This window comes from Poecile atricapillus, chromosome W, assembly GCF_030490865.1.
Source record: "Poecile atricapillus isolate bPoeAtr1 chromosome W, bPoeAtr1.hap1, whole genome shotgun sequence".
In the NCBI taxonomy this organism is placed as follows: Eukaryota; Metazoa; Chordata; class Aves; order Passeriformes; family Paridae; genus Poecile; species Poecile atricapillus.
This window is the reverse complement of record NC_081288.1, coordinates 96,989,368-97,061,456: the sequence shown is the minus strand read 5'-3', so window position 1 is coordinate 97,061,456 and position 72,089 is coordinate 96,989,368. Positions and strand designations below refer to the sequence as shown.

Here is a 72,089-nt window from a genome sequence, read left to right as displayed (position 1 = left end):
ATGTTAAATAATTTTTGGCTATGTATGTACTTTTCCTCTTGCTAACAAGTTTTAAGCTTAAAGGAATTTCGTAGTACAAGGTGTCGTGGTTTTAAACCAGTAACTAAAAAAAATTACTTATTTCTTGCTGTGAGATATGGATTAGAACAAGAGCAAAACAGGCTTAAAACTTAAAAGGAATAAAGACAGTTTATTAACAAACTACAAGAATAAGAACACCAGAATAAATTTTCAGAAAACCCTTTTATCTCCCACCACTTGACCATTTCTTTGTACACATGACAACATAGAGACAAAAAACTTTAGAACCTTGGTGGTTAAAAACAGTCCCAATTCTTGCTAGAGTTTTTTCTTCAGTCTTTGTAGAGAAACAGAAGTCTCTTTCTGCTAATCTGTGGAGTTTCTCACAAGAAAACTATTTTGTTAGAGTTTTCTATTTCTCTAATGCCAGCTGCCCGGAAATCTGTCATTAGAGTTCACTCCTCCCATTCTACATCACTCTGAGGTGTGTATGGGTCAATGAGTCTAGGGATGCTATTTTAAGGATGAGTTATTCAAAGGCATAAGTCCTCTTTATCTGTCTCTGTGAGCCTTCCTGGAAAAACAGTTTTCTCTTTGCCCTCAAGGCTTCAAAATCTTCACTCTACTCATTTTCCAGCAACTCACGGTATCACAATTACTCTCTCTTTTCTCAGAAGTCCACACTTTGAACACTCTATTCCTCCCATACTCTTATCATGAATTAAAGGAGTCTTTTAAATTACTATTGTCCATCTCCATAGCTTTAACAGAAAGATATTTCAGCTGTAAAGCATCTCCTTATTCTCCCCCATTTAAAACTTAACTCTTTTCTTCACTGTTTTTGGTGGTTCTATGATGTTTTCTTCATGTTGATTGTCTCTCTTTCTCTGTCTTTCTGGGAAAAAGGAGTAATCTGTACGTTTATCCAGGTAGTAAAAGAATTAAAAGCTTTAGAAAAGCTGCAAGAATTCATGGTGTCAGGTTTCAGTCCAGCAGCAGAAACTGAAAACCAAACCAGCCTGCCAGCTCTGCTTTCCTTTCCTTCCCCCCCCCCTTCCCTCTCATCCTCTGCGGCCTTCTTTGGCCGAGAGGGGGGGGGGGGGGAATGGAGGAGGCTACCACAGAGCTTTGTTACCTTCTCAGAAGCCGGAAACCAAAGAGGGCAAGAGACCTCTGACTGTACATCTTAAGGGGGTGTTTACAAGTTGAATTCCCTTTTTAATGGTCAGAACTGCTGTCAGTTCTTAGAAATGACTGATAATTGGTCAGAGGGAAAAACTCCCATCAGCCACCAGCAGCTTCAACTTCCTTAACTCTCAAAGCTGTCTTAAAGGTAAAGCTACCCCATGACACAAGGCAAGATAACTCCAACAGGCAAGACAATGGGAGGACCAAGCTGTTTTCAGCAGAAGGACAGTGGAAACCAGGCTATTATCAGCAGCAGGAAATGGAGACCAAACTGTTATCAGCAGCCAGGACCAGGCCGTTGGCAGCGGGGGAAAGATATGAAGCCCAGCTGCCCTCAAAGGAAGGATGAGAGGCCCGGACTGTTATCAACACTGACCATTTGCAGAAGAAAGGAAACCAAACTCAAAAATAATGATGACCAGCAAAAATAATGATGATCAGCAGAAATAAAAACCATACAGAGCATGTTCTAAGAAGGCAGAACCAGGGAGGGGACATGCTTTGAATATGCATTAAACCCTCACAGCAGGATGGGATAAAAAGGGTGTTCCCAAGATACCAGGTGTGTTCCTGGCAACACTTCAGGGCACCCGGCTGTTTTAACCCTTTGCTTTATTTCTTTTGTCTCCTAAATGTCCTTTTGTTTATATAAAACTTTTTATAATTTATTAAGTGAATCTCATTTTTCACAATTGTTATAAATAGATCACCACAATTGTGTTGGTTAATCAATAAGGCAATTTATTAATTCGTTGATAAGGGACAAGCAAGCAGTGCTGGGGATGCCCGGAGTCTCTGTTCCACCAACATGTCCGACTTGCCTCTGGTCTCTGCCTCTTTTATAGGCAGTTTCTTGTTGGGCTGTGTCATGCCTACTGTGCTGGGGTACAAGTCCAGGCAAGCCCAAACATGTTGACTATCGCCCCAGCAGCAGTGGCTGCAAGCCCCCACCAGGTCTGGACAAAGCTCAAACATGTGGCCAGGTTACACTCTTAGCAAGCAGGTAACAGCAGTAACAAGTTTTTACATGTTCACACAACCCCACTGACTCTATACATAAAGAGTGGGTACAATTGAGAATTAAAGCAATTGCATAGTGGCAAAAATACATAACAGCAAAAGCTAGCATTTCACAGCAAAGAGATTTGAACAAAAATAATGAAATCATTATATTTTCCTTTGTCCCGTATCCATATTTTACTTTAAGATCAGTATTCTTGTTTATACTGATCCCATGGTGTGTTTCCATAATGACAAGAATCACTATGTAACATCTCACAATATTAACTTCTGTGGAAATAGCTTTGCTATGAAGATATAGTTGTGAAATAATAACTAATGCTTTTATTTTTGTGACTAACTGGCAATAATTAAAATAACTCAGACATATTTTTGAAACAGCTGATGTTGATACATAGTACTTGTGGTTTCTCACAGTATTGTCACAGTACAGCTGGTCTGGACTGGACAAAGTAAATCTGACCATAAAACAAATCTAATTCAGTAGCCTAATTCATGTCTGAACATGTCCCTGGATAAGTTATAGGGGACCTTCAGCCAGCCCCATTCAAGATGAGAAGCAAGTACACCACTGACCAGGATGCTGGGCAGGGAGAGAAGTATCAGCCAATATGGATGCTAGCTTTGGAGCAAGCTGTAGGCCCCATGGCCTCTCAGTCCTGCCTGAGAGCTAGCCTGGGAAAAACATGAGAAAGAATTAAAACAATCCTTAGAGACAGAAAACAACTGCTAGGTGCTGTTTTCCTGTCTCTTGTTGTCTTTGCAAGAGAAGGTCAGAAGGTGGTATACACCACTGACCAATGATGGTGATGTAGTGATTTACTAACCAATACGAGTTTCCTTTCTGTACTTTCCACAAACTAGTCTATATAACATGGCTGAAGCAATAAACTAGAGATTTCTCCTGTTCTGACTCCCTTGAGAGTCCGTGTCATTCTTTCTAGCCGTTCCTAATTAAACGACAAGCCAATGGCTGTCTAGCCAGGTATAAGAGATGGTCTGAAGTTTCCCTCATCTGCCTCACGACCATTGCAAGAACAGAGACTAAGACTCTGAAGACCCCAGGGGACTTTGTGCAGGGGTTCTGGCCTGGTGGATGCTTGCTAAGTGATTGTTTGCAAGTGTGCTCGACCTACACCAGAATAGTGATTGTTTGCAGGTGTTTGCTGTACTGCCACAGTACACTGCCTTAATTCCTGCTGGTGAGCAGGGACTTGTGAAGAGCGGCCTGCTCTGTACCTTGCACCTACTTCTCAGAGTAACGGGTCACACCACAATAGTCGATAAATCTCCCCACCTTTTGGCCAACTGCCCCTTGCTTTGAAACAGACTATGAAAGTGACTTTTCTAAGTTACTTTCTGAGAGAGATCTCCCCACAGAAGAAGACACCGGCAACCCCCGTCTCGTCCGTTGGTAGCTATAACCCCCCCTTTTTCTCTCTTTACTTTCTCTCTCTCTTTTTCTCTTTCTCTTTCTGTCTCTCTCCTTCCCTCTCGTCTATCGCATAATCCATGATGCTGGCACTACAGCTAAGATGCATTATTGCTGTTGTGATTTAAACTGAAATCCCTTGTGTCCTTTTTTGCACTCTGACATCAAACGAACCTCTCACGACTCCCGCTTGTGTTAGCAGATCATGACATAAATTGGTGTCGCGTGTGATAGACAGAAACTCTTTTGTTCGCCTAAACATATAGATATGATGCTTTGCAAAACTATGCTTTGTAAAATCGGGAGGAGGTTGAAGGTTGTTGAACTGCTGAGGCTCGCATAATAATTAACGGCCTGGCGAGATTTCTGGAATTCCAGAACAAGATAAGCCTTAAAGGGAAAACAGTGAGAAAAGGTCAGCAGAGTAAAAGTGAGGAAGACTCTGAATCTTCATCTCACGACCACCAGAGAGCAGAATACGACCCCCTAGTAACTAGAGACGCATGCGCAGAGACACTGGAGAAAGGACACGTAACCCGGAAACCGAATCACTTAAAAGGAGAAACACGGAAGCTAGAAGCGCGGCAGTTTCGTGGAGAAGGGACCCCCCTTCTTCCTGTCGCCCAACGCTGATCTTTCGCTTATTGCTTGCTTGCTGTAATTAATAAAACTTTTCTTTGATTGAACCATATCACTCTCTTGAGTGCATTCATAACATCACGGACAGTTTCTGAGAGACAGAAGGGGCTGCAGGTTTGTTGTGCAGTCTGTATAAGGGGAAGGACTTTTCGCTCCAGCCGCACCTAGCCCGACACTGCGAAAAGAGTGAGTGGTGTCTAGAACGCAATGGGGGCAACTCGAATTTCCCGAAAACTGCACATGCCTAGGTGAAAAGCCTGAGGGCTCTGTCTTCAGAATCTTGCAAAAGATCTCTTAGTGCAAAGGGCGCGACTGTTTTTTCTTGTTGCTGTGTATGAATTTTGACTGCTTGGTGCCTCCCAAGCAGATTTGGTCTCTTCACCCACACAGGGAAGCAAAGGGTGATGCGGCAGAGGCTGCGTGTGTGTGTAACTTAAGTTTATACCTCCCTGTAGTGGTTTTCCCTTGGTAAAAATGACTGAAAATTCCACTGAAGAAGTTAAAGCTGCATTTTATGCTCTGTTAGCAAAACACAATGCCAGACCTTCTCCGGGAGGGGAAGAATGGGAGCTTAATAACTGGTTTAATTTGAAAAATGTAATTGATATATTCTTTACAACATGAAACAAAATTTAAACTGAGCAAAAATAAAACTATACTTTGCTCAATTTTGGGAGCTTGCCTCACAGCAGCTATAGAAACTCGCTTTAAGCAAAGAAGTGAGAAAAAAGCTATAATAGGCTACCTTCAAGACCTAGTAAAAATTTTGTTTAAACAATTAAATAAAGAAATGAGATCAGTCTGTTGTGAGCAGCCCTCCATGATAAAAAATTAAAAAATGCTGACTCGCTGAAAGAAACAGAGGAGAGGGAAACCCCTCTCATTAATCAAATTTACCCTCAAAATGAACACTCGGATGAAAAATTGTGGGGAACACTCCTGTCCTAGTTTGAAACCTCTAATTAAAACAGAATATAATTATATTAATGATGAAGATCTTGATCCGCATATAACCACTAAAGAAATCCTGTACACGGCTACTGAATTGGCTAAGTTAAAAAAGGAGTACGGGTGTCTCCCTCATGAGTCAGAGACAGAATACTTATTCTGAGTGTCTCTCATCAGAGGAGATCAAATTTGATTGACAGAACAAGAAGCCAGTGGATACTGGGGACATGGGGTCTTCTTAACAACAGGAGACAGACGTAACCCATGGTCCCTAACTCAGCATGCAGCTTATTGGGCAGGGAGCTTAGCCCCTTGGAAAGGGGAGACCCCATAGCTATAATTGGTACCCCTGACCAACTACTGGAAAACATTCACAAAGCTGCCTGCTTTCAAATAATATATGACAAAATTAACTACTTGCTATGAATCACCAATGCAGTTACTTGTAAAGCCTGAAACTATGACCCCTTTAATGTTGTAGTCCACAACCACAGGATCATGTCCAGGGAAGCCACAGGTTCTGGGGACCATCATGGAACACCAATGAGATGGGTTCATTAAACCATTTATTCATCATGGGAACAACTCAGATCCAGAGACAGAGAGCCCCAAACAAAGGCAGAGCAGGGGTTTTTGAGGGACAGAACTCTTGAGGGTCTCCACCTTTGAGGGTGGAGTTCAGGGTCAGGAACCACTAGAAACACAACAAGGGAGAAACCCCCAGGGACTCAAACCCAATCAGAACTCCTGGGCCGCCCTTCACAAGGGGTTTGGGGTGGGGTAACTTCATCCAGGGCTCATACTGCCCATCCCCCAACACAGGGGGTCAAAATTCACACACATGGCTTACAGCCATGCCTCTCCTTTCACAATGCTTATCTGAAACTCTTTGCCTCCCTGAAGCACTTCACAACACTTTAATTCAAGGCCTTCCAGAATCACTGAAACCTACAGCAATTCTCCTTCAAAAAACCATAGCAGCTATAACCCCTGTGGATAGACTAGATAGATTTCTTAGGAACCCGAGCGACCAACCTGGCTCCACTGATCCTGGGCTTGCTCCCTTCAACACCCCTTCTCAGCTGCCAGGTTCACAATTGTATTCTCTCACCAGTAATCATAAAGTTTGGACATGGAGTGAACTTGCAGAAGAGCTAATTAATTACAGTAGAAAATATGGACCTGTAAAAATCCCAGAAGAAAAAACAGAGAAAGCAAAGGGTGTTAGATACATTGTGTCTCTTAATGAAAACCTAGTAAAGAGGAAACAGAGTTCTAACCGCCAGTATTGGTGGGCACTAGGAATAAAGAAGGGGGCTCCTAAAGATATAATGGATGGCTTACCGCTTGAAAAGTTGAGTAAAATAGTTTCTAATTGGTGCTATCCCAAGACCACTGTATCAAATTCCCCGCAGTAAAACCTAGCACACCTCCCCCACCACACACTCTGGGCACTGGGCCAAAGCAATCTCCTCCACAGGTTTTGGACAGTGAGCCAAAGCACCCTCCTTCTCAGATTCTGAGATTGGAGCCCAAACAGCCTCAGAATCAGGGAAACTGGTAACTCCACCTCTCAAGGGGGAGCAGAGAGGTGGAGGTTGGATGTATTTAAGAATGCTCACTAGAAATAACAAAACTGGAGAGATACTAATTACAGCAATAGTTGGTCCTAAACGTGTACTTATTACTTTTATAGTTGACACTGGAGCCCAAATTTCTGCATTGACTAATGTAGATGCCCACAAATGTGGAATTGTTCCATCAAGAAAACAATGTTTTGTCCTAAATGCCTTAGGAACTACGGAATCTATGAATATGGCCTTAGTAAAAGTCACGTTCCCTGGGGAAGAGGACCAATTGCTTATCAGAATGGTAATTGGAAATATTCCAAACAATTTATTAGGGATGGACGTCCTTGCTGGGAGGCAGTGGAAAGATTCCGAGGGTTGTTTGTGGTCCTTTGGCACACCACATATTAATATTAACCTTCTCCAAGCTGCACCCTTTCTACCATTCAGCAAAATTACTAATGTAAAACAATACCCTCTTCCCACTGGCACCAAGGAAGGCATCAAGCCAGTTATACAAGACCTGTGAGACCAAGGAGTAATAATTAATACCCATTCTCCTTTCAATTATCCAGTGTGGCTGGTTTGAAAACACAATGGGAAGTGGAGGTTGATGGTAGGTTTTTGCAGGTTAAATACCAACACAAATCCTCTTACAGCAGTGGTCCTAAATTTAGCTGAATTAATAACATCAATTCAAGAAAAGGCTCACTCAATTATGGCAACTATAAATGTCAAAGACATGTTCTTTATGATACCTATACAGCTAGAAGATATGGACCGTTTTGCCTTTACGTGGGAAGGACAGCAATACACCTCCACCTAGCTTCCCCAAGGGTACAAACATTCCCCCACTCTGGCTCACCATGCTTTAGCCCAAGAACTAGAAACGATACCCAAACCTGACAGTGTAGCTGTTTACCAATATGTTGATGATATCCTCGTGGAAGGAGATGGAAAAGAAGTAGTGGGAGATACCCAACAAAAAATAATCTCCCATTTAGAAAGTCTCAATTTACAAATTCCCTCAGAGAAAATCCAAAAACCTTCTCAGGAAGTGAAGTTTTTGGGAATTAGGTGGAAAGGAGGTATGACATGTATTCCACCTGATACCCTAACCTCCTTAGATCAGATTAAAATGCCTGAATCCAGGAAAGATCTACAACAAGTTCTAGGATTATTAGTGTTTTGGAGAAAACACATCCCAGATTTTTCAATAATTTCAAGGCCCCTTCATAACTTGCTGAGGAAAGGGGTGAAATGGGATTGGACTCCTTCTCAGGAGGAAGCACTGCACTTGTTGATTTTTGAAGCAACAGCTCATCAAGCCCTGGGCCCTATTCATCCCACAGATCCTTTCCAAGTAGAATGGGGATTTGCCTCCTCAGGGTTGTCAGTACACATATGGCAACGGGGCCCAGGCGGCCCTACAAGGCCTGTTGGTTTTTATTCCCATGTCTTTAAAGATGCTGAAAAGAGGTACACTACCTGGGAAAAAGGATTGTTTGTAGTCAGTCTAGCTCTCACTGAAGTAGAAAAAATTGCACAACAACCAATCGTATTGAGAGGCCCTTTCAAAATTATTGAGACAGTCACTACTGGGATTCCCCGCCCTGACGGGTAGGCCAAGAGGGCCTCAGTGAGAAAGTGGTATGCCCAGATTGAATATTACTGTAACATTTTCTCAATAACAGAAGGAGCTGTAAAAAATCTGGTGATACAAGAAACTGAGAGCCTAGATAACAGCCATGACAAACCTGCCTCGGTAATTAAAGTAGCCCCTCCTTTCTCCCCTGAACAATCAAAAAATTCTTGGTTCACTGATGCCTCTGCTAAATGAGAGGGAAAGGTGTGGAGATATAGGGCAGTAGCCCTCCACATTTCCTCTGGTGAACGAATTATTACTGGGGGAGAAGGCAGCACTCAAGTTGGGGAACTGATAGCTGTTTGGAGTGTTTTCCAATGTGAGGCACAGAATACCTCTTTTGTCTGTATCTACACTGATTCCTATGCTGTGTTCAAAGGATGTACTGAGTGGCTCCCTTTTGGCAACAAAATGATTGGGAAGTTAATAGAATTCCAGTATGGCAAAAGGAAAAGTGGCAAGAAATTTTAAATATTGCAAGTCAAGGGAATTTCGCCATGGGGTGTGTAGCCTCTCACCAGACAGATGGAAACCCAGCAGGAGAGTGGAACAATGCAGTTGATGTGTTAGCAAAACTAAGTCCCCTAAAAGAAGAACAAATTACAGAGGACTGGGAGCACCTATTAGAATGGCTGCATGTAAAAAGACAGCACACAGGTGCAAAAGATTTGTACAGAGAAGCTCTCGCCCGTGGCTGGCCTGTCACCAGGGAAATGTGCAAAACTTGCATATCAACCTGAAAACAATGTTGCAGATGGCTAGAAAGACATCCTTTAGAAGATGACCCTCTGCATTTAAGAAAGGGTAAAGTCTTATGTGTCGCTAAAGGACACAAAATGATTCACACGGATACGTCTCAATGGTATGGCAGGAAAGAAAGTAACTTTATTTTCTGACTCCAGTATTTATAGTTTCTTGACAATGATCAGGGATTGGATAACTAAATCACCACCTTCCCAAACACACTGGTCATGCAAAACGTCCATCAAAAAACATTTCTCAGATGGAATGTGATCAACTTATGTTTACCGGACTCTCATGGGAAAGTAACTAAAACTATGAAAACATTATCAGAAGGTTTAATTTTCAGGGTGACACTTATGGGATGCATGGCAAGTAGATTATATTGGTCCCTTTAAGAAGTCAGGTGGTAAACACTTTGTGCTGGTAGGAGTGGAGATTATATCTGGATTGGCCCAAGCCGAAGCTTTTAAAAGAGCTGCAGGAGAGAATACTGTCAAAGCATTGCAAGGGTGGTTTGGAATTTTCCCAAAACCATAAGAAATTCAATCTGATAACGGGTCCCACTTCACTGCCAAAACTGTACAGGAATGGGCAAAAGGTGAAGGAATAAAATGGACTTTTCACACCCTTTACTACCCTCAAGCTAACGGGATTGTAGAAAGGACCAATGGTCTCCTGAAGCGACTCCTTAAACCACAGGAGGAAGGCTGGGGCCTTCGGCTAAGGGAAGCCGTAAAAAATATAAATGATAGATGGAGAGTAAACGGGTGTCCCCAAATCACTGCCTTTTGTCCAAAAGCCCCAAGCATAATTCACACTCTATGGGGACCAAGTGACCCTAAGAATTCAGCACACTACCCTGGACAACCTGTTCTGGTGGACCTTCCTACTGTAGGACAGGTACCACTAGTACTAAAAACCTCTCTAAATAAATATGTGTGGGTGGCCTCCAATGCTCTGGGAAAAGAGCATTGGATAAACACACGCTGGATAATTCCATCATTTTGATTTTCTGCCTTTTGGGGGCAGACTTTGTTGTGTTCACTTTCCACAGAAGATCACCGAGGGACATGAAGACCAGATAAACTGTGATAATACTAGTGATACTTCTCTGTATCTTACCACAGCACCATGGCCAAAACTCATCTGGATGGCCATGGTCTGAAGCTACCATGAGGTACACCAGTGTTCTAGGATCCTACCTCAGAAACTGTTGCCCAAACCTAGCAACTATAGTACTACATGACTCTGAGGTATACCATCAAAATGACTGGGGTTGGGACTGAAAAGATTGGCCCAGAGTGTTAACTGGAACAATTGGTGAAGAAATTAAGGTAGGATGCAGAAAAGTGGAAAAGTCTCTTCACGAGAAAGCTTCCACCATTGCAATTGCCGGAAATTTTCTAGAACCAAATGGGACAAGCATTTTGCACCCCAACATCATGGCAAAACTCTGCCCTACAGCAGTGTGTTCATGTAACAAAGAAACCCCCCTCATACTGTCCTGTTGTCAAAAAAGTGTTGGTAACTATATCGTGGACCCCAGTACCAATAACATGGAAATTACTAAGCTTTGTAAGAATGAATCTACTGACTATTGGCATAATTTCACCTTAACCAGATCAACCTATGTAACATGTAATTGGAAAAATTACTCAACAGACCAGTAAGGTCTGAAAGGCTTAATATATAGATTCAAAATCAATGCTGTGGCAATAACCTGTAAATTAATTGCTGAATCCCTCATCGAACCTGTATGCAGTTATGGCACGGGATGTCACAGCCGTGTTTTATCTTATGAAACTAAAAATCACACTTATAGTAAAACATTTTAACAGAGTAAAAGCATGATATTTTAGTAAAAGCCTGTCTGCACAAGCCAGCCTTTGGTATAAGCGATAATATTAAAGGTAGTGTCCTAGAAACTCTCCTGAAGCAGCGAGAATGAAAGAAAAACAATAGCCCTGTGTATTGGGGAAAGAATGTAAACAATATGTATCAACCAGTAGTAACTTGCTTAGCCCACAGACCCTGTCAGACCCTATAAAAGTGTGCTAAAGATAGAAATAAACAACGTTCGCTATACTTCTGTGAAGACTCAGTGAATAGTCTGAGCGGTTTCTCAATACGAACTCGTTGGCTAAACCTAACTAATGTACAATTCTCCCATAAAATCGTGTGGTAATAACAATACAAAATACTGGGGAGAACTTGATGTTAATGTTGTAACACCTATACTTACCACCACCCAACCACCGGTTATACTGAGCTCAAGGATTTTTGAAATTAGGCCATATATAATCAGAAAAACTAGACAACAACAAATATTGTTTAATCCAGCGTGGTTTCTCAAACAAGTCAAATTGCTAATGCAAAACAATGTCACAGAAGTTCATCCAGCTTGTTCACCTTTCTTGCAAACTTCTTTTGAGGGGTGGACAACCTGGTTATGAAAGCGTAACCCTTCTAAGAGACGACTGACAAGAGACATAACCGGTGTTGTGGGAATGAGGTTAGGAGTTTTGAATAGCATTGATTCAGAAGTGCTGATGAATAAATTTGCTACCACAATGGGGGATTTAACAAAATTAGAGCAACCACTGCAGTCATCCTTATTGGCTTTGGGAACCCAAACAGTGGTTGCTATCAAATATATTACCAAATTGGGAAAAGGTAAATGTAAATGATCACAAATTAATAATTGATGCACTCAGTGCTACACAAAATAACATATCTCTGTCTTTTAGCTGCATTCAGGCCCAATTGTGGATGCAGTCACTTACTGCCTCAATTACAAGAGAAGGTGAAGAAAGCACTTTTCCTACTGAAATTCGAAAAATAATTTGGGATGATGCCACTGATTATAGAGAACATTCTAACAGAGCAAGGACACGATATTTTAGTCAAAGCCTGCCTGCACAACCCGGTTTACAATCCCAGGGACAGTGTCCTTGGAATTTCCTGGAGCAGCGAGAATGAAGAAAAACAGTGATGTTGTGTACAAGAAAAGGAATGATAAACAAAATGTAGTAGCCAATAGTAGCTTTGTGTAAGCCACATGAACCCTGTAAGACCCTATAAGAATGTACTAAATATAGCAATAAACCAAGTTCACTTTTACCTTTATGAGGACTCCATGAATATTCCGAGCGGTTTTCCTTTAACTGATTTTGAAAAATAATTCCAATCCTGGTGGAACCTAGTAAATTTTACCTATGACCCCAGCACAATCACAGCCACAGCCATTGTATTAACTATATGTAATGCTTCAGTGCATTCAATATTCCCTATCATTGCATTAGGGCTGAATCATGATGGAGATATTTTTTGCCCTGAAAATTAAACGTTCTGATCTTGTTTTCATAGTTTCTAGCCACTTACCCAGGAAAGTAACTATAAATATAGATGTTTATACCTTCTTTCAGAGAAATGTCTTTTGATAGACATTTCTCACGACCTGTGTGATTGGGAAGGTGGTAACCTGTCGCTGCCCGCTCGGCCCCTTTTTGCCTCGGCTAGCTGTGGCCGATGTCAGCGGCAGGAGTGGGGAACCAGGCAAGCACTGCGAGGCTCAACCTGGAACCTCCAGAGCTCCTCTGCGCTCTGGCGTCGTGGCTCGCAGGGCGACACAGGTTGTGACGAAGGGAGAAAGAGTACTCAGGCTCTCCTTATTTCCCAGGAACAAGTTTATTCCAACAGGTGCAGGGCTGGGATCACAGGGGAGAGGTCTGAGCCGAGACCCTGGGCACCCCCATGCGCCAGGTTTTAAGGACCGTGGGCGGCTCGTATGGTGACCAATGGGACAACAGCCACGGAGGGGTTATGGGTGGGGATTACAATATGCAGGACCAATGGTAGGGACCCGGGGGGGGAAAAGCAACTGTACAATCAATAGGGCGTCGAGGAAGGGATGATAGGCAAGGAAAGAACTGGAACAAAAGGTGGGGGTTCACATAGATTGACAGGGCTTAGGGGCAGGATTAGGGTGATGGATGGGGAACAATCTGGAAAAATGGGAAGGGTTTACCATGATGGGCACCTGGGGACAAACCATTCTTTATGACCGGGGAGCAACTGGGGTAAACCACCTCTGAACTTAATAAAACCAAGCAATATGGGCGGCAACAGTAACCTAACTATCCAATCCCTGGTCATTGTTGAGAATCTATAAATACTGGAGTCACAAAAATAAAAGGCTCTTTTTCCCTATCATACATTGAGCCGTGTCCGTGTGAATTATTTCGTGTCCTTTAGCGACATCTGGTGACACCGGCGTGTGTTGCAGGTAAATGTAGCAGTGTCGTTTTGGTGAGTTTCTGTGTGATGACCACTCTCGGGTTCTCCCCGACGGATGCCGTAGTTATGGAATTTTGGCATGCTGTACTAGATAGGAAGCGGATCAACGTTTCAGATGCTGATTTTCAGCAATTTTATTCTTATGGGTGAGCTGAGGGTTTTTTTCTTATGGTCGAGGCAGCTTTTTTTGAAGCAGGCTTGGGATGCGTTGGGAGATTCCCTGATTCAGGCGATGCCCGCAGGGTATACTGCCGAAATAGCTCGGCTCCTGGTGATCTGGCGGCAGTGTGACTGCACTCTGGAGAGCTGTGCGTCCTCTTCTGTTAGTTCAGTGGCTGTTTTCTCTGACTTGGATGAATGGGACGGCATGGATTCCAGCTTTGGGAGCAGGGCAGAGTTCTCCCTTTCCCTCCGTGATGCGGAGCTAGGGGAGGGCTGTGTCTAGGATTCCAAGGTCGGCTCCCCTGAGGTTGCTGGGGCACCCAGAGAGTTGGGCCCCAACCACCAGGCTCTCGGGGGCTCCGCGGAGCTGATGGGCGTGGCCCCGCCTCACCCAGTGCCAAGGAGGCGGAAGCGAGGGGGGGGGGGTCGCCTTCCTTGTGTGCATTTCCGGCTTAAGGGGAGGGGAAGCTGCCAGAGCAGGGGCCCGAGCCGCCCCTGGAGACTGAGTCAGGGATGATTCCGTGTCCTCATTGTGGCAGGGCTGTGCCATATCCCACAGGGGCTGACAGGGCAGGCCCAGGCTCCGCATTGATTGCTACATGTGCACAGGTAGGCACCGTCCTGGAGGACAGGGGTTTGGTTGACTTTCTCTCGAACCCTGTCCCAGTGGGCGAGGCGTCCGTGCCGCTCTGCGCAGAGCAGCCCGTGCCGGCTACTGGGTTTTGCGTCACCGGTGGAACCCTATTGGGGGCGATGCCGCACGCCTCTCCTGCGCTAGATTTGTTGGGTGTGGGGGGGAGTGCCGACTGCGGCACAGATGCCGGGCTGGATTCTGCTGGTTCTGTGGTGCGGTGCTCCCCTCCTGCGAGCCTGGGACAGTCCCTGGAAGCAAGGCAGGGTGGTGCCATGGCTTTGCGAGCTGCGCCCCTCCTTGCGCTTCGCTGTTCCCCTGCACTGGGGGAGGGCAGTGCCAAGCTGGCTCCACCCCGTCCCGCCTCATGTTCCCGGGCACCGCCCAGGCCCGCAGCTGGGGTGGGGGTGTCGCTGCCATCTCTCACGGCTGCGTCGGCCGCGGCAGATACGGGCCCTGCGTTGTTTACTCTTGGCACGGACGGTGATACAGCCGTCAAGAAGCCAATGGCCCCCAGGGGCAAAGGGCCCTGGGCTGGTGGGGCTTCTTCAGCTGGCCTATGGACTTTACCCCCTGCCAGACGACCGTACGGCTGCGGGACCAGGCGCGGTTTTGGGAGGCGGTGAAGGCCAAGGTTGACGAGCTGGCTGGTTGCAATTCCGGGCACAGCCCCCTGGAAGGCGGGGACAACTCCTCTGATTCTGCTGGTGCTATGACAGCTGTGCCGTCGAGCGCTGTTGCGATGTCTTCCGGCCAGGTGCCTGGCCCTGTCTCGGGGAATTCCGTGAGACAGGACGTAGCAGGCGAGGCCATCCTTCTGGATGGTTATCAGGCATTCCCTGTGCTTCAGGGTGCGACTCAGAGAAACCATCTGCCATTATCCTGGAAAGCCTTGGCAAATCTCTGGAAGATGGCTGAGAAACATGGCTTAGGGTCAAGTGAAGTTATGCAGGCCCTTCGAGGTCTTGTTGGTGATGTCTTGGTGCCTTATGATATCCAGAGTTTAGCCCGTGTTCTTTTTCAGCCAGTTGAATATGATATTTTTTGAATCGCAATGGGCTCAGTTGGCATATCGAGTGGTACAGCAGAATACTGCCTTGGGTCAGCAGGATCCCAGGCATGTGATTGGATCTGATGCTCTGCTGGGCACGGACGGCTTTGCTGACGTTAATAGGCAGGTTGGCCTTGACCCTCTTGTGCTCGAGCAATGCAAGGAGACGGGCATGGCAGCATTAGTGTGGACCATAGAACTAGCCTCCCCGAAGGAGCCTTTTGCGACTGTTGTCCAGCAGGCTGACGAATCTTTTCTGCGATTTGCGAATCGGCTGACTGCTTCTGTAGAGAGGCAGGTGCAGGATTGCGAGGTGAGACAGCTCGTGCTCAAAAACCTCGTGAGGTCTAACTGTAATGCTGTGTCGGAGAATCATTGGGATGCTTCCTGGTGATCCCTCACTGCCGCAAATGGCTCAAGCTTGTGTACAGGCAGGTGTTGCTGCTGATGAGCTGCCTACTGTGGCTGCCGTTCTGCGGCTGACTTGGGTGAAGCCGCAGCGTGGGCAGCAGCAGCAGGGAAATGCTCAGGCCAGCAAGAAGCAAAATAAGAAAGCGCAGGGGGTATCAACTCCCTTGTTTTTCTGTGCTCTGTGTGGAAAACCCAATCATGCAGCAAATGTGTGCAAGGCGAAATTCCATGCCAATGGTCAGCCTTTGTTGGGCTCGGGAAATGGGAAGCAGAGCGCGATGGAGAGACGTGCTCAGACACAAGCTTCTCTTCACACCCTGGAGCCGATGGATGTTTGCTTGGCCAGCTCATAGCCAGCACCTGTGGCTCAGCAGGCCTTGATGTCTGCACAGCAGACATGGTTGCCTTAGACTCTTGCAGGATATACAGGGTTCCTTTGGATGCTTTTGGTCCAGTGGGTGAGGGCATGAGTGCTCTTCTTGTGGGGAGATCTAGTACCACTACTCAGGGCATCATTGTGCACCTGGGAGTCATCAATTCAGATTTCACGGGGCAGATTTATGCCATGGTTTCCATGCTCACCCCCCCGTCACTATCCCTGCGGGAACCAGACTTGCTCAGTTTGTGCCTTTTAAGTCTTGTGTTTGCAGGGCTGAGAACCGGCTGCAAGGAGATGGCGGCTTCGGGTCCACTGGGGCACCTCAGGTTCATTGAACAGCTGTCCTGACGGCCAGAGATCGTCCTGAGCAGGTCTGCACCCTGTCCATCCCTGGTGAGACACCGTCAAAGGTTAGCCTCCGCGGACTTCTTCACACTGGTGCGGACATCATGATTGTCAGGTTTGACAACTGGCCCCCGGAGTGGCCGTTGGAACTGATGTGGACGTCTGTCGCAGGGTTGACAGGAGCAGTGCAATGCTATGTGAGCCGGAGGCCCGTGTTCATCACAAACCCAGAGGGAGACACGGTCATGGTTTGGCCGTACGTTACAAAGGACTCATGGATAACTCTGGGGCAGGGATGTTCTAGCTGCATGGGGAGTGCATATTGGGATGGATTTTTGATGGGGGCTCCTGTGCTGGAAGGTGCAAACTGTCTGACGCCTCCTATATGGTGGCTGGTGGACAAACCCATTTGGGAGAACCAGTTGCCCCTCCCTCATGATAAACTAGTCGCCCTCCGTGATTTGGTGCAAGAACAGTTGGACCAGGGTCATCTGGAGCCTTCAACCAGTCCCTGGAACACTCCTGTTTTCTGTATCAAGCAGAAGTCTGGGAAATGGAGGTTGCTGCAAGACTTCCAGAAAGTTAATGCTGTGATGGAAAGCATGGGGACATTGCAGGTTGGTATGCCATCACCCACCATGGTTCCCGCTGGTTGGCCAGTCCTCATTGTGGATCTGAAGGATTGTTTCTTTACAACTCCTTTGCATCCTGATGACAGACTGAAATTTGCCTTCTCGGTGCCAGTTGTCAATAATGCTGAGCCTGCACAGAGATATCAATAGAGGGTTTTGCCACAAGGCATGTGGAATTTGCCTGCCATTTGCCAATGATATATGGCTTGAGCCCTGTCTGGAGTTCACCAGCAGTTTTCTGATGCTCATCTCTATAGCTATATGGATGACATCTTGGTGGCTGCACCCACCCAAGATGACTTCCTGCAAATACAGCCTCAGCTGATCGCTGCCTTGTACTATCATGGGCTGCAAGTAGCTCCAGAAAAGGTTCAGCAACAACCTCCTTGGAAGTATTTGGGGGTCAAAATTTTGGAACGAACAGTCCAACATCAAGAGGTGCGATTTGTGCATTCAGTGAAGACACTGAATGATGTCCAAAAGTTGGTGGGTGTTGACACTTGGTTGCGTCCCTGTTTGGGACTGACCACGGCACAGCTGTCTCCCTTGTTTGATCTGTTGAAGGGAGAGTCTGATTTGAAGTCGCCTCGGACGCTGACCCCGGAGGCCCAACAGCAGCTGGAGGGGATTCAGCGAGCAGTTTCTGCTCGTCAGGTCTATCACATTGATCCTTCCATTGATGTCACTCTTTTCATTACCACTCCAGATTTGCATCCCACAGGTATCATTGGCCAATGGAATGATGAATGGTCCAATCACTTGCATGCCCTGGAATGGGTCTTCCTGCCCCATCAGCCGCAGAAGACGGAAACTGCATTGTTTGAGCTGATAGCTCACTTGATAGTCAAATGCTGGCAACGGTGTTTGCAATTGATGGGTGTGGATCCTGCAAAGATTGTGCTCCCGGTACCACGGGAGGACTTTGACTGGAGCTTTGCAAACAGTATTTCTCTGCAAAGTCCTCTGGAAAACTTTTGTGGGAAGATCACTTATCATCTGCCCAGCCACAAGCTATTGCAAGTGGCAAAATTCACTGAAATTTCTTTGCAGCCAAAAAATAGTCAGGACCTGTACAACGACCCACCATCTTTACTGATGGTTTGGGGAGGACTGGGAAGGTCATTGCTACCTGGAAGGACGGATCTGAGTGGCAGGTTCTGGAGAGTCATGAGGAGCGTTCGGCCCAATTGGTGGAATTACGGGCTGCTGTCATGGCATTTCAGAAATTTTCCTAGGAACCTTTCAATCTGGTCACGGGTTCCACCTATGTGGCTGACATAGCCCAGCGGTTGGGTCATTCAGTTTTGAAGGAGGTCAGCAATCCTGCCTTGTTTCATTTGCTGAAGACTTTGTGGTGTGCCATTCAGGCCCGGGTGCATCCATACTACATCCTGCATATGAAGAGTCATACCAATTTGCCAGGGTTCATTGCAAAAGGTAACGCGAGGGATGACAAGTTGGCTAACCCAGCATGGGTTGCACCTCAGCCTGACACGCTCAAGCAGGCTAAAGCATCGCATGGGTTTTTCCACCAGAACGCACATACTTTGCAGAAGCAGTTCCAGCTGACATCAACTGAGGCCCATGACATTGTTGAGTCTTGTGACGACTGTCATGCGCTTGCTGCACCTTTGCCATCAGGGGTAAACCCCAGAGGCCTTAGGGCCTTGGAGCTTTAGCAGACGGATGTCACCCAAGTTGCCGAGTTTGGTTGGCTCTGGTATGTGCATGTCAGTGTGGACACTTTCTCCTCTGCAATATGGGCTTCCGCTCACACAGGAGAAAAGACCCATGATGTCATTGCCCACTGGAGGCAGGCCTTTGCTGTTTTAGGCATACCTTCTGCTGTGAAGACCAATAATGGTCCTGCTTACGCCTCTCAGAAGGTGCGGCAGTTCTTGCAGTTGTGGGGTGTGTCACAAGTTTGGTATCCCTCATTCTCTGACAGGTCAAGCTATTGTAGAATGTGCTCATGGTACACTAAAGCGAGTTCTACAGAAGCAAAAACAGGGAATGCAGGGTGAGACCCCGCACAGTTGGTTGGAAAAAGCTTTATATACCCTCATTCACCTCACAGTGCCATAGAACTCAAATAACCCGGTCATGTTGAACCATCACCTTTCATTGCAGGCTTCGGATGAGTCACATCAGCCTCAGGCGAAGGTTCGAGTGAGGAATTTGGTCACCAAACAGTGGGAAGGTCCCCATGACCTTATCACTTCAGGGCGTGGGTATGCATGTGTATCCACAGATACTGGGGTATGCTGGGTACCTGCAAAGTGCATTCATCCTGACCTGCAACCGCAAAGGCAGCATCCAGCCGACGAGCGGGTTGGAGACTGTGACCAAATTGAAAGTCATCAAATGGATGGGCCATTGGATGATGACTCAGATGCAGATGACATGAGTGATCACCCCAGTGGCCCACCCACAAGCAGACACTGATGCTTGACACGTTTCCATTTTTATCTTTTGTAATGGAGAAAGGGTGAGATATCACCCTGAAACTAAAGCCTTCTGATTGTCTAGAAAATTATTTTCTCAATTATTTTCCCTTTTTGATTGTTTAAAATACTGTTTGTTTCTCTGTTCATTTTTCTTTTCTTTGTTTTCTCTTTCTTTTTTTAAAGAAAAAACGGTGAGATGTCACCCTGAAAATTAAACCTTCTGGTCTTGTTTTCATAGTTTCTAGCCACTCTCCCAGTGAAGTAACTATAAACATAGATGTTTATATATTCTTTCAGAGAAACATCTTTTGATGGACGTTTCTCACCACCAGTGTGATTGGGAAGGTGGTAACCTAACTATCCAATCCCTGGTCATTGTCGAGAATCTATAAATACTGGAGTCACAAAAATAAAAGGCTCTTTTTCCTTATCATACATTAAGCCGTGTCCATGTGAATCATTTCGTGCCCTACAGCGACAGTTATTCTCTATTCTTCTGAGCATAGGGAATGGGCCTGTTAAATTAGTGAGAAGTGGCATTTGGAAAATTGTATTGTCCAGGAACAACAAGGGTTTATCTGTGAAAGTAATGAAATCAGAGCTCAAGATATTTGCTTGGACACAGAACAAAATATCTGCAACTTTGAAATAAATCCTAACGAGTCTTCTGAATCAGTACTTGTGTATATAGGCCATGGATGTGCATGCTTGAGAACTGACTGTGATAGTGTACTTATAGAAAATTCGGTAGTGAATACAAAAAGCATTCAAATTTGTGTGTTTGTAATTTTACTAAGATTGCAGGATGTGATTTTTCTTATGTAGTCCTAGCAACTTCTTATCACCTTTTACAGTCTAATTACACACTAATCTACCATTTATTGCCTACTCCTATTGGGATGAACCTCACTCTGCTAAAACAATTGTTGCTTCACCACGATTTAATTGAAGTTTTGGAAAAGATCAAGAAAAATGGACAGAAAACCTTAGTAACTGTTCATCACCATGTGAAAGAAATACATTGTGTTTTGGAAAGAGTAAAGAAAGATGCCAAGCACTGATGGTGGGATACTCTTTTTGGGTGGTTGCCTACGGCTACAGGTAGCCTGGAAAAATTATGTCATCCCATCATTTTTCTCCTGATTTTAGTTTTGGTTGATTTTGTTTTATCGGCAATACCACATATTATGAATTGGAAAATGATGAAACGGTTAACACAATTGACATCTATAATGAATGTACACAACTTAGTCAATATTGCATTCTCTGTAGGCACCCCTGAGGTTATTCACATGAGACAGACAACAAATTGGCCCTTGTGATAATGAAATTGACTGACATTGCTTATTTTGATTGTATTGGATTAATTGAAATTGCTAATTCTTTGTAATAAGAAATTGAATGTATATTTTAATTGAAAATTGATTATTTGCTTTTGTTTTTCCTTTTTCCTTTCCCTTATCTTTTTCCAGCTTTTCTTTTTCTGTCTGATTTTCTGTCTCTGTTTTCCAGGGTATGCTACCAAACTTTGACGAGACCTGAAGACTTTGCAACAACACTATGAAGGAACCCTCTTGATGATGATCGTGAGTCATGGGGTGGTCTGTAAGAGACGGTCTGAAGTTTCCCTTATCTGCCTCACGACCATTGCAAGAACAGAGACTAAGACTCTGAAGACCCCAGGGGACTTTGTGCAGGGGTTCTGGCCTGGTGGAGGTGGATGCTTGCTAAGTGATTGTTTGCAGGTGTGCTCGACCTACACCAGAATAGTGATTGTTTGCAGGTGTTTGCTGTACTGCCACAGTACACTGCCTTAATTCCTGCTGGTGAGCAGGGACTTGTGAAGAGTGGCCTGCTCTGTACCTTGCACCTACTTCTCAGAGCAACGAGTTTCACCACAATAGTCAATAAATCTCCCCACCTTTTGGCCAACTGCCCCTCGCTTTGAAACAGACTATAAAAGTGACTTTTCTAAGTTACTTTCTGAGAGAGATCTCCCCACAGAAGAAGACATTGGTGACCCCCATTGTCATCCTGGAAATTGAAGCCTTCTGATAATGTTTTCACAGTTTTAGTTACTTTCCCATTAAAGTAACATAAACATAAGTTGTTTATCACATTCCTTCTAAGAAACATCTTTTGATGGACATTTCTCATGACCAGTGTGCTTGGGAGGGTGGTAACTTGATTATCCAATCCCTGGTCATTGTCTAGAATCTATAAATACTGGAGTCAGAGAATACAGGGACAATTTTTTATTCTGACAGTGAGAGGTGTTCATGTGAATCATTTTGTGTCCTCTAGCGACAACCCGTCTCGTCCGTTGGTAGCTATAACCCCCCTTTTTCCCTCTTTACTTTGCCTCTCTCTCTTTTTCTCTCTCTCTCTCTCTCTCTCTTTCTCTCCCTCTCATCTATCGCATAACCCATGATGCGGGCACCACTGATAGCAAAAGATTTTAAAATCATAGAAAATTTGGGGAATTAGAAAGAAAGTTAGGCTTGGCAAGCCCTGGGAAAAGTGTTAAAAGTAGGCCCTGGGAGATGTTAGGCATTGTGCTTGCTAAGAGCATGTGAAACTGCACCTGTGTAGTCAGTATATGATAAATTATATAATTATATAATTGTTAGATGTGATTAGATATAATTATTGTTTAAATAATCATGAGAAACTATGTTAGGAGTTTGGGGGGATCACGAGAAATCCATGCTTGGGTAAAATCAATGCATACAACAGAACAATGTAAGTTTAATAATTAACAAGGAAGTTATATAACGATAGAGTATAAAAACATGCTCAACTCAAAACCAAGTCGCGTCAGATTTGGGTATGCGTACCCCTGACACCCAGAGCTCTTCAATAAAGCGCCTTCATATACTCATTCCGTGATTATGTGTGTTCCTGAACTCTAACATTTTGGCGACCCTAGATGGGACCTTGTGAGTGCTGCTGAGCGAGCTCGCAACCCGATCACGCTCCAGCTGGCACCGTGGGATTCTCGGAGAGCCCATCGGCTGCGACCATCTCTGCTGCTCACAACGTCCCCGGGAGAAGAGGTAAGGTGCTTTTACTTTGATTTGGGCAACTCGAATTTCCCGCAAACTGCGCACACAGAGGTGGAAAGCACCCTACACTTGCTTGAGGGCTCTCTTAGTGCAAAAGGGCGGGACTGTTTTTCTTGTTGTGTGCATGAATTTTGACTGCTTGGTGTAGCGAAGAGACAACGAGAATTTTAAACTGAAGGAGTGCCTCCCAAGCAGATTTGGTCTTTTCACCCATACAGGGAAGTGAAAAGCTGTGTTTGTGTGCATAATTTAAGTTTATACCTCCCTGTAGTGGTTTTTCCCTTTGTAAAAATGACTGAAAACTGCAGTGCGCAAGTTAAAACTGCATTTTATGCATGTTATGCTCTGTTCGCAAAACACAATGCCAGACCTTCTCCGGGAAGGAAAAGTTGGTGCTCAATAATTGGTTTAATTTGGAAAATGTGATTGATAGAGTATGTTCATTACAATATGAAACAAAATTTAAACTGGGCAAAAATAAAACTGTACTCTGCTCAGTTTTGGGAGCTTGTCTTACAGCAGCTATAGAAACTCGCTGTAAGTGAAGAAGTGAGGAAAGAACTATAATAGACTCCCTCCAAAACCTAGTTAAAATTTTGCAAAAACAATTGGATGAAGAAAGGAATAAGATCAATCTGTTGCGAGCAGCCCTCTATGATAAAAATTCAAAAATGCTGACTTGCTAAAAGAAACAAGAGAGGGAAACCCCTCTCATTAATCAAATTTAACCTCAAAAAGAGCTAACTTGGATAAAATTGTGGGAAACACTGCCGTCCTAGTTTGAAACCTCTAATTAAAACAAAACAGAATATAATTATATCAATGATAAGGATCTTGACCTGCACACAACCACTAAAAATAGAAAAAAGGAAAAAAAAAGAAAAAAAAAGAGAAAAAAAGGGAGTACGGGCGTCTCCCTCATGAGTCAGAGACAGAATACTTATTCCAAGTGTCTCTCACTGGAGGTGATCAAATTCAGTTGAGAGAGCGGGAATCCAGTGAGTACTGGGGACATGGAGTCTTCTTAACAACAGGAGACAGACGTAACCCATGGTCCCTAACTCAGCACGCAGCTTATTGGGCAGAGGGGCTTAACCCCTTGGAAAGAGGGGGGCCCTATAGCTATAGTGAGTACCCCTGACCAACTACTGAAAATTATTCACAATGCTGTCTGCTTGAAAATGATACACAAAAGAAAATTAATTGCTATTAATTGTTATGAATCACCAATGTTGTTACCTGTGAAAACTGAAATTATGACCCCTTTAATTCAAGGCCTTCCAGAATCACTTAAACCTACAGAAATTTTCCTCCAAAAAAAACCATAGCAGCTATAACGCCTGTGGACAGACTAGATAGATTTCTTGAGAACATGACTGATTGACTTGGTTCCACTGATCCTGAATTTACTTCCTTCACCACCCCCTCTCAGCCAACAGGTTCAAAATTGTATTCTCCTGCTACAAACCATAAAATGTGGACATGGAGAAAAGTTGCAAAAGAGCTAATTAATTACAGTAGAAATTATGGATCTGTAAAAATCCCAGAAGAAAAATCAGAGAAAGCAAAGGGTGTTAGATACATTACTTCTCTTAACGAAAACACAGAAAAGGGAAAACAAATCTCTAACCACCAGTATTGGTGGTCTCTAGAGATAAAGAAGGGGGTCCCCAGAAAGGTAATGCATGGCTTATCACTTAAAAGTTGAGTAAAGTAGTTTCTAATTGGCACTGTCCCAAGTTCATTGTATCAAATGCCCCCACTGTACAACCCAGCACACCTCCACAGGCTCTGGGCTGTGAGCCAAAGCAGTCTCCTTCTCAGCTTCTGGGAGCGGAGCCCAAACAGCCTTAGAATCAGGGAAACTGGTAACTCTGCCTCTCATGGGTGAGCAGAGAGGCAGAGGTTGGTTGTGTTTAAAATACTAGAAATAACAAAACTAGAGACATACTGATTACAGCAATAGTGGGTCCTAAACGTGCACCTATTACTTCTGTAGTTAACACTAGAGCCCAAATTTCTGTGTTGACCAACACAGACTAGTACATGATTTGAGAGCAATAAATGTAATAACTAAAGATATTTACCCAGTGGTAGCTAATCCTTGCACATTGTTAACATCCGTAAAAGAGAAATAGAAATGGTTTACTGTAATTGCCTTTTTCTGCATACCCCTTGACAAAGAAAGTAGGAAACTGTTTGTCTTTGAATGGGAAAGTCCAGAAAACAGAAGGAAAACTCAGCTCACCTGAACACGACTCCCACAAAGATACAAGAACAGTCCAACACTATTTGGAAGTCAGCTGGCGAAGGAGCTGGAGATTTGGACCGAGAATGGCACGTACCAGAAAACAATACCTGCTGTTACAGTATGTTGATGATACACTGACAACTACAGAAGAGAAAACAACCTGCATAAAGGTAAAAATTGAAATTTTAAATCGACTGGGAATGGGAGGATATAAGGTGTCTAAAGAAAAGGTACAAATTGCTCGACAAACTGTGATTTACCTGAGATGTGAAATCTCACAGGGGCAGTGTAAGCTGGGTACTAATCATATTCAAGCTATTTGTGCTATTTCACAACCCCAGAACCTGCATGAGCTGCGAGATTTCCTTAGGATGACAGAGTGGTGACACCTGTGGATCATGGACTATGGACTAATTGCAAAACCCCTGTATGAAACCCAGAAGATGCAGCCGTTTACCTGGGGCAAACCACAGAAGGAGGCCTTCCCCAAACTGAAGGAGGCATTGACAACTGCTCCAGCGTTAGGATTGCCTGATTTATCTGAAGATTTTCACCTGTTTGTGCATAAAGACTACACCTAGCACTGGGAGTGCTGACCCAACCTTTGGGAAGCTGGAAAAGGCTGGTAGCCTGCTTTTCCAAACAACTTGACAACGTGAGTGCCAGATGGCCTTCATGCCTGCGGGCAGTTGCAGCCACTGTGATGCTGATACAAGAAGCTAGGAAACTCACGATGGGTAGACACATAAATGTCTACATGCCACATATGGTTAACCACTGTTTTAGAACAAAAGGGGGGCCATTGGCTATCGCCAAGCAGGATGATGAAATTCCAGGTAATCCTGACTGGGCAGGATGATGTCACACTAAAGGCAACTAACCTCTTGAATCTAGCTTTGTTCCTAGGTATCACAACTGAGGAAGGCTCATTAGAGCATGACTGTATAGAAGTAATAGAGTACACCTATTCGGCAAGAGAAGACCTGAAAGACATCTGCTAGAGCAACCAGAATGGGAGCTATTCACAGATGGAAGCAGCTTCGTGGAGAACGGGACCAGATATGCTGGATATGCGGTAACAACAGTCAATACAATAGTGAAGGCAAAAAGCTTTATCACCGAATACATCTGCCCAGAGGGCAGAACTGGTTGCCTTAACCAGAGCACTAAAATTGAGTAAAGGGAAAACGGTAAACATATGGACTAGCTCAAAGTATGCTTTTGGAGTAGTACATGTACATGGAGCACTGTAGAAAGAAAGAAGACTACTGTCTTCTCAAGATACTCACATTAAACATCAAGATGTAGTCCTGCAATTGATAAAAGCAATACAAAAACCTGAAGAAGTAGCAATTATACACTGTAAAGCACACCAATCAAGAAACTCCAAAATTTGTGAGGAAAATCAAAAAGCAGACTGGACAGCCCGACATGCTACTCGAGAAGTGCAAACAACAATGGCATTGATAACTATGAAAGCTAATGTATCTAAATTTAATTTGCCTCCAAAACTGAAATATTCAATAGAAGATGAGAAATTGGGACATTTGCTAAATGCACAAAAGAATTCAGAAGAGTGGTATGTAACTACACAAAGACAAATAGTGTTAACCCCCTTGATAATGAGAGAAGTTCTACAAATTAAACATAACAAATGTCATTGGGGTGCAGAGGCATTGGTAAAATTGCTAAAGCAAAAATTACTCTCCGTACGGATGCTAACAAAGGCAAAATCAACTCAGTGGCTAGACACAGGCATAGCTAGGGAGGATTAAGATAGGAATAGAATCAAGATAACACTTAGCAAGAACCCTCTAGTAGAGTGAAATTTGGGTGAGCCCTAGAGCAGATAGCAAATTGTCAGAATAGAGAAACAGGTCAGGTAGATAGACTAGCAAGAGTCACCCGGGAAAGATTTAAAGAACTAAACATACAATTACAATTTATTACTCCTGGAAGAGCATGGAGTGTGTGAGTTTTTTAAAGGGACGGATTGATCATTGCTGTGTCCACACCCCAAATGTAACTGCAGATGTAGAATATGACATCAATCAGTTGCAACAAATAAAGCATGGAGCATAGGAAGAGCAAAAGGATTTGACTATAAATTGGTTAGGCAAAATCTTCAAAGGGTTAGGGTGGAATGTGAGTTCATGGATTAAATCTATCATTGAGAGTGTGATAAACTTACTAATTGTATTCTTAGCAATTTGGTTAGTTTACAGCATCTTAAAGGGAGAAATACAGAAGAAAACATCCTGGAACCAGAAGATAATAAAGGCACTGATGCGAGATCCACACCCACCATCTTCTGGTTCTCCAGTTCGTGACAACATCCAGGACAACGTTTACATCAATCAAGGATTCGAAGAACATCAAGTATAAACTCAGAAACAAAGAACTGTATCAAGTGAAAACATTTGCACTTATAGTGAAGTGAAAATGCTTTCAAAGGGGGGAATGATAGCAAAAGATTTTAAAATCATAGAAAATTTGGCAACTTAGAAAGTTAGGCTTGGCAAGCCCTGGGAAAAGTAGGCCCTGGGAGATGTTAGGCCTTGTACTTGCTAAAGATCATGTCAAACTGCACATGTGTAGTCAGTATATGATAAATGATACAGTTGTTAGATGTGATTAGATATAATTATTGTTTAAAGAATCATGAGAAACTATGTTAGGGGGCTAGGGGGGATCATGGGAAATCCATGCTTGGGTAAAAACAATGCTTACAATAGAACAATGTAAGTTTAGGAATTAATATGTAAGTTATATAACGATAGAGTATAAAACATGTTCAGTTCAAAACCAAGATGGGTCAGATTTGGGTATGTGTACCCCTGACACCCAGAGCTCTTCAATAAAGCACCTTCATATAATCATTCCGTGATTATGTGTGTTCCTGAACGCTAACACCGATGAGAGACTTAAATTTGCCTTTCTGGTGCCAGCTATCAATAATGCTGAGCCCACACAGAGATATCAATGGAGATTTTGCCACACATCATGTGAAATTCACCGGCCATTTGCCGATGGTATGGGGCTCTAGCCCTCTCTGGAGTTCGCGAGCAGTTTCCTGCTGCTTGTCTCTATCTTCATATGGATGACATCTTGGTGGCTGCGCCCACACAGGATGAACTGCAGTGGATACATGTTGTAGTTGATAGCTTGAAATGTATCTTTTCCCATCTTTTAGTTGTGATTTCCCCCCCCAGCTTCTCTTTCTCCTAATTGTTTACCTGGCATCAAGTTACCATGGTTACTGAAGTTTTTCTCCTCAGCTCCACGGCAAGAGGCCGGATAGAGTAAAGAGAGGACCCTGCTGGCATTTCCAGAAGCTTGAAGTTTCTTTAGCCCAGGAGACCCTTCTTTCCAACACGGAAGTTTGTAACTTTGTTTTTCCTGTCCCAGAATGCCTCAGAGCTATGGAAGCTGAGAGGGCATGCTTACCTTGCCTTCCCTTTCTTTCTGCCTTGTGTTGCCAGGAAACCAGCCTCCCCTCTCTCTCCCCCTCTGCCCCTCTGTGGAGAATACTCCTACACCTTTGTGGGCATTTTAAGAAGTTGGTGTCTGTTATTCCTTATCTTGGTGTGTGTAACCTTGATTTGCAGAAAGTTTGTAAGATGTACTAACAGAAAAATAATTGGTTCTCTCTCTGATGTTCCCTCCCTCCGAGAAACCCTGTTAAAAGAGACCCCCCAGACCCCAAATCCTTTGTCTCTCGTCCTTTGGATTCCCCTTCACAGAAATAAACTGTGGAATGCAAACCAGAGAGAGAGTCCCCCCCTGATTTCTTTACTCGCTCTATAGACTTGAATTTTTGAAGAAAATCAGTGAACCCCACAAACATATGCTGGCTCGAAACCCGAGTGAAGAGAAACCTCATCACTGAGCTAGCCGGGCCACACTCGAGAAGATCGAGTCAGATACAGCCTCAGCTGTTCCCTGCCTTGCCTTCTCATGGGCTGCAAGTGACTCCAGAAAAGGTTCAGAAATAACCTCCCTGATATTATTTGAGGGTCAAAAAATTATTTTGGGACGAACAGTCCAACATTAGGAGATGCAATTTTTGCATTCAGTGCAGACTCTGAATGATGTCCAGAAATTGGTGGATGTTTTTACATGGTTGCGTCCCTATTTGGGACTGACCACAACACAACTGTCTCCCTTGTTTGGTCTGTTAAAGGGGGACTCTGATTTAAAGTCACCTCCGACACTGACCCCAGAGGCACAGCAGCTGCTCGAGGAGGTTCGGTGAGCAGTTTCTGCTCGTCAGTTTATCGCACTGATCCTTCCATTAATGTTGCTGTTTTCATTACCACTCGAGATTTGCATCCCACAGGTATCATTGGCCAATGAAATGATGAGTGGTCCGATCCCTTGCATGTCCTGGAATGGGTTTTTCCTGCCCTGTCTGCCAAAGAAAGTGACAAACTTCACTGAACTTTCTTTGCGGCCCAAACATAGTCAGGGGCCTGTGCAAGTACTGATGGTTCGGGGAGGACTGGAAAGGCCGTTGCTACCTGGAAGGATGGATCTGGGTGGCTGGTTTTGGAGAGTTGTGAGGCTGGGTCGGCCCAATTGGTGGAATTACAGGCTGCTGTCATCGCATTTCAGAAGTTTTCCCAGGCACCTTTCAATTTGGTCATGGATTCTGCCTCCATGACCAAATTGGGAGCCATCCACGAGCAGGTGTTGATGCTAGACACGTTTTCAACTTTTTCTTTTTTTTTTTTTTTTTTGTAATAATGAAAGGGTGAGTGTTGGGGAAGGTGAAACAGGGAAACCTTGTGAATGTGATTGTTTAACAAAAGATTCTGAAAATATGAAGGCTAGAATCAAAGTAGAAATGAAAGCCTGCTTTGAGTCATAGGATACTGAGTACTGGTTAACCAAAGAACAATAGCCTAGCCAGCTAGAGGAGAATCCCTGTTGATAAAACAATGTCCTTCTGCTGATAGAGAATGCAAAGGTCAAGAAGCAAGGAAAGAACTTGTAAGGTTTTGTAGAATCTAAAATGCAACACTGTATGTTAATATAGGGAAGCGCATAGGCTGTATGTAAATTCTTTAGTGGGTGTGTCTCATGGTGATTGGTTACTAAGAATTAGAATATTCACGATAGAAAAAGATATATTGGATTGTAACAAGAACTTCGCCCTCTTAACTCTGACCCCTTACCTCTTACCCCTTAGCCTTTCCCTCTTACCCCTTTACCCCTCTCCCCCACTCCAAACTCTCAGCCCCCTCTCCCTGCTCCTACCCCTCTCGTCTTCCCTGCTCTCTCCCTCTGCTTTTTCCCTCTTTCCCTCTGTTGCTCTTACTCCCTCTCTCCCCCTTCCAGCCTCTCCTCCCCTGCTCTAGCTGTTCTCTCTCCCCTCCCCCAGACCACGTGGACACCGAGGCTGGTGGCGGACACAGGTCTCCCCTCTTTTTACCCATATAATAAATTGCTTATACTTGAACAGCTTGACCCTGGAGAAGTCTCTCACCGCGAGCGAGCGTTTTTTACACTCCAATAGGTGAGGTTTCCCCCTGAAATTACAGCCTACTGATTGTATGGAGCATTGTTTAATTTTCCTATTATTTTTCCTTTTGATTGTTTATAATGTTGCTCGCTTCTTTGTTCATTTTCTTTTCTTTTTCTTTTTGTTAAAACCAAAAAGGGTGAGATGTCGCCCTGAAAACTCAGCTTCTGAGCTTGCTGACATGGTTTTCTAAAGACTTTCCCAGGACAGTAACTGTAAACATAGATATGTGTACATTCTTTCTGTTACACATCTTTTGATGGACATCTCTCACAGCCAGTGCAGTTGGGAAGGTGTTATCCTGATTATCCAATCCCTGGCCGTGGTCAGAAACCTATAAATCCTGGGAGAAGAAATAAAGTTTTCTCTTCCTTTCACCACACCTGGAGCTGCGTTTGTGTGACTCATTTCGTGTCCAGCTGCAACACTTCACCATCTGCTCAGCTTCATCAATGGATTACCTTTGCTCAGATTTACACTTTGAAATACTTCATTCCCCCCAAAATACTCTTTCATGAATTAAAGGAGTTTTTCAGAACATTATTATCAATCTCCATGGCCTTAAGAAGAGAATAGTTCAGCTTATTTAAGCATCTTCTCATTCTCTTCACATCCGAAGCTTGATTTCTTCCTTCACTGACTTTGTTGGTTTATGTTGTCTCTCTCCATGTTGATCACTCTCTCTTCTTCTCTCTGGAAAAAGGATTAAATCTGCAGGTCTCATCTGGGTAGTGAAAGGGTTAAAATCTGGCTCAAGCCGCAGCTAGGTATTTATGGGATCGGATTTCAGCTTGGCAGCGCTGGAAAAGCAGCAGACACCTTTTTTCAGCCTGCGGCCATCTGTGCAAGCCATGGAAGCAAGCAGCCGTGGCCTGCTCCAGCCTAGGGCCGGGGTCCACGGCAGAGCCCGGCCCCAGCCCGGGAAGGGGGAAATCCCCGAAGGCTCCTTCCCCCGTCCGGGAGCCGTGGCAGGCTGAGCCTAGCCCTAGCAGGGCTTCATGGCCGGGTGCGGGGGGGGGGGGGGGGGGGGTGGCGGGGGTGGCGGACAGGAGCTAGCTGGAGTTCTGTTACCTTTCAAAGCCGGAAAACAATAAAAAGACAGAATCTCCCAGGCACAGGTTTAAAAGGTGGTATTCACAGGGTTGATATCACTTTTCAACGGTCAAAACTACTTTCAATTCTTAGAAATGGCCAGCTATTAGCCAGGAGAAAAAGAGAAAAAAACTCCCATCAACCTCTCTCTCAAAGCCTTCACTTCCGTGTTTTTTTACTTTTTTTTTCTTAAATGCCAAACCATCATACCACGCCAGCGTGGGTGGATACCTGGAGGAAGCTGTGATCCCGTGCGAGATGTGGTGGAGAGAGGGCGGCCCTGCTTTCAGGCAGGAGCAGCCTGTCCTTGGAGGAATGCACTCTGTGGAAGAGTGACCCACGCAGCAGCAGTTTTGGGAAGACTGTGTGCCTGGAGGATTGCTACTCATGAAATTGGAACCACATTAGATGTGATAAACAGAGACCCTTTTGTTCGACTAAACATGCAGATATGATATCCTGTAATGTTATGTTCTGTAAAATCAAGATTGTTATTTACCCCTTACTTACTTACGATAGTTACTTACGTATGCATAGTTACTGATGCTTGTTTAGCTACTGACGTTTATCATGTCCTTGCTAAGATTCCTTGCATTCCAAAAAATTACTGAGCTAAGCCTTTACAAAGAACAGTGAAGAAAGGTTAAAAGAAGATAAGGTAAAGACCGAACGATCGGACCCATAGACCGATGAAGGCGCATGCGTAGAAAGACCCGAGGAAGGACACGTCACAGGAGAGCCCGGAGGGCTGGACTGATTAAAAGGAGACACACGAAAAACGAAAGCACGGCCGCGGCAAAGCGAGATCGCTTCCCGGCTGTCCAGCGCTGTCTTTTGCTTATTGCTTGCTTGCTATAATTAATAAAACTTCCCTTTATTAAACTTTAACACTCTCTCTAGTGAATTTATAACAATTGAGAAGTTCACGGAGACCTGTGTCCCATGGAAAGGGACCCCACGATGTAGCAGGGGAAGGATTCCTCTCCCTGAGAAGCGGAAAAAAACCTTGGGTGACAAACTGATTAAAATCCCACCCCCGTCTCCCTGCCTTGTAGGTAGGAAGGAGGGAGGAGTTGAGGGGGAAAAAAGGTACTTATAAGGGCTTATTTTACTTCTAATTATCCTTCTCTGATTTTGTTAGTAATAAATTCACTTTGTACATCTAAGTTGGGCCTGTTTTGCCCTTGGAGTGTTTTCTCCCAGTCCTTAACTCATGAACCCTTCGCTTAATTTTTTCTCTCTCCTCTGCCCAGCTGTGGCTGGGGAGGGCAAGTGAATGATTTCTGTGGGTGCCTGGCATTTGGCCAGTCTTAAACCACGACACCCACCAACCAGGTTTCAGAGGTATTCCCAGAACTCATTCCCATCTCCTTAGCATATCATTTTCAGGGTCAACTTTACCAAAACTTTCAGTGATTCTCCAATCCAAAATCTTTCTTTTAGTCACTTCTACAGCTGGAGAGAACTTTCCAGCTGCCACTGCTGAACAATAACATATCTTACCATTACTACACTTGCTTCCCTTGGTAATTTTATGCTTTGCCCTGAGGAGATAGGAAGAGGTACATAGATTAGTTTCCATGACTATATGTGCTCTCAAAACTAAATTGAGGGAGGAACCTATCCTGTACACTATGGAAACCAGTAAGAAAAATATAAACTTTTGTGGGTGAGCGTCCGTAGTGATGCAGAGTCCCCAAGCAGGTGCAAAGGAAAGCCGTTTCATTGCAAAAAACAGGCCTTTTTAAGCAGTTAGCCCATTATTAGTTACATAGTTTTAAATCATAACAAACATAATCCAACCAACCACCATACACCACAGTGTGAACACATGATGGTTATATAACTTGTTTTTCTACCTCTAATTCAGCTGAGTCACTTTCCCATAGTCCTCTTCTACTTAGACAAAGCAACAGGCCTCAACCATGATTTTACAAGGCTTTCCTTTTGTAAAGTTTTACCTATATGCAACAAAGTGATATAAACATAGATTAATATAAACATAGTAACAACAACAGTTAGAAATGTGACAATACAGAACTTACTTGGTCTTAGCACCTTGTTAGAGTAGCCAGCCTTCCTTTTCAAACCTTTGTATTTTTAAGATAAAATTATTTTTGTCTGATTTACATATGGTTATATCCCAATTTTGCAAATTTATATTTAATTCCATAAGGCAGTTATTAATGCAATCTTTGTTCTATGTGTCTTAGTTAAAGTGGTAGTAAAAAGGACACCAGTCATTTTTTTCTTGCTTACTTACTTTTATGGCATCTGAAGCCATACCTGCTATTGAAATTATTACAAGGTTCTGATAGGATAGCTGAACGATCCAGGAACAACACTGTTGGTAACACTGTTCTGGAAATACAAAAAGTAAACCATTTAATGCATTTCATTTTGGAATTTCACATTTTGTTACATCTTTTAACAGATTTACCATTTATTATATTGTCCAATATGGTTCCTTTGTGTTCCTCTTTGTCTGGAGTTAATTTTATTCACATAATAGGGGAGTTTCTGGCAGTAGATCTCACAGTTGTGTGAGTAGTCCGCAGTTCTTTCTGCTTCTGCAGCTTGAGTGGCTCCTTGTGTCACGTCTGGATACATACTTAGCTTTTTATCTGATGAGGATACACTTGAATATTCAAAGTTGTTAATGATATCAAAACAAACTTGCACAATGGAATCACATGTGGGAGTAGATGGTGTCAGGGAGCAGAATGGTCCCCCTGTTATCCAGGAGGAAGCAGTCAGAGAACTACTGAGCTTCTTGGATGTTCATAAATCTATGGGACTATTGGTGTTCAAAACACTCGCGGTGAGAGACTTCTCCTGGGTCAAGCTGTTCAGGTATAAGCAATTTATTACAAGGGCAAAGAGAGGGAGAGACCCATGTCTGCCGCCAGCCTTGGCATCCACGTGGTCAGGGGGAGGGGAGAGAGTGCCGGGAGAGCAGGAGAGGTGAAGTTGGAGATGGAGAGGGAGGGCTCAAGAGAGCATGAGAGAGATCAGAGAACCAGGAAGGCTTAGGAGAGAGGGGGGGACAAGAGAGGGGTAAGAGAGGGAAAGAGGGAAAAACAAGAGGGATAGAGCAGGGGAAACCAAGAGGGTAAGGGAGGGAAAAGCTAAGAGGGTAAGAGTAGGAAAAACAAGAGAGAGGTAAGAGCAGGGAAGAACTGAGGGGTAGGAACAAGGAGGAACTAAGAGAGGGGTAGGAGCAGGGAGGAACTAAGAGAGGAGTAGGAGCAGGGAGGAACTAAGAGCGGGGTAAGAGCAGGGAAGGGCTAAGAGAGAGCGAAGTTCTTACAATACAATATATCTTTTTCTATAGTGAATATTCTAATTCCCAGAAACCAATCACTACGAGATACACCCACTAAAGAATTTACATACAGCCTATAAGAATCACCATATTAACATACAGTGTTGCATTTTAAACTCTAAAAGCTTTACAAATTCTTCCCTTGCTTCTTGACTGTTCCCGCTGAAGATGAATAGATCATACGGACACAGGTCGAGGTGTGGTGAAAGGAAGAGAGAGTTTATTTTTCCTCCCAGGATTTATAGGCTTCTGACCATGGCCAGGGATTGGATGGTCAGGATAACACTTTCTCACTGCACTGGCCATGAGAGATGCCCATCACAAGACGTGTAACAGAAAGAATGTACACATATCTATGTTTACAGTTACTGTCCTGGGAAAGTCTTTAGAAAACTATGTTAGCAAGCTCAGAAGCTGAGTTTTCAGGGCGACACTTGACCTTTGGATTCTCTATCAGCAGAAGGACATTGTTTCATCAACAGGGATTCTCCTATAGCTGGCTAGGCTATTGTTCTTTGGTTATATAGTAACTAGTACTCAGCATCATGACTCAAATCAGGCTTTAATTTCTACTTTGATTCTAGGCTTCATATTTTCAGAATCTTCTGCCAAACAATCATATTCATAAGGTTTCCCTGTTTCATCCTCCCCAACATGGGACCAGATGGGATCCATCCCAGGGTGATGAGGGAGCTGGCAGATGAGCTTGCAAAGCCACCTCCATCGTTTACCAACAGTCCTGGCTCACTGGTGAGTGCCCAGATGACTGGAAACTGGCCACTGTGATACCCATTCACAAGAAGGTTAGGAAGGAGGACCCTGGAAATTATAGGCTGGTGAGTCTGACCTTGGTATCTGGTAAGTTGATGAAGCAGTTTCTTTTGAGTGCCATCACACAGCACCTACAGGATGGCCAGGGTATCAAACCTAGCTAGCATGGGTTTAGGAAGGGTAGGTCATGTTTGATTAGCCTAATCTCTTTTTATGACCAGGTGACCCACATGGTGGATGTGGGAAAATCTGTGGATGTTGTCTATTTGGAATTCAGTAAAGCCTTTGACACTGTCTCCCACAGTAAACTCCTAGAAAAGATGGCAGCCCAGACACAGCTTGGACAGGAGCACTCTTTGATGGGTTAAGAACTGGCTGGATGGCTGGGCCCAGAGTGTGCTGGTGAATGGTGCTGTATTCACCTGGCGGCCAGTTACCAGTGGTGTCCCTCAGGGGTCTGTGCTGGGGCCAGTTCTGTTTAATATTTTTATTGACAACATGGATGAAGGTATTGAGTCTTTCATTAGTAAATTTGTGGACAACACTAAGCTGGGAAGCATGTGCTGGAAGGTAGGAGGGCTCTGCAGAGAGACCTGGAACGGTTGGATGGATGGGCAGAGTCCAATAAGATGAAGTTTAATAGGTCCAACTGCTGAGTCCTGCATTTTGGCCACAATAACCCCCTGCAACACTATAGGCTGGGGATGGTGTGGCTGGACAGTGTCCAGATGGAAAGGGACCTGAGGATACTGGTCAACAGCCGACTGAACATGAGCCAGCAGTGTGCCCTGGTGGCCAAGAAGGCAAACAGCATCCTGGCCTGTATCAGGAATAGTGTGGCCAGAAGGATCAGGGAAGAAATTTTTCCCCCATACTTGGCACTGGTGAGGCTACACCTTGAGTACAGTGTCCAGTTCTGGGCCCCTCAGTTAGGAAGGACATTGAGACACTTGAACACATCCAAAGGAGGGCAACAAGGCTGGTGAAGGGCTTGGAACACAAGCCCTATGAGGAACGACTGAGGGATCTGGGGTTGTTTAGCCTGGAAAAAAGGAGACTCGGAGGTGACCTTAACATTCTCTACAACTACCTGAATGGAGGTTGTAGTCAGGTGAGGGTTGGTCTCATTTTCCAGGTAACAACTGACAGAATGAGAGGACACAGTCTTAAGCTGAGCCAAGGGAAATTTAGGTTGGATGTTAGGAAAATCTTTTTACTGAAAGATTGATAAAGTACTGGAATGGTCTGCCTGGGGAGGTGGTGGAATCACCATCCCTGGATGTGTTTAAAAAATGACTGGATGTGGCACTTGGTGCCATGGTTTAGTTGAGGTGATGTTAGGGCATGGGTTGGACTCAATGACCTTAAAGTTCTCTTCCAACCTTGTGATTCTGTGATTCTGTGAGTGGGAAGAGGGGTGAATTCCCACCACAGTTTTGAAATTTTTATATTTTCTGCTTGCTAGTTTTATTTTGCAATGTAACCAATTCTGTTGCAGAGTGAGATGTCACCAGTATCTGCTTTGCCTTTTGGTATGTAAATTTCATCTTTGCAAACAGGCTGAGCTTGGGGTTGAGAGGCATACCCTGTCCACACCTTCCCCTCAGCAGCATTAATTTGCATTTCTAAGGCTGCTCTCCTGGCTGCCTGGAACAGCAGCTTCTCAGCTGGGGCACACACACAAAAATCCAAGGTGATAATCAGTAGCGCATGCAAAGAAACAACAGCAAAAAACCAACAGGCATTCAGAAGCATTTTAACACTCTTTTGTCAAACTGCTTTTATCTCATGGGTGTCCGGCATTGATTTTATGTGCCGGCAAGACTCAACACACACACAGGCAATCCTCATACGTGCACATAATACTACAACCTGCAGGTATCAGGACCTGCTTTTCCAAAGGCACAGAGAACAAAACTTCCCCAAAAGAGCAGCTGTAAAATTCAAAGCAGGTATCAGAACCTGCTTTCCCCGAAGCACAAGGGAACACATTTCCCCAAGGCGGTGGCCACAAAACTCACTGCAGATATCAAACCTGCTTTTCCCAAGGCACAGGGGGAGAGACTTCTGTTGCCACTGAAGATGAATAGATCACACGGACATAGGTCGAGGTGTGGTGAAAAGAAGAGAGAGTTTATTTTTCCTCCCAGGATTTATAGGCTTCTGACCATGGCCAGGGATTAGATGGTCAGGATAACACTTTCTCACTGCACTGGCCATGAGAGATGCCCATCACAAGACGTGTAACAGAAAGAATGTACACATATCTATGTTTACAGTTACTGTCCTGGGAAAGTCTTTAGAAAACTATGTTAGCAAGCTCAGAAGCTGAGTTTTCAGGGCGACAGACTTCCCTGAGGCAGTGACTATAAAACTCACTGCTGGTATTAAAACCTGCTTTTCCAAGAAGGAGACCTGAACTCCTTGGAACAACACAATGCACACTGCAGAATTGGCTTCAGGACTTTAAACTGCCAGTTCTGACTTTCCATCACAAACCATGCAAAGAGACAACTCCATGCAAAAGGGAACTTGCAGGGAGGACTCATCCAACAGAAAACTCACAATTTACCCAGTGAATTGCAAGATTTGGTATATTCCTTATAACAAATGAAGTTTCTGGGAGGTGCAACACAAGGAATTCTAATCCCTACAACAAACCCGTTGTTTTAGCTTTTGCAACATCAACAACAACAACAAAAAACCCCAGATCTTTTTGTACACCAAAGACTTTAGAAGTTACCATTCAACTGCATTTTAACCAGGCACCAAGACTCAAATTCACTACTATAAGCACAATAACATGCAAAACCATTTTTGATAGTCACTTATATAACTTTACACATGTATTGAACAGAGGACAGCAAATTATACCATCACTAGTGATTTCTTTCATCATCCAGTTATATTATCAACACTATATTTACCTCAAAGTAATGCTTTTATAAAAAAAATCCCACAGGGATCTTGCTTTGAACTCACTGGACTCAGGGAATGTGAGGTCTCCCTGGTTAATATTTTCCATGCACACTCAGAGCCCCTCACGATCCCGGAATCCATAGAGTGTTGAGAGCTTTGTCCCATCTGGGTTGCCAAAATTGTCACTGAAACTGCAGGAAAACCAAAAAACCTCTCCAACAACATTTTTAGCTTTAGACAATCAAGGTGTTACTTTATTCTGGCCAGGATGTGCAACAGAAATAATTTCCTCTACACATTGCCCGGGTGTGCACAGAAAATCCTTCCATGACACATGACTTTAATTGTATTTTTCACATATTTATACAGTCTATCATTTCATGGTTCTCTTATCAGTCTTTTCTGGTCCAGTGTGGTAGTTTGGCATTTAGAAAAAAGTGGAAAACACCCACGGCAGTGATTTCTCTGAGAGAGGCTGCTGGGAGTTTCTTCTCTGCTTGAGACCTGGCCAATAGCAGGACAGTTCTGAGAACTGACAGGATTTTGCACCACTGAATAGTAAGTTCACCTTTGTGAATACCACCTTTTAAAAACCAAGCCCGGGAACTTCTGGCTCTCTGTTTCTGGCCTTGAAGGCTATTGGGGCTCTGGTGTGGCTGGCCCACTCCCCCACGGCCTGTGCCGCCTGGAGGGGGGCTGGGCCGGACTCCAGCAGATCCTGGGTGGGAGATGGAGACTACGGGACTTCCTCCAGCCACAAGCCGGGCAGGGCTCTGCTGTGGCCTCTCCCGGGAAGCCCTCTGTGTAACTTTTATCTAAAAAATCCTTTTTCTCTTTCTCTGATTCTGCTGCATTTCTTCTGTATTTTTCTTTCTCTTCCTGTATTTCTCAGTCTCCTTTGGACTGAATTCTTTTGGGATTCTCCCTCGTAGGGAGCTCTGCTTATCTCAGTTCTTATGATTTGAAGAAAACTCCCGAGCTCATTAGAATCTTGTTTCTCGTGTTTATTAGAAGGTCATCACAAAACTTGGCAGGTCTCTCCAGACTGACTGCGTAAGGTTAAATCTTTGCAATCTGGTACATTTCTTTCTTCTGATGGTACAACAAGGCCTTGTGGTTCACCCTGTGCTTGAAAGCACAAAATGGCCCCAAACAATGCCACTCTTTTATCTTTATACTTATTTTTACCCAATTAACAATAGACATGTATATTATTTTTCTTAATGATTCAATGACCCATCATCTGTATGCTGCACTGCGGCATTTTCTGACCAATCACTTACTATTGCCCAAAAACCTCTAGAAGAAGAACATGAAGAAGAAAGAAGAAGGACAAGAGACAACACCCTAAATCCTCCATCTTGTCTTCTGTTCTCTAAACTAACTTTTTCACCCAGTGACTTAAGAAAACTTTCTAATCTGCACACACCTTTAGCTTTTTCTATCTAATTTTAACATTTGTTTTCATGTATCACCATGAAAACATGCTCATGAATTTCATGTTATATGTAATTCAGTGTTTTTCTGGATCTTAGAACTAAGTATCAGAAACAAGGGCACGCACTCTGTATCCCAGACTCCAACACTGGGTCCCATTGCAGCGGGGTGGCTGAAGCCCTCCCCAGGGGGGCCCCTGGCCCTAGGCTGGCCAGGCCACGGCTGCTGACATCTTGCCGATACCCTCACCCCCCCACCCCACCCCCCCCCCCAAGGCTCACACAGACGATTCCAAGACGAAAACCGTCTGCTCCCTCCCTGCGGCTGCTGGACTGAGAGAGACATCAGAAATCGGACACCATGACTGCTTGCACGGCCTGGGCAAGATTTAACCCTTTCACTACACAGATGAGACCTGAAGACTTAATCCCCTCTCCAGAGAGAGAAAAGTGTGAGCGATCAACACGTAAAAGACAACATAAAACATCAAGATCAGTAAAAGAAAGAGTCAAGCCTCAGATGGAAGGAGAATGAAGAGATGCTTTAATAAGCTGAAATATTCTTTTGGTAGGGCCATGGAGATGGACAATAATGTTCTGAAAAATAACCCCTTTAATTCATGAAAGACTATTGGGGGGAATGAGTATTCAAACTGTAAACCTGAGCAAAGATATCCATTGATGAAGGCAAGCAGATATTGAAGTAGCTGTGATCCCATGAGACGCTTGAACAGAGAGAGAGATGAGAGCTGATGAAAACCCTTTGCCTCAGGGAGAGAAGAAGAAAAACCTCTGTTCCCAGAGATGATCACAGAGACAGATGAAGAAAACCTTTGCCTTTCAATAACTCATCCTTAAAATAATACCCCTTTAGTTCATGACCCATGAACACACCTCTGAGTGGTGTGAAAATGGGAGGAGGAAATGGCAGAGTTTTTGCCCAGGCGGCTGCTATTCATAGAAATGAAAATCCACGAGAAAACTGTTTTCTTGTGGAGAACTCTTCATGGAATGATAAGAGAAAACTCCTCTCCCTACAGAGACTGATGAAAAGACTATTGTATAGTTGGTACTGCTTTAACATCCCAGGTTTTATCTCTGTGTTGTCAGTTGAGAAAGGAAAAAGGTTGGGGGGGCAAGAAAAGGTTTCTGGAGGTTTTATTCTGGTTTCTTATTTCTTGTAGTCCTGTTAATAGACTTTCTTTGTTCCATTTAAGTTTTAAGCCTGTTTTGCCCTTCTCCTAATCCATATCTCACAGCAAGAAATGAGTAAGTACTCTGGTGATTTTAGCTAATGTTAAATATCACCACAAGCAGGCATCTCCAACCATACCAGGAGGCAATGTCTGGGGTTGGGTGTTCAGTAATGTCCATTGATGGTTGCTTATCTGCTGGTATCTGTGTGTCTGCTGGCTACTCAATTTATGTAGAGGTTAAACTCATCAGATTTCACCATGTGAAACAGAGTGATGTGAAAAAATCTTCAGTTCAATGCTAGGCACCCACCAAAGATGCTGTATCACTGCCCTCCACAAGCGGACAGGGGAGAGAAAATATAGCAAAAGATTCATGAGTTGAGATAAGGACCATGAGAGATCACTCACCAATTATCTCATCATGGGCAAAACGGACTCGAATTGGGGATATTAACTGAATTTATTACCAATCAAAATCAAAGCAGGATAATGAGAAGAAAAAGAAACCCTTAAAAACATCTTCCTCACCACCCCTCCTTCCTTCTCAGCTCTATCTCCTCCCCCAGTGGCGCAGGGAGACAGGGGTGGCCATTATGGTCAGTTCATCACACATTGTTTCTCTCACTGCTCAGGGAGAAAAGTCCTTCCCCTGCTGCACCATGGGGTCTCTCTTATAGGAGATAGTTCTCCATGAACTTCTCCAATGTGAGTCCATTGAGTCCATCCCCTGGGCAACATTCCTCCATGAACTGCTGCAGTGAGGGCCACTCTTTCACAGGGGTGTCCTTCAGGCACAGCCTGCTCCAATGTGGGTCCTCCACAGGGCCACACATCCTACCAAAATACTTGCTCCAGTATGGGCTCTTCTCTCCACACATCCCTGCCAGGGACCTGATCCACCATAAGCCTCCCACACGTTCACAGCCTCCTCACAGTGTCTTGAGGATGTTTTATGTTGTAGTTTAAGGTCTGGCAGTTCGGAAGATATCGGGATGTCACAGAAAGTTAGTAAACCCACCCCTCTCTGTTAGGATAGTAAAGTCTCCTGCAATTAGCCAATAGCACCTAGGTGTGACGAAAGCAGATGGGAGTAACACAATGACCCTAGGTTATAAAATGTTAAATTCCCCTGCAATAAACACCGTATTCGCCATCCATCACATTGGTGCTGTGGGTTATGGTCCGTGTGGCCAAGGAGGGCCACCGTGCTGGCTTCTAATTCAGGGTGCTTGCCTTGCTTGAAAACCAACAGTTTTATTTTTATCCTATAGCATTTTTGGTTTCTGTGAGAAATGAAGCCCACTCTTAAGTTGAATTTGTAAAAATTTAATAAAGGACAATAGGGGACAAAATCAATAAAGCAAAAATAACAGTGTTGGGTGCACAGCCATAGCCAGAGGCATACCGGCTAACAATAGCAACCCTTCTTATATACCCTTTCTATTACATCAGTCAAATACATATTCATAAATGATTATACATATTCAAACATTTCCCTGAACTAGTTTGCATGTTTGTGATGGATTGACATTTAAGAAACAAAGAGAAGCACCTAAGGAAGTTAAAGCTGCTGGAGGCTGATGGGAGTTTTTCTCCTGGCCAATAACTGGTCATTTCTGAGAATTGACAGTAGTTTTGATCATTGAAAAGTGAGATCAACCTGTGAACACTGAAGCCATAAAATAGATAGCCTTCGAGAAATAATGGGTTAAAACATAGAATATGAAGGGAACATCTGGAAGTAATAAACACAACGACAGGAGGGAAAGAGAAGGATAAAAAAATCACCGGACTAAGCGTAATTTAAGCCGAAGCTAAAGCATGCCTAATGTCAATATGATAAGTTGGCCCTAGGAGGTTGGGAACTCGGCCAACTACACCGGGAAAGGACCAAATTTGGAAAGAAGTTCAAAAGTTTAAGGAGGAAGACTCCTCGGAGACCCTCGCCCACGATGAAGGCCGACCGGAACGACCCCCGAAAAGATCCTCAAAATAGAAGTTTCCGCCCACGCCCCGCCTACGGCACGCCCCATATGAATATGCATGGCTATGATGTAATTCCAAACCTAAAACTGTATAAAAGGCACGCTTTTGTTGTAAGACTTTGGAAAACTCCCTTTAGAGATTTCCCCAACGTGCACGTTGCTAATAAAATACCTCCTGTCTATCTGACTTAAACTGCGTCTCTTAGACAGTTATTCATCACCTTTTGGGGCAAAATTCGGCATCAGTTCTGGCGACCCAGATGGGACGAAACAGGAGACTCAGACTTTGAGGGGTTCCCTCCGAAGAGCCGGTCCGGGGCCGGGACCCTCTGGGGCCCCTGACGGATTTTTGTCAGAAGAGACTCCCCTCCCGGACCAGCGCTCTTCGGCAGAGGAAGGATTCCCTGCATCTCCTGCTCCAATTAAGAGGTATTTTTAATTGTTTATTGGTTTTGGTTTAAAGCGCTTTATTGGGACACGGGGGTCAGACGTGACCACCGAAGGGTAAACCAGGGGACGCCCTGGTAAAAATCCCTAATTGGTACCATTTGTGTTCGATATCTCGGACATCATAGGTTTTGGTACCATTGGTGTTTGCCCCTAATTGGTACCATTTGTGTTCGATATCTCGGACATCATAGGTTTTGGTACCATTGGTGTTTGTCCCTAATTGGTACCATTTGTGTTCGATATCTCGAACATCATAGGTTTTGGTACCATTGGTGTTTGTATGTGTTTTGTGTGTTCGTTTTATGTGTTTGTTGCAAAGTTTTATAGGAGACATCTTGTCACTCTTTATGTAATAGATTGAAACGCGCATTGTGCTGTCTACGTGCCTTGAATTTGGGAAGCCGGTACTTCACAGTTTGAGGGCGACTTTTTTTGTGACCAAACCTGGTAAAACAATTTTATTTTATAAGTGTGTGTTGTATGTGAGGGTGAGTGAGACGCAGCGTAGCTGCGAAGCGAGAGGGAGTCCTGCTCCGCATTTCCTGTTCTTCGCGAGAAGCCAGGTCGGAAACGGACGAAGCGATTGAGATTGTGTGCATGAAGTGTTAAAATATATCAGCATATCGTGGTTGCGAGAGAGGGACTGTTTCGGTTAACAGAAAACGCAGATACAGGGGATAGTCATGGGAGGTCAACAGAGTAAGGACGTAAATATGAAAACCCCCTTAGGGTGCATCCTAAAGCATTGGAAGGACTTGGGAGGGATTCCGGGAGGAAACATAAGTAAAAAGACACTTCTCAAATATTGTACGCAGTGGTGGCCATTGTATAAGTTAGATGATAATGAGAAATGGCCACCCGAGGGAACAATTAAATATAATACCATTTTACAACTAATGCTTTTCCTCCGCCGGCTCAATAAGTGGGATGAGGTGATGTATGCAGACATGTTTTTCACCTTAAGGAATAAACCTGAGTGGCAAAAAGAGTGCAGAATTAATGTAGCCCCTCAGGATCCTCTAGTACTAGCCCTGGAAAAAGATAAGAAAGGTTCAAAGCCCAAAGAACGCTGCTGCGATGCATGTAGCATTGGGCAACAATGCCTTAAGTTAACGAGAAGGGACAGTGGAAAGGAGAGCGAAATAAGCCTGTGGGAATACCATCCATTTGCCCCAGGACGAGAAGGGCCCCTCCCCAGGCCAAAAGAGGAACAAGGGGATCTTACCCCATTAAAGGAACTAGAACGATGGTGGAGATCCAAGTTTGGGCACAGCCCCCAGAGGATAGACAACAGTTGGGAGGAGGGCAGCCCATTAAAATCAGGGATTGACGAGAGGAAAAACAACCCTCAGGGACTAGATAGTCCACAGGGGTCAGGGAGCTACATGGATGCTGACAGCCCACCCACACTGGAGGTTGAGGGGGAGGAAGGCAGTGGGTCAGGAGCAGAGAGCCGAAGGGAGGCACGTAGCATACCCGAGCTCAGTCCATATGGAGATAGCAACACCTCCAGAAATGGAGGCGTCTGTAGAATGGAAACCAGTGCACCAAGGACTGGGGATAAAAGCAATTCACCGGGAGGCGACGTCCCTAAATTGAGATACAGTAAGAAGAATGATAATGAGACATGTGAAAGGGAGGCAGAGAGTAACTCACAGAAACTGAACATAGTAATTCAGATAGAGGATAAGAGAGGTGGAGGGGGAGCAGAGGATGAGAGGAACCGCAGCCCAGGACAGGATAAGAGCTGGCAGATACAAAAGAGGCGACAGACGCAGGATGAGAATCGGATGGATTGTGTGATAGAGATAGGAGAGGAAAATGAAGAGCAGGAAGGGGGAAAGAAGAAAGAGAAGAGAAAGAATAGGGAAGGCATTGAGGCACAGGAAGAAGATCCCGGGGAGGGAACCATTCACTCGTATTACACCAGATCTGTGGCACGGGGGGAAGCAAAGCAAGGGGAGAAAGGGAATCACACGATAGCTCCTCTCCGACAAGTTATGCCAGTAGTAGGGGAAAAGACTAGAGTAAAGGTGCCATTCTCGACGAGTGATTTGAACAATTGGAGGGATGAGGCAAGGAACTTCAGGAGGAATCCAGAGGGAGTAGCAAAGAGGTTTGAACTAATGGCAAAGAACTTAGATATTGATTGGGAGGATATAGAAGTGATGTTGTCAGAATTGACAGATACGGAAAGGGAACTCGTATTGGAAACGGGGAGACGACATGCCCAACTATTATCGGGGAGACTAGAAGATAATTTTCCCAGCAGTAAACCAGAGTGGGACCCGGGCAACGCGGAACACTATCAACGGCTAGTGCAGTATAGAAAATTGATAGCGATGGGCTTGCGTAATGCGATCCCTAAGGCTGTCAATTGGTCGATGCTGTATGGTGTCAGGCAGGGAAAGGATGAGACCCCGTCAGAATTTCTGGATAGGCTTAGGGCAGCAATGAGACAATACACACCCCTGGACCCAGCAACAGAGGAAGGGAAACAGCATTTGTTAGGGTTAATGATGAGACAGAGTAACCCAGACATCAGGAAGAAATTACAAAAGCTCGAGCACCCGGCAAATAAAAACCTAGAGACACTGCTGAATGAGGCGTGGAAAGTATACAATAATAGAGAAGTTGAGGAGAAGAAAAAGGAGGACAGGAGGATAGCTCGAGTAGTGGCTGTAGCAGTGGCAGCTCAGAAGACAGGCTACTCGGAACCTGGAACCAGGGGAAGAGGTAGAGACAACCCAGCAGGAAGGGGAAGGAGGCTCCAGCCCCATTCAAACGGGTTAGGGCCGAATCAATGTGCGTACTGCCTGCAGACGGGACACTGGAAGCGAGAATGCCCCCAGCTAAGGGAAAGGCTAATGGCCACCACTACTACTACCACGCCTCAGGATAGAGAATGAAGGGAACCGGTGGGCCGTACCCTAGCAGACCCACTGGTTAAGATAGAGCTAGGGGAGGGTAAAAAGGAATTAGACTTTTTGATTGATACGGGAGCAACCTTTTCGGTTTTAAATCAAGAATTTGTACCTAAAAGTGATGAATTTGTGCAAGTTGTGGGAGCAACAGGCCAACCAGAAAAGGCTTACTTTTTGAAACCCATTAAATACAAAATTGGGAAGCAAATGGGAATTCATCAGTTCCTGTATTTACCAAATTCACCAAAACCCCTACTAGGGAGAGACTTATTGGAGAACTTGGGGGCCGTAATAAAGTTTAATAAAGATCAATTGGAGTTTCAAGTAAATGAAGAACAACTGATTACAGCTTTAAGCCTAACGATCAGTTGTGTAGAGCCTAAACCTGAAAGCCACAATTTCGAGCAAATCCTGAGCAAGACGTACCCATTGGTGTGGGCTACTGATATACCTGGAAAATCAAAACAAGCAGCACCGATTGTCGTTGAACTTAAAGCTGAGACAAAACCGGTGAGAAAGAAACAATACCCTCTGAGGATAGAAGATAGGAAAGGGATTGAGCCCACAATCAGAAGGTTTATGGAACTGGAGTTATTGGTAGAATGCGAATCAGATTTTAATACACCAATCCTGCCAGTCAAGAAACCTAATGGAACCTATAGGTTAGTCCAGGATCTGAGAGCAGTAAATGAAATAACTAAGGCATTGCATCCGGTAGTTGCTAACCCATACACGCTTTTGACCAGACTGAAGGAGAATTTGGCCTGGTTCACCGTATTAGATTTAAAAGACGCGTTCTTTTGCCTCCCCTTAGCTCTCGAGAGTCAAAAGATTTTTGCCTTTGAGTGAGAATCTGTAGATAGTGGAAGAAAGACCCAACTCACCTGGACAGTGTTGCCCCAAGGGTGGTGCAATTCCCCTACGATTTTTGGGAATCAGTTAGCCAAGGAACTAGAACAGTGGGAAAGGCCGCTGGGAGATGGCACCCTTCTGCAGTACGTAGACGACCTCCTAATAGCAACAGTGACAGAGGAAGAATGCATTGAATGGACCATTTCCTTGCTGAATTTCCTGGGTTTAAATGGATATCGAGTCTCTCGACAGAAAGCACAGCTGGTACAGACACAAGTGGTGTACCTGGGATACGAAGTCTCCAGAGGACAGCGATCCCTGGGAGCAGCTAGGAAAGAGGCCATCTGCCAGATGCCCAAACCAGAGACGGTGAGAGATCTGCGCGCCTTTTTGGGGATGACAGGTTGGTGTCGGTTATGGATCTACCAGTACGGGATACTCGCTAAACCACTGTATGATTTGTTGAAGGAGGCTAAGAGCATCCTAGTTTGGACTCCCGAGGCAGAAGAAGCCTTCAAGAAGCTGAAGATGGAACTAATGAGAGCACCAGCCTTAGGTCTCCCAGACGTATCAAAACCATTCTGGCTGTTCTCCCACGAACGACAAGGGATGGCCTTAGGAGTCCTAGCACAGCAGCTGGGACCGCACAAGAGAGCTGTGGCCTACTTCTCTAAGCGATTGGATGAAGTAAGCAAAGGATGGCCAGGCTGTCTGAGGGCAGTGGCCGCAGTGATAATTAACATAGAAGAGGCCAGGAAGCTCACGCTGGGCCAAAAGGTGACTGTACTAGTATCCCACACCGTGTCAGCTGTGCTGGAACAGAAAGGCAACCATTGGTTGTCGCCTTCCAGATTCCTAAAATACCAGGCCGTTCTGGCTGAATCAGATGACGTAACCATTCAGGTAACTAACATTGTGAACCCAGCTTCATTTCTAGAAGGAAGAGCCCCGGCAGAACCCATCGAACACGACTGCCTGGAAACAATTGAAGCTGTCTATTCCAGTCACCCGGACCTCAAAGAAGAGCCGTTCGAAGATGCGGACAACTGGTTCTCAGATGGCAGCAGCTTCGTGAAGCAAGGAGTAAGAATGGCTGGTTATGCGGTCACTACTACAGAAAGGGTAATTGAGTCGAACCCCTTACCCACAGGAACTTCAGCCCAGAAGGCAGAACTGATAGCTCTGACTCGAGCTCTGGAATTGGCAGAGAATATGCAAATCAATATATGGACAGACTCTAAATATGCCTTTTCTGTTGTACATGCTCATGGGGCCATCTGGAAAGAAAGAGGACTGTTGACTACACAAGGAAAAACAGTCAAACATGCAGAGGAGGTTCTGCGATTGCTAGAGGCGGTCCAACTCCCAGCTCAAGTGGCCATAATGCATTGTAAGGGACATCTGAAAGGCAATACTATTCCAGAAATAGGAAATAGAAAGGCAGATACAGAGGCCAAATTGGCTGCCACAAAGTCTAGGGAAGTGGGAATAACGGCCCTAATACCAGGAGACCTGGATATCAGTATCAAGCCAGATTACCAGGAATCAGACCATAAATGGATTCAAAGAAATAAGGGCAAAATATTAGAAAATGGTTGGGGTCAATTGGAAACAAGACAGTTAGTAGTACCAGGAAATGTGATGTGGCAGTTTGTAAAAGCAGAACATGAGAAGGCCCATTGGGGTTTGGATCCGCTTTACCAATATTTGCAAACCAGGATAGCAGGACCGAAATTATTTACTACTATAAAGCACGTAACATCCCAGTGCGAACGGTGCCTGAGAAATAACCCGAATACGGGAACCAAGATACACCAAGGAGCCATAAGTCGAGGTAAATTCCCAGGTGAAGAATGGCAAATTGATTTTTCTGAGCTCCCAAGAAAAGGGGGGCTCCGATATTTGTTGGTATTAACTGATACATTTTCTGGGTGGCCTGAAGCATTCCCTTGCAGGACAAACAAAGAAAGAGAAGTGACCAAAATACTGTTGAGTGAAATCATTCCGCGGTTTGGGGTACCGAAGAGTATTTCCTCGGATAGGGGTACACACTTCTGTGCGAAAGTGGTGAGAGCAATAAGCAAAGCATTACAAATCAAATGGCAATTACATACACCTTATCATCCACAGGCCAGTGGACAAGTAGAAAAAATAAATCATCTTATTAAGCAGCAAATTGCCAAAATATGCCAAGAGACTAATTTGCAATGGTATCAAGCCTTGCCTATTGCTCTGCTGAGGCTGAGAGTCAAACCAAGGTCAAAAGAGAAGCTAAGCCCATTTGAAATCCTGTATGGTAGACCTTATGCTATGCAAGTTGTAAACGGGGATGCCATAGGCCAAATCGGTAACCAGTACATTTATGATTATGTAATTACAGTAGGGAAACAATTGGATAAGAATGCTACCGTGGTAATAGAGCACCAACCTAAACAACCTGATTGTAAATTGCATCCGTTTAACCCCGGTGATTGGGTGTATGTTAAGAATCTTTTAGGAAAACCCCTACAAGAGAAGTGGGAAGGACCTTTCCAAGTGCTGCTGACTACCTTCACCGCGGTCCGGATCAAGGAGCGACCTACGTGGATTCATTACTCGCGGGTCAAGAAAGCTCCAGAGAGTAAACAAGAGGAACGGACATCATGACCTTGACTTCACCTCAAGCCCTTTCAACCCTGATCATTAGACTCTCGATAAGTATAGTTCTTCCCCGAGACTCTGACCCGATAGATCCATGGTCTCACGCACATCAGTGTACCCACCCGGAATGGGGAGAGAAGGGACCCTATTTCGAGGTATATGCCCTACATAACAATCAGCCATACGCAAGTAAATTATGGCATCAATCTTCCATGGTAGCATACAAGGGAGACCAAATCCAAATTGGGTGTCGAGAGCTTGACTCAGTGGAAAGAAGAACAAAGCAGCTAGTATTGACAATTCGATCCTTGGGGAAGTCAGCATCCGAACATAACTTAATTACCTTTAGTCCGGTAAAAATGGGTAAGCCCACTATTTGGAGGCAGCAAAAGGGCCCAATTTCGTGTAGGTGGAGTGATTTCCGGGAAGATCCAACCGGATCACAGCCCCAAAACACAGTAATTTATAGAAAAGATTCGCTTGGGGACCTGCGCCCACAAAACATAACTCTTGACCCTCACCCTCTTCCTTTCCCTGCGGGAAAGATCGTGGCATCTGGTGGCCCCGAGGAAGGGAAGGCACGGTGTGAAATGGCATTTAGATTAGATCAATCGATGTCGTTCATATGCGAAAGACAGTTGAAGATACCGGAACAAGGTCTTAACCCAGAGGGGGTCCCTAGTGGGCATGCTGTTGAATATAGGGTGGCACTATCGGAAGACGTGACCCCCTTATATCCAAATCTAGACTTGCCCCAAGAAACCACTCCACCAGCGGAATGCAAAGTAGTGCACAATTTAACCTTTGTAAGGCCTCAAGTGATAAGAAAATCTAATGAACTAAAATTATTATTGGACCCCACTTATTCCCTGAAAAAGGTGCAGATGAATATATGCGTCGATGTTACGCATCTGCAGAAGGATTGTCGACCATTTGTACAGCAAAGCCTTAAGGGATGGAATGCATGGCTAGCAACTAGGTCCTATCACAGGCGGGCGCAAAGAGATATAAGTGGATGGGTTGGTACTGGATTTGGAATACTGAATACAGTAGATCAAGAGGTATTGGTGAACAAATTGAGCACTGTCACCACCAACTTAGGAAAACTCAAGGTGCCGCTGAGTTCATCTATGCTTACATTGGCAGAAACACAATCGCTAGTAGTAAAATTACTAACCATGGTAGCAAACCATACTGCAGAGGATTTTGTAAAGCTCGCTGATTACACAGGAGAGCTCAGTAAAGACATTGCACTCGCTATCCAATGCTCTCAGACACAACAGTGGGTACAATCGGTAGCGGCAGGAATAATGAGAGAAGGAACGTCAGGTATATTACCTCAAGAACTAAGGGAAACAATATTAAAGGACAATCATACTACACAATTCGAGAAGGACCACCAAGCCTGGTGGCAATTAGTAAATTTCACTTATGAACCTCAACAGGAACATATCGAAGCTTATGTCCTCACCATCAGTGCAGCAGAGGAAAGAGCTATTTTTCCTATCCTCACCCTAGGGACAATGCAACAAGATGTCATTGTCAAGCCAATAGATCACAATGTTTGGGCCAGTTATGATTATATCAAAAATAAGTGGCAATCGGTTAGCACAGAGGCATGTATTCCTAGAGGACAGCTAGGCTATGTTTGCGAAAACGCTGTAGTAGAGGCAGAAGATTTATGCTTAGATGCTGAGAATAGAGTGTGCACCTTTGAAGTGCTTTTGCGTAATCGAACACAGTCACAAGTTTACTATATAGGGAATGGGTGTGCTTGCGTACGGACAGCCTGTGACAATGTCACTATAGATAATTGCCAAGAGGAAACTAACAATACTAACTTTTGTGTATGCAACTTTACCAAAATAGTGGGTTGCGATTTTCATTATACTGTCCCAATAACTACTCAACAGCTAATTAACACAGATTTTAACCTGTATCGAGAAATACCAGAATTGCAAATAGGGATGGATGTCAAAATTCTCAAAGCAATGCTCGCACACCCTAAAGTAAAGGAATTGGTGCAAAGAGTGAATCAAACAACTACACGGATGGTATGGCAGGTAGAACATGATTCAGAAAGAATAAAGAATGTCCTCACCGAAGTAGAACAAGTAGGCCAGCATCATTGGTGGGATATCTTCACAGGATTTTCCCCAACAGCCACACAGGTTTTCAATTACCTGGTGCCCCCAATGATATTGGTAGTTGGAGCCCTGTTGGTTTTAACTTTTACAAATATTTTTATGTGGTGGAAGCTAAGGATCATAATGAAAAGGACCCAAATGGTTTGGGCTATGGTACGAGCGCATCAGCGCTCTTAGGATTAGACATCAGCACTCTTAGGATCAGACCTTGACGAAAGAATTCGTAAGTCATAAGAAAAGGGGGGAATGAAGCCATAAAATAGATAGCCTTCGAGAAATAATGGGTTAAAACATAGAATATGAAGGGAACATCTGGAAGTAATAAACACAACGACAGGAGGGAAAGAGAAGGATAAAAAAATCACCGGACTAAGCGTAATTTAAGCCGAAGCTAAAGCATGCCTAATGTCAATATGATAAGTTGGCCCTAGGAGGTTGGGAACTCGGCCAACTACACCGGGAAAGGACCAAATTTGGAAAGAAGTTCAAAAGTTTAAGGAGGAAGACTCCTCGGAGACCCTCGCCCACGATGAAGGCCGACCGGAACGACCCCCGAAAAGATCCTCAAAATAGAAGTTTCCGCCCACGCCCCGCCTACGGCACGCCCCATATGAATATGCATGGATATGATGTAATTCCAAACCTAAAACTGTATAAAAGGCACGCTTTTGTTGTAAGACTTTGGAAAACTCCCTTTAGAGATTTCCCCAACGTGCACGTTGCTAATAAAATACCTCCTGTCTATCTGACTTAAACTGCGTCTCTTAGACAGTTATTCATCGCCTTTTGGGGCAAAATTCGGCATCAACACCACTTTAAGACCTAAGCTGGGGAATTCTTGTTCTCTTTGGTTTCCAACTTTTGAAGAGGTAACAGGGCTCCAGTTCAGCCTCCTCCCCCCCAGGCCGGACAAGGCCGTGGGGGGAGTGGGGCTGGCCAGAGTTCTGTGGGTCCTGGGGAGGATGGAGACTGTGAAGTGTCAGGAGCCCCTTCTCAGTGGGCTCACTGAGCTTTGTACAGCGAGCCTGCTGGGCCAGGCCGGTCCCTGGCTTGGCTGCAGTTTCTGCTGCTGCTGAATTTCACCAGAGACTGCCGAGTAAGGGGAGGGAAAGCTATTGGCCTGCGGCGAGCTGAAATAGTGGCCACACTCCCCCAGAGCAGCCATGGAAAAAAATCTTCCATTGCAGACAGCTCTAGCTGCTGCTCTGGCAGAGATCATGGGATCATCCACAAGGCCTGGGCAAGATTTTAACCCTTTCACTGTCCACTTGCAGATCAATCTTTTTTTTTCCGAGAGAGGGAAAGAGAGAGAGTGATCAACATGTAAAGAGACAACATAAACTATCAAAGACAGTGAAGAAAGGAATTAAGTCTCAGATGGGAAGAGAATAAGGAGATGCACTAATAAGCTAGAATATTCTTTTGGTAAAGCTATGGAGATGGACAATAATGTTCTGAAAAACTCCTTTAATTCATGAAAGAGTATTTTGGGGGGAATGGAGTATTTCAAAGTGTGGATCTGAGCAAAAGTAATTCATTGATAAAGCTGAGTAAATGGTGAAGTACTTGTGATCCTATGAGATGCTGGAACAGAAATAGAGAAGTGAGAGTTGTTGAAGATTTTTGGCCCTTAAGAGACAAAGAGAAAACTTCTGTTACTAGAGATGTTCACAGAGACAGATGAAGAGAACTTTTGCCTTCGAATAACTCATCCTTAAAATGACACCCCATTTTGACTCATGGCCCATGAACACACCTCAGAGTGTTGTAAAATGGGAGGAAAAGACTGATGGCAGTTTTCCGGGCAGCTGGCATCAGAAAAATAGAAAACCATGAGAAAATGGTTTTCTTGTGAAAAACTCCATAGATTGACAAAAAAGAACTTATTTTTTCTCCACAAAGACTAATGAAAAGACTACAGCAAAGTTGGGACTGTTTTAACCACCAGGGGTTTTTTTGTCTCTATGTTGTCATGTGAACAAGGGAATGGTTGGTGTCCTGGAGTGACTTTACCTTTAAGATAGCTTTGGGAGCTAGGGAAGTTGAAACTGCTGGAGGATGATGGGAGTTTTCTCTTGACCAATGACTGGCCATTTCTGAGAATTGGTGGTGGTTTTAACCATTGAGAAGTGAGATCAACCTGTGAACACCTACCTTAACATGTAAGGCCGAGAGTTTCTTGTTCTCCTTGATTTCCGGCTTTTGAAGAGGTAACAAGGCTCTGATTCAGCCTTCCCCCCCCCCCCCCACCAGGCCAGACAAGGCCGCAGGGCAGGGGTGGGGTGGGGGGGAAAGAAAAGCAGAGCCGGCCGGCCTGACTTCAGGTTGCAGTTTCTGCCGCTGCTGAGTTATTTTTCCAGAGACTGCAGAATAAAGAGAGGCTGTCACTGTCGGACACGAAACAAGTCACATGGACGCAGCTCAAGAGATGGTGAAGAAGAAGCAAACTTTATTTCTTCTCTCACAATTTATAGCTTTCTGACCATGGCCAGGGATTGGGTAATTAGGATAACACCTTTCCAACCACACTGGCCGTAAGAGATGTCCATCAAAAGACGTGTAACAGAAGGAATGCATACATATCTATGTTTATAGTTACTGTCCTGGGAAAGTTCTTTAGAAACTATATCAACAAGTTCCAAAGCTGAGTTTTTCAGGGCGACAAGAGGCTATTGCACACAGCTCCAGCTGCCGCTCTGGCAAAGATAACAAAACCAGCTACAAGGCTTGGGCAAGATTTTAACCCTTTCATTACCCAGATGAGACTTGCAGATTAATCCTTTTTTTCCAGAGAAAGAGAGAATGATCAACATAGAAAGAGACTCTATAAACTATCAAAAACAGTGAAGAAAAAAATTAAGCTTCAGAGGGGGTAGAGAAAGAAGGAGATGCTTTAATAAGCTGAAATATTTTTTCTGTTAAAGACTATGGAGAGGGAAAGTAGAGTTCTGAAGAAAACTCCTTCAATTCATGACAGAGTATATTGGGAGGAATGGAGTGTTCAAAGTGTGGATTTTGAGCAAATGGTGAAGTGGTTGTGATCCTGTAAGATGCTGGAACGGGGTGAGAGAAGTAATATGTTGCAATCCTCCTCCCAGGGGGACCCCTCTGTCCCACCCCCCATGGTGAGAGCCCCGATCGTCTCAGGACACAGGTGGCGGAGGGGGTCCTGGAGTGGATACAACACGGACTCAAAGTGTCTAGACACAGGAGGCTCAAACTTGCTGGAATAATCCCAGGTTTATTGTCTGTCATCCATCTGGGGCAAGAGAGAGAGCGAAATGCCCTGGGTCTTATCTCTTATACCAGGGGGCAGGGGTAATCAGGGGATGCAGGGAGGTCACAGCCAATGGGAAGGGGGAAGGGAAAGAAGGTTTTCAGGTAGGAACTAACATTACACAAACCAGAGGAGAGTTTTACCCTTGAGAGATACCAAGATTTTTAGATGCGCTACAACACGTCACCCTTTTCTGTTATACAAAAATGAGAAACATGGATTTGAGTAAGAGGTAGGTTATTTCTAAAAAAAAAAGGAAACAGAAATTTTTTAAAACATATTCACAGCCAAAGTATGCAGGTCAGAGGCTAGAAAGGTTTCTTCTCGCTCTCTCCGGTGGCGTCTTCTCTTGGAAGCAGCAGCCACTTGCTTCTCTTCTCTTCTTGCTGGGGCTGGATTCTTTGGAACAAAAGGTTTTACCCATTTCTGAGGAATCCATCGGGGGCCTGTGGGGGTGGATACACACGCGAAACCACGCCCCCAGGTGACAAGTTCATAGGGGCCCTTGGTTTGCCAAGTTTCAGGGTCCCTGATTAAAACCAGTGGACGCTGTGAAAATTTAAACTGATCACCACTGTTAAAATGCCGAGTCACAGGAGGATTCATGTTTTCGAATGAGCAGTTTAGGAAATTAATAGTAAACAGAGCTTTACAGTGTTTCTGTTGTGGAGACATCCACACTGCCTCGCTACCTTGCCTGGCTAGGACTTGTTTGAGCATCTGGTGTGTACGCTCAATTACAGCTTGACCTGTGGGAGAATGGGGGATGCCAGTTTTATGTTCCACTCCCCACTGCTGGACAAATTTCAGGAACTCCTTGAATTGATACGGTGGGCCATTATCTGTTTTAATTTCTTTAGGGATTCCCAATACGGAAAAGGCCTGTACTAAGTGTTGTTTGGCATGTACAGATTTTTCTCCTGCATGAGCAGAGGCATACACTGCTCCTGAGTATGTATCAATGCTCACGTGTACATACTTAAGGCGACCAAAACTGGGGATGTGAGTGATATCTGTTTGCCACACCTCACAGCTCTTAAGGCCTCGGGGATTAACCCCTGTGCCTAATGATGGCACTGCCTGGAGCTGACAATTGGGACAGGTAGCCATGATGGCTTTAGCCTGACCCCATGTCAGCTGGAACTGACGAATCAGTCCTGGCACATTTTGATGGTATTGCTGGTGACTTATCTTTGCCTGTTGGAACACATCTGGGAGACGTACTTTTTCAGCTGGGGCAGCAAGGGAATCTGCCTTCCGGTTCCCCTCAGCGATTTCACCTGGCAACGGGGAATGCGACCTTATATGCATCACATAGAAAGGTTGTTTTCGATTTGAAACCAAATAAATCAGCTTTGAAAGCAATCTAAAAGAAATGTTCATTCTCAATGTCCTTGAGAACTGCCTGTTCTGCTCTGGACACCACTCCTGCTACGTAGGCTGAGTCAGTAACCAAATTCATCGGTTCAGTAAACTTCTCAAAGGCTCTTATGGCCGCAGCCAGTTCAGCTGTCTGGGGTGATCCTTCTACAAACTCGACATCAGCTTCCCAAAGCTGAGTCTGTGGATTTCTCCAAGTCATCACCGACTTGTGGGATGTCCCAGATGCATCAGTGAACACTGTGAGAGCTTTGAGTGGCCTTCGGCTCCTTTTCTCACGAGGAATGAGATGGAATTCCTCATGAAACAATTTGTGTGACGGTGCATGAACTGAAATTTGCCCACTATAGCTGCCAAAGCAAACTGGAGGTTAGCATTGCTCTGCAGCAGACGCTCAAACATCTCTTTGGTCAGTCTCTCAGGGGAGTTTTTGCCTTCTCCAGAGAGCCTGACCGGAAGGTGAATACACATAAAATCACAACCTGCCAGTTCCCGCAGCCTTACCCTGGCCTTTTGGATCAGCTGAGCCATCAGCTCCTGTGGCTTGGTGATAGTTTTGGGTCGTTGATGGGAGAGGAAAATCCATTCTATTATTAAGAGTGGATCTCTCTGGCCCTCGGCCCACTGGAATATTAACCCATGTAGATGTGGCAATTTCCCCAGGACAATAAATTTGAAAGGCAGCTCAGGTTTGAAGCGGTGTGCCTGTCTTTCTGTCAAGGCCTCTTGTGCCTTTTCAAATACAGTTTTTGCTTCTGGAGTCAGTTCCCTGGGAGACAGCAACTCTCTCTCCTCTTTCAATAAATTGAGCAGGGGGCTCAGGTATTCATTAGTGAGACCTAGCCAGGGTCTGACCCAGTTTAGTGACCCGCATAGGGAATGGAGATCTGCTAGAGTTCTAGGATTACCAATAATTTCCAATTTTTGTGGAACAACAGTCCGTGCAGTAATTTCCAGGCCCAGGTATTTCCAAGGTGGCATCCTTTGAACTTTGTCTTCCTGCAATTGGAATCCAGCAGAGGTTAAAACTTTAACCACTAGGTCAAGGGTGTCTTTCAGTATGTTGTTATTGGGACAGCATACTAAAATATCGTCCATGTAATGCAAAATGATGGCATCTCTCTTTTCAGCATGCACTGAAGACAGCAAAGATCCCACATACCACTGGCAGATGAAGGGGCTCGCTTTCATGCCCTGAGGTAATACTGTCCAGTGGTACCGTTTCATTGGGGCTTCTCGGTTAATTGTAGGAATGGAAAAGGCAAACCGTGGTGCATCAGCTGGGTGGAGGCAACTTTGAAAAAAACAGTCTTTAATATCCAGTACTGCTAGTAGCCAACTTTGTGGTAACATAGTCAAGGATGGCATACCTGGTTGAAGAGACCCCATGTCCTCTATTTTTTTTGTTTATTTCTCTCAAATCTTGAAGGAGGCGCCACTTTATCCTTCCCTGGCTTTTTTATTACAAACACCAGGGAATTCCAAGGGCTGGTTGTTTCTACTATGTGTCCTTTGGCCAATTCTTCTTCTACTAATTTTTCTAGCGCCCCGAGTTTCTGTTTGCTGAGAGGCCACTGGTTCACCCAAATTGGATTATTATCTACCCAAGATAGCTTTTGGACCGGACGCTCTACAGTGGCCTCCATCAAAAATCCTGAGGTGTCTCAGGAATTGTTATTTTCACCCCCCACTGGGACATGGTGTCTCTTCCCCACAGGGGGCACTTGTAGTCAATAACAAAAGGTCGGACACTAGCCAATCTTCCATCCGGGCCTTCAATCTGGACGATATCTTTAGCAATTTTAGCCAGTTTCATCCCTCCAACACCCTGTATTTTTCCTGCCACCGGTTGCAGTTCCCAATGTGAGGGCCACACCTTTTCAGGTATGATAGTCACATCTGCCCAGTATCAATTAACCCTTCTACATGGAGATGTTCTGATTTATGTGTTAAATTATATCCCATAATGAGTTTGTCTTCACCCACTACTTCTGCCCAGTAGACTCCTGGTGCTTTGTTACTGGGACTTCTGTTGGAACAGGGATCACCTGGGCTATTACCTGCCCTTTGTCTACATAGAAAGGTGGTTGAGGGCACCTAGCCAAGAGAGTGAGGTGTGTTATGTCTCCTTTAATTGTCATGGGAGCCACCTCAATCTTTATTGGTGTGTGTGCTGTGTCTCCAATAACAAAATACCTACTATCCAGTCCAGCCAGGTCTTGTGAATTATCCTGCAAGTCTACTCCAATGACCGTCCAACGATCAGATCTGAAACAAAAAGCTTTAGAAGTTACAAGTCTGAATCGCTTTTGTGGTTGCCAGACCTTATTAGGCAAACATTCTTCACAATTATATTTCTGCAGTCTCCTACCCCGCTCCCTTTCCTCCCCTTTTCCCATTAAAACAGAGTCTTTTTTCTGCTTTGGGTCTGTCATTTTTATGTCTCTGCGCTTGACAGAAAAGCACTGAGACTTTAGTTTTTTGGTTGGTTTGCTATAGCTTCTTGCTGGTGTTTCCCTTGTTGCTGGGTTTGAGGACAGTTCCTTGCAAAATGTCCTGGCTTCTTGCACTGGAAACAGATGATGTGCTGCAGCTGTTCTGGTGACATCTGTGGCTTGTTCATTCCTGGTGTCACTGCTGCTACTGTCCTTGGGTTGCCTGGTTTTTTGTCCTGTACACTGTACAAGTCTGCTTTCTGGGCACACGCTTCAATCATATCTGCTATGGTGGGTAGAGGATTGATAGGAAGACTCAGAATTACTCTACGACAAGCCTCGTTGGCATTTCTTTGGGCCATTTCTTTAAGCAGTTCCATCTGGGCTACTGGTTCTTTAACTTGTCTCTGTATCTGTAGTGTCAGACGACCTACAAACTGTAAGAAACTCTCACATGGGAGCTGGCTAATATTAACATAACTGACTTGAATATCAGCTGTTGGTAATTGGTTAAAAATGTTTTCAGCCACATCACAAACTTTATCTGCAACAAACTTTGTTAATACTCTCACTTGATCAGCAGGATTAATCCAATTTTCCTCCCCACATAAATGTTCTAAAGTGATTTCATTGTTCTCTGTATCATATGCATTTTGATTACTTTGAGTTCAGCTAGGAGTTTTGTTAACAATATTTTCCATAAGCTTTCCCAAAGATCATATTCAGAGGGAGTTAGCAGACACCAAAATAGGTCTTTAATATCTGCAGGAATTAAATCCTGTGATTTCAATGTAGTTCTTATTATTCCCCTCAAGACCTCGCTATCACGACCAAAATCATTCTTAATTTTACAAATATCTTTGATTACTTGGTAATTGAAAGGCTGATGTTGTAATCGCATTGCTCCTCTGCTGTTATTGTATACTACAGGAGCCGCTGTGAGCATAACTTCATCTTCTCCAGGGCTGAGATTCCCTGGGCTTCTTTGCCTGCCCTCCCCCACGCCAGGCTCTGGGGTGCCCGTTCCTTCCCCACACCTCTGGAGAGACACAGCTCCTCCCCCACAGGAGCCGGGTGGGGGCCCCCCCCCCCCTCCATGCCGGGTCCCAGGGGTCTGCACCCCCCCACGCCGGACCCTGGGGTTTCGCCCCCCCCCCACACCGGGTCCTGGGGGTCCCATTCCCTCATCGGGCCTATGGAGAGACCCAGCCCCACGCCCGCAGGAGCCGGGAGAGGGTCCGCGCCCCCCCCATTCCAGGCCCTGAAGGCTCGCACACCCCCCCCCTGGGGGGCAGGGCTGGGACATGCCCCCCCCTGCCCCTCTGCAGGAGCAAGGGGTGTAACTCTCTCTCCCCGCCCCTCCTCCCCGCAGGACAGGGGGCGAAGGGATAGGGAATAGGGTTACAGCCTCAGGGGGCAGGGTTATAGAGTGGGGCCAAGCAGGGCTGGGGGGTGGAGCAGGGTGGAATGTCAGGGGGAACAAAGGGATTTTGATAAGGGTTATGGGTGGAAACCAGTGGGTGGAAGGGATTATGGGTAGGAGAAAGGGGATACACAGGGGGATTCACCATGTGGCCAGGTAACACGTGGCCCGCGCCATTTTGGCTCTCAGCCATGTGGTGATAGGAAGATACATTTTCTGTAACACGGACAGGGTATAGGGAGAGAGCCTTGATGGCTTGTGAAGCAGGACTGGGTGACTGAGAGAGACACACCGGACTAGAACTTGTATTGTTTGTCTCGGGTATCTTTTCCAGTGGGGGAGCAGAGGTTTTGGGAGAAAAGTTAGGGAAGTTAGATGGATACTGCAGCGTTTATTTGTCTTTCGTTTTTATTTCTCTGTTAACTGATTCTTTTTGAATTAAAAGAAAAACTGGGAGGAATTTCAGGGCCGATTTGTCTCCTCCTTCTATTTTTAAGGTTAATAAATTTCCAATTTCATCCCAGGCAGTTACTGAGTCTAATTGCAACAATTCGATCTGTTCACTTTGCTGAGTCAAATATGATACAAACTGTTTTATCTTATTTTTTTGAAATTTTTACATTTGTGATTTTTAAAAAATCCTGTATTTTTTGTGTATGACTCCTTTCTTGTGTGGAGAGCCGGGATCCCATTTTGGAGGTCACAGCTGCTCTGCACACAATCTGTCTATTTTCCCTACCTCAGAAAACAAAGAGGCACCAAAATGATTACAATTAAACTCACACTGGTACAGGAAGCAGGGAGAATTCCCTCTCCCCCCACCCCGTCTCTGCCCACGGCTGGGAGGAACCCCACACACCCAGGACGCTGCCGCTGGGAAGGGGTTACACGTGACACAGTCCCCCAGGGTGTTTCACTCTCCAGCCCTCCCAGCCCCGTGTCAGAGTTCAATCTTACCTTTTTCTGTCTTTTTCTGGCGGTGGAAAGATACCCATTGCCCTGGAGTCAGTCCCCTGGTGCTGGAGGATTTTCGACTCCTTTTCGGAAACTTTTTTTGCTGTATTTTTTTAAACTGCATCCAAAGTCTCCAAAGAACGGCTGACCCTGGCTTTGATAAGCCTTTGAACGTGGGCTTGTTCAGCCCCCGGCCGGGCACCAATCTGTTGCAATCCTCCTCCCGGGGGGACGCCTCTGTCCCACCCCCCGTGGTGAGAGCCCCGATCATCTCAGGACACAGGTGGCGGAGGGGGTCCTGGAGTGGATACAACACGGACTCAAAGTGTCTAGACACAGGAGGCTCAAACTTGCTGGAATAATCCCGGGTTTATTGTCTGTCATCCATCCGGGGCAAGAGAGAGAGCGAAATGCCCTGGGTCTTATCTCTTATACCAGGGGGTAGGGGTAATCAGAGGATGCAGGGAGGTCACAGCCAATGGGAAGGGGAAAGGGAAAGAAGGTTTTCAGGTAGGAACTAACATTACACAAACCAGAGGTGAGTTTTACCCTTGGGAGATACCAAGATTTTTAGATGCACTACAACAGTAATAGTTGAAGATTTGTGGCCTTTAAAAGGCAAAGAGAAAACTTCTATTTCCAGACAGGCTCACAAAAACAGATGAAGAGAACTTTTGCCTTTGAATAATTCATCCTTAAAAATAACATCCCTAGACTCATTTGACCCATAACACACCTCAGAGTGATGTGAAATGAGAGGAGTGGACTGATGAGAGAATTTCCGGGCAGCTGGCATCAGAGAAATAGAAAGCTATAAAAGAAATAGTTTTCTTGTGAGAAACTCCATAGATTAGCAGAAGAAGACTTCTGTTTCTCTACAAAGACTGATGAAAGGATTATAGCAAGAAGTGACTGTTTTAACCACCAAAGTATTTTTGTCTCTATCTTGTCATGTAAACAAGGGAATGGTTAGGTAGTAGGGGAGAAAAGGGTTATTCTGGAGGTTTTATTCTGGTTTCTTATTCTTGTAAATTTTTGTTAATAAACTTTCTTTGTTCCTTTTAAGTTTTAAGCCTGTTTTGCTCTTGTTCTAATCCATATCTCACAGCAAGAAATAAGTAAGTTTTCTAGTGATTTTTTAGTTGCTGCTTTAAAACCACGACATTTATTTGGTGCATTGGCGGGGAAACGAAATTAGCAAATCTAAACCACTACATTGGGTAGTGAGGAAAAAAGGGTTTCTGGAGGTTTGTCATAAAGTTCCTTTACCTTTAAGAAAGTTAAAGTTGCTGGGGTCTCCTGGGAGTCTTTTCTCTTGACCAATTATCGGTCATTGCTGAGAATTGACAGCAGTTTTAGCCATTGAAAAGTAGAATCAACTCGTGAACCCCACCTTAAAGTGTACACCCAGAAGTCTGTAGTGCTCCTTTGTTTCCTGACTGTAAAGCGTGGCGGAGCTCCGGCTGGCCTCCGGTTCTCTGCCCAAGCCATGTGGCCGGGCAGGGGCCGGGCCGGGGCCGAGCCGGGCCCGCCGCGTCTCTCGTCTCCCGGCCGGGAGATGAGGCTTGCCCCGAGCTAGGTTGGGCTGGGCCGGGCTCGGCCCGATCTCTGGTTCAGCTGGAGGTTTTGCTGTAACTACATTCACTAGAAAACTGCTGAGTGAAAGAGGAAAGAAACTCTGAGCCTGCAGCAAGCAAAGACAGAGACCACGCTCTCTAAAAGCAGCTATGAAGAACTTTCCAGCGCAGACGGCTCTAGCTCCTGTTCAGCAGAGATCATCGAACCATCTACAAAAAGCTTGGGCAAGATTTTAACTCTTTCTTATCCAGATGAGACTTGCAGATTAATCTTTTCATCCAGAGAGAGAAAAGGAAAGTAATCAACATGAAAAGAGACTTTATAAACTACTAGTGGCAAGAAAGAAAAGAGACTTCAAGAAAGGTAGAGAATTAAGGAGATGCTTTAATTAAGCTGAAATATCTTTCTGTTAAAACTATGGAAATGGACAATGAAGTCTTGAGAAAAACCCCTTTAATTCATAATAGAGTATGGAGAGGAATAAGGTGTTCAAAGTGTAAATTTAAGTAATAAGTGAAGTAATTGTGGTATAGTGAAGTGCTGAGAAATTTGAAGCCTTGAGAGGCAATGAGAAAAACTGTTTCTTAGTGAAGCTCACAGAAGCAGATGAAAAATACTTTTTTGCCTTTGACTAACTTATCCTTAAAAATGCTATCTTCAAACTCATGACCCATAACACATTTTCAGTGATGTAGAATGGGAGGGGTGGGCTTTAATAACAGTAGCTCTGAGCAGCTGATATCAGAGAAACGAGAAACTATAACAAAAATAGTTTTCTTGTGACAAACTCCATAAATTAACAGAAAGGAACTTCTGTTTCTCTACAGAAACTGAGGAAAAGACTATAGAAAGAATTAGAACTGTTTAAACTATCAAAATTATACAGTTTTTGTCTCTGTTGTCATGTAAACAAAAGAATAGTGAGCAGTGAGAAATGAAAAGGTTTTTCTAAAAGTTTATTCTGGTGTTCTTATTCTTGTAGTTTGTCAATAAACTCTTCTTTATTCCTTTTAAGTTTTATGCCTAGTTTGCTCTTATTTTAATCCATATCTCACAGCAAGAAATAAATAATTCCTTTTTTCCCCTTTTTGTTAATTACTGGTTTAAAACCACGACATTTCTTGGTGGAGAATGCGGGCAATCAAAATTAGCAAATCTAGACCACTACATTAATAGTGTTACTGTGAGATAAAAGGTTAATTAAGAGCAAAACATAATTGTCTTAAGTTTATATATAGCAGTGATAATAAAAGTCTAGGGGTGGAAAATAGTGAATGTTCTGTTTCTTCTTTTCTGTCAATTTATTGTGTTAAGTTGTATATTAAATATAATTGATAATTTTTTAGGTGAGGGTTCACAAGTTGAAGGGGTGGAATGTCATAAAGTTCCTTTACCTTTAAGAAAGTTAAAGTTGCTGGGGTCTCCTGGGAGTCTTTTCTCTTGACCAATTATCGGTCATTGCTGAGAATTGACAGCAGTTTTAGCCATTGAAAAGTAGAATCAACTCGTGAACCCCACCTTAAAGTGTACACCCAGAAGTCTGTAGTGCTCCTTTGTTTCCTGACTGTAAAGCGTGGCGGAGCTCCGGCTGGCCTCCGGTTCTCTGCCCAAGCCATGTGGCCGGGCAGGGGCCGGGCCGGGGCCGAGCCGGGCCCGCCGCGTCTCTCGTCTCCCGGCCGGGAGATGAGGCTTGCCCCGAGCTAGGTCGGGCTGGGCCGGGCTCGGCCCGATCTCTGGTTCAGCTGGAGGTTTTGCTGTAACTACATTCACTAGAAAACTGCTGAGTGAAAGAGGAAAGAAACTCTGAGCCTGCAGCAAGCAAAGACAGAGACCACGCTCTCTAAAAGCAGCTATGAAGAACTTTCCAGCGCAGACGGCTCTAGCTCCTGTTCAGCAGAGATCATCGAACCATCTACAAAAAGCTTGGGCAAGATTTTAACTCTTTCTTATCCAGATGAGACTTGCAGATTAATCTTTTCATCCAGAGAGAGAAAAGGAAAGTAATCAACATGAAAAGAGACTTTATAAACTACTAGTGGCAAGAAAGAAAAGAGACTTCAAGAAAGGTAGAGAATTAAGGAGATGCTTTAATTAAGCTGAAATATCTTTCTGTTAAAACTATGGAAATGGACAATGAAGTCTTGAGAAAAACCCCTTTAATTCATAATAGAGTATGGAGAGGAATAAGGTGTTCAAAGTGTAAATTTAAGTAATAAGTGAAGTAATTGTGGTATAGTGAAGTGCTGAGAAATTTGAAGCCTTGAGAGGCAATGAGAAAAACTGTTTCTTAGTGAAGCTCACAGAAGCAGATGAAAAATACTTTTTTGCCTTTGACTAACTTATCCTTAAAAATGCTATCTTCAAACTCATGACCCATAACACATTTTCAGTGATGTAGAATGGGAGGGGTGGGCTTTAATAACAGTAGCTCTGAGCAGCTGATATCAGAGAAACGAGAAACTATAACAAAAATAGTTTTCTTGTGACAAACTCCATAAATTAACAGAAAGGAACTTCTGTTTCTCTACAGAAACTGAGGAAAAGACTATAGAAAGAATTAGAACTGTTTAAACTATCAAAATTATACAGTTTTTGTCTCTGTTGTCATGTAAACAAAAGAATAGTGAGCAGTGAGAAATGAAAAGGTTTTTCTAAAAGTTTATTCTGGTGTTCTTATTCTTGTAGTTTGTCAATAAACTCTTCTTTATTCCTTTTAAGTTTTATGCCTAGTTTGCTCTTATTTTAATCCATATCTCACAGCAAGAAATAAATAATTCCTTTTTTCCCCTTTTTGTTAATTACTGGTTTAAAACCACGACAAGGTTTTATTCTGGTTTCTTATTCTTGTAGTTTTGTTACTAAACTTTCTTTGTTCCTTTTATGTTTTAAGCCTGTTTTTCCCTTCTTTTAACCCATGTCTCACAACAAGAAGTAAGTTTTTGAGTGATTTTTTACCAAATGCTTTAAAACCACGACAATGTTCCAGGAACTCTTTAGTATGGCCCCTCCTCTGAGCCGCCTTTTCAGAGCTGTCCTGGGGTGAGTGTGATGTTAAATTGTATCCTCATTTGTCCACCTAACCCAGAAATAGGTTTTGTATCCTTAAAACTTCATCTAAGAGTAAAAGTGAGTGGAGAAGAAGCACCGAGTCTGTTATCAGAGACTGTACTTGCTCCCCCTGCATCCCGGGACAGGGTTTTGACTACAGCACAGACAGACAACAAGGCACAGATCGCCTTGGCTTTCCAACTAGCCAAAGCAGAGAGGTCTTCCTGGACTGTTTTCTTTCCCTTTTTTGAAACGAATCGAACCTGCTCTGGACTGGGGACTCGGGGGAGCACCGGGAGCTTGCACCCGTGGACTACCGGGAGCCTAGCCTGGGCAGTGGCATTTTCCAGTGCCAGAGGGATTGATAACAGAGCGAACATCCACAGGAAAGAGACCTTCTGAATTTTGTCATCTCTTCAGAGCGGCGAGAGGTTTTGTAATTTGATATTGTTCATTCTTGTGCTGGGTAGTGCTGTGCCTGTTAAATAAACAGGTTTTTTCCACTTCTCTCAGAAAAATCTCTTCCCGAACCGGCTGGAGGGTGGGAGGAAGGGGCCATGTGGGTTTGCTTCCCGGGGGGGGGAACCATTGGAGGTTTTCTCCCAAATTTGCCCTAAACCAAGACAAGAGCATGAGCAGTAATCCTGGTTGTGGTGTTGAGGGTCGTGTGTCATCCCCCCCCACCCCACCAATGGCCTCCTGTTCTGTGGTTTCAGCAGGTGACAGTTGTTGATAGTCAAAGTGTCAGTAGCAGGGGTCCTCATCACACCCATTCCTCAAATGTTATCCAACCAAGCAGACAGTTTAGTTAAGTTATTGCAAGTTAACCACTGTAACGTGCAGGCCGTGGGTGGGGAGACAAAACCCACGACTTGTGCTCCCAGTGTTCATGACACAAACAGCCTCGTTTATTATTCAGAATTCACTTAAATACTCAATTCAAATTTCCCGGGCTAGACAGCCATTGGCTGATACTTCTCTCCCTGCCCAGCATCCTAGACAGTGGTGTGTTTGCTTCTCATCTTGAAGGGGCTGGCCGAAGGTCCCCTATAACTTATCCAGGGACATGTTCAGGCATGAATTAGGTTATTGAATTAGATTTGTGTTATGGTCAGATTTACTTTGTCCAGTCCAGACCAGATGTACTCTGACAATACGGTGACAATTCACCCTTTTCGGTTAAATTAAAAAAAATAAAATGCTTTCTGTTATCCTATCTGCAAGGGCCCTTTGCAGACATGATAACAGGGACAGCATGGGTTTAATTTGAATGAAATTTTCCAATTAATTTGACAAACTTAGTTCTCCTTGGCTAGCAACATGCTTTGTGTACTAAACTGAGTTTGCAACACTCACTTCCAGGAGCTGGCAGACAAGATCACAATCCTTCAAGCTAATATGCCAGAGGTTAACTACTTATTGTTACAAGTTACAACTTAACATTAAAAAACAAGAAACTATTTAGAATTGAGATTATACCTGAAGTCTATAAACAAGGAACAAAAAGCATTCAACATTTAGAACCGTGAGAAAAACCCATCTTAGCAGAAAAACAATTTGTAAACAAACAGTTTTTAAATGAACTGTCTTTTCAAGAGTCTCTGATTTTCATGAGGTAGGTGAATAGTTTGTTCTGGTTACTCTTCTTTAATCTGCTCCATCACATCCATTGAGGTACTGTCAGGAGGGTGTTCTTTGTGGTCCCGGGCAGGATATAGAGCAGGATGGACACATCTGGCAGGTACCCATTGCATTCCAGTGTCCATGGAAACATAGGCATATCCCCTTCCCCAGGTAATGAGACTCCATGGGTGTTGTAGTGCATTAAGAAATATGGTATAATACTGAGACATACCCTCTGATCTGCAGAGTGTTAGCTCTTTCCCTTGGATCCTACCTTGTAATGTTCTCCTATTGCTTCTAACATGTAACCCTACCCACTTCTCCCTCAGTTCAAAAGACAGCGTGGGACCAGATTCTTCCTCTTTTCTGCACTGGATTCCTCCAATTAAAGCTGGGACTCTGTCCCACGAGAAAAGAGCCTCATTTTATTCCATAAGTCCTTGCTATTATTATCTCCTCCCCTCTCTGGGCCGCAGCTGGGCAGATTGTGGTCACAGGGGGGCTGGGGAACATTTAAACGATAGCACATGGGCCTCCCCACTTATTGGTGAGAAGGTCTTTCACCATTACCTTGGGCTTAGGCAACAGTTTATCTCCAGGAGATTGTATTGATAGAAAGTGATTTAAAATGACTGGGTTCTGGGACTTTTGTGATACTGTTAAACGATTTAGTGTATAAATCGCCTTAGCTACCTTGCTGTCTGGGGTCCTACCACACATTCCTCCCTTTTGTTTTTCAATAATACGTTTTAAAGCGCCATGTGCTCTTTTCACAATGGCCTGTTTTATTGCTATTTGAGGAACACCAGTGTGGTGTGTTACACCCCAGAGCTGTAGGAAATGTTTTGTTTTCTGTGAGATGTATGTTGTTTTGATGCTATGAGGGATGCTTAGAAAAGGCGGACCACCAATGTGCAATGGCATCCTGACCCTTTTCTCTCATGTGCTTTTTAGCGCATATAGCTGATGAAAAGGTATCAATGGATAAATGTACATATTTTAAATGACTAAATTTAGGGATGTGTGTGACATCAGTTTGCCAGATTTGTAAGGCATGCAGTCCACGAGGATTTATGCCCATCTGCAGTGGTGTAGTGTGGCCTTGGCAGTCAGCACAGGTGTTAACAATATTATGAGCATCTGTGTTTGTCAGGTGGAATTGCCGTTGTAGGGCCTGAACACCCTGATGGAAGAGATTGTATGATGCTTTTGTTTGTACTAGCATGTTTGGATGTGGAGCTGTCTTTTTTGGTTCATGAGGTAAAAACATCTACTCCAGGATGTGTATAGGGTCAGGGCAGTGAGTGTTCCACTGCCTTATAATAGCAGTAGGGTGCAGATTTAAAATGAGAACAAATACAGTGACACACACCTCTGGGTATATTTGGTGGACTTGTCTGTTTGTGATAGCTTGCTCCACTGTTTGGAGAGCAGCTTTTGCCTCTGAGGTTAATTTTCTAGGGGAAGTTAATTCTGGATCACCTTTTAGGAAGTCAAATAAAGGTACTAATTGTGAGCAGGTATCCCATTTCTTCTTTTTGAGGGACCACTGTGGTACCCTCTGACTAATAATTCTTGTAGGATGCAAAGTAACAATGATAATAAACACTGTAATACAGATTAGAAGCTCTTGTGCATATATATAAAACAGGTTTTGTTTCAAGTTCGAATACCTGAGAGTTAAAGTAGACAAGTTTGCATTTTTCATCAGGGTTTGCAGTCTGAAGCTCACATGTGTTTGGATGGTGTTTGATAGGAGTGGTGCTGGATCTGGAGCTGGCGTCAAGTGAAGGTTTTGGTTCTCTCTGTTGAGATCTTGTGTTTCCTTCTGCTGTGTGGCTGCTTGTGGCTGTGAATGCTCTGGTTGTAGCTGTGGTGAAGCTGGAACTGCACTGGCTGCTATCCCGGGGCCGGGGTCCATCGCCGGCATACCTTTTCTTGCTTCTGGGGCACTTCCGGGTTTGGATCCGGGAATTTCACGTGACGTCACCTCGGGCCCCGCCCCCCCCGCAGCAGCGGCAGGCAGGCCTGGCCAGCAGAGGCGGAACCGTGGACGTGGCTTCTGGGCCGAGCCAATCAGCTCTGGGCAGGGGCGGTTCAGGCGTTTCCATGGTGCCGAGGGGCGTGGGCATCTCTGGTGGCTGAGGGCCGGTCCTGGGGGCAGCGTGGGGATGCGGCATGGCCGCGAGTTCTGGGGCCAAAGTGGCGGGATTTTCCGACCCACTATTGCGGCTCCGCGTGGCACCGCAGCTCGCGTCGGCCACTGGCCATTCTGGAATCGCGCTGCAGCACATCCTTAGCGCCGCCGCGGCTCCGCCGCCTGCTGTGTTCCTTTCGGCTGCGGCGGTGCCGACGCGGCTCGGAGCCCCGCCGTTCCCCCCTGCTCCACCGTTCGGCGGGGTCCAGACACGTGGCAGGATTGCGAAATTTTTCTGGGTATCGAATGCTGCGGTTTCTCTGCCCGGTGGGGCACAGCTTGCTGTCCAGGCTCTCTGGCTCGGCGGAGGTGCAGGAAACGACTCGCTATAAAGCAGTTCTGGTGAGAGTTGGTGCATTTAAAGCAGCCCGACCGTGCGGGGCAGCTGTTTGGCTGTGTCGCTCTCCCCGTGGGCTTGGAAAGGTGTTCTAAGCTCTCTGTCCTCTCCAGAGCTCTGTTCCCACTCCTCAGGTCAGCATTTCTCTATTTCATTACGTTAAAAATAAATCTCCAAGGTTTTAAAACTTTTATAGCATCTGCGTCCCCCTTTGAGACTGCTTTAAGAATAAAATGTCCAGTTCGTTCCCATATATTTATATCAAAAGCAGCCTCTTTGGTTGTGTCTAAACCGTGGCTCTGCCCACGTTATTAAAGCTAATAATGCTTTTTTGTCATATTCTAATCCTAATTCTTGTAAAAAAAGCGACCACACCTTCAAAACTGGAAGCGGTTGAGTGGATATCCAGCCTCTCATAGCTCTGATGAGTATTTTCTTCAATTTGTATAGATAAGTCCAGAAAGTATTCCGGATTTTTAGCGATTTTTCGCTGCAGACAGCTCTCCTCACTGTAAAATTTTGAACGGCTTTTCCATCTCTTAATTCAGCTTTTCACTGTAGTTTTGGGCTCTTCTCTCCTGTCTTTCCCAGCTTTTCGCTGTTTTGGACAGGTTTTTAAGCTGTGTCTCTGTCTTGTCTCCCCCCCCCCGCCCCCCCCCCGCTCTACTCACGGGAAAGGCTGTGTCCTCACATGAGGGGTCACCACTTGTAATGTGCCGGCCGTAGGTGGGGAGACAAAATCCACGACTTATGCTCCAGGTGCTCATGAGACGAACAGCCTCGTTTATTATTCAGAACTCACTTAAATACCCAATTCAAATTTCCCAGGTGTCACGATGCGCTAACACGAGGGAGTCGTGAGAGGTTCGTTTGATCTCAGAGTGCAAAAAAAGACACCAAGGGATTTCAGTTTAAATCACAACAGCAATAATGCATATTAGTTGTAGTGTTAACGTTCAAGAACACATAATCACAGAATGATTATATGAAGGTGCTTTATTAAAGAGCTCTGGGTATCAGGGGTACACATACACAAATCTGAACCACCTTGCTTTTGTGCTGAACATGTTTTTATACTCTATTGCTATATAACTTACATATTAATTATTAAACTTACATTGTTCTATTGAATGCACTGATTTTACCAAAGCATGGATTTCTCATGATCCCCCCAAACCCCTAACATAGTTTCTCATGATTCTTTAAACAATAATTATATCTAATCACATCTAACAACTGTATCATTTATCATATACTGACTACACATGTGCAGTTTGACATGATCTTTAGCAAGTACAAGGCCTAACATCTCCCAGGGCCTACTTTTCCCAGGGCTTGCCAAGCCTAACTTTCTAAGTTGCCAAATTTTCTATGATTTTAAAATCTTTTGCTATCATTCCCCCCTTTGAAAGCATTTTCACTTCACTATAAGTGCAAATGTTTTCACTTGATACAGTTCTTTGTTTCTGAGTTTATACTTGATGTTCTTCGAATCCTTGATTGATGTAAACGTTGTCCTGGATGTTGTCACGAACTGGAGAACCAGAAGATGGTGGGTGTGGATCTCGCATCAGTGCCTTTATTATCTTCTGGTTCCAGGATGTTTTCTTCTGTATTTCTCCCTTTAAGATGCTGTAAACTAACCAAATTGCTAAGAATACAATTAGTAAGTTTATCACACTCTCAATGATAGATTTAATC

General features: G+C 44.5%; 1 long non-coding RNA gene across 2 annotated transcripts; it reads left to right on the top strand.

Annotated features, from left to right (window-relative positions):
• Window positions 1-14,143: 14,143 nt before the first annotated feature.
• On the top strand, window positions 14,144-23,407 carry LOC131591670 (uncharacterized). Of its 2 annotated transcripts, none has more exons than XR_009280443.1 (3): window positions 14,144-14,272; window positions 16,407-16,545; window positions 21,072-23,407. It is a non-coding gene; the product is annotated as an uncharacterized LOC131591670 (long non-coding RNA). The 2 variants fall into 2 exon arrangements; XR_009280442.1 differs by having other exon boundaries at window positions 16,407-17,097.
• The last annotated feature ends 48,682 nt before the right edge of the window (window positions 23,408-72,089 follow it).